We start from the raw sequence: 55,965 nt of genomic DNA, 5'->3' as shown, positions 1-55,965 counted from the left end.
TGAACGCTGTTACTTGCATGTTATTGTTTTTTTCTTATTAAAAACTGTTGGGTTTTTTCCGTCTATATGCTGTCGCCATCTAGTGGCAAATATAAGTACAAACAGCTCAGCTTTCCATACATTTTTATAACCAAACATACATTTATTATTTTTGAGGCTTTGTGTGCTGGGCACCAAAATACTAGAAATAAATCCCTATCCGCATAAATTTTATATTTTAGTGAAACACCTTCAGGGATATCTGCTGAAAATTATTCTAAGAGCACTATTAGATCTCTTTACACCATCCAATAATATATTTGGCTTTTACACTAACGCATCTCTTGTGCCACAGTTTAGTAGTAGTTGTTTTTAGTTTCCACACTGACTGACTCTGAGAGCAGATTTCATCCCTGGTCCTCTGGGAGATGGAGCTACTACTCATGGGCTTTTTCTTCTTTCCTCCTATAGACTGTGAATCTTGTGTCTTTGTCTAAAAGATGCACCCCCTCCTCCTGGATTTTAAATCTACACAAATCCCCATAAATCAGTGTTACTCTGTCCTGCTCAGCAGCTGGAGGGACCAAACAGTGACCTGAAGGATCAGAGCAAAGCCTTTGAGTGGGCAGCTAATTCCTTCTTTAGCCCTCATCGGCTTTCCTCCGTGTCATGCTGGAAACATGAACGACAAGTCAAAATTACACCCATCTGCTAGAAATATTTGGACAAGAATGAATGAGAAGAAAGCTGGTCCTTCTCGTTGTTTTGTTTGTTAGTTACACTAGAATGGTGGAAACATTTAAGTTATTGTTTTTGCAGGATGGAAAATACAAGAAAGAAGCTTGAATTTATTGTCACTCAGGGTATAAACTGAACACATACAGGCTAAAATGAATAGCTATGTTTTCACTAAATACCCGAACGAGATCACGGGTACAAGCGGCCGAAATGGGTTTCCTCCGCAGGGTGGCTGGGCTCTCCCTTAGAGATAGGGTGAGAAGCTCGGTCATCCGGGAGGGACTCAGAGTAGAGCCGCTGCTCCTCCACGTCGAGAGGAGCCAGTTGAGGTGGCTCGGGCATCTGGACAGGATGCCTCCTGGACGCCTCCCTGGTGAGGTGTTCCGGGCACGTCCCACCGGGAGGAGGCCTCGGGGAAGACCCAGGACACGCTGGAGGGATTACGTTTCTCGGCTGGCCTGGGAACGCTTTGGGATTCCCCCGGAGGAGCTGGAAGAAGTGGCTGGGGAGAGGGAAGTCTGGGCCTCCCTTCTGAAGCTGCTGCCCCCGCGACCCGACCCCGGATAAGCGGAAGAAAATGGATGGATGGATGGATGGCTCTTTGGCAAGTTGCAGAGAAATCCCACTCTTTTTGTAGCCATGAACATGATCTTTGACATGTGATTAGAGCTACTAAACTGGTTGGTTTCCCCCACAAAAAAACAATTTTCAACAGAGCTGAAGTTTGGTGTCAGTTTGCTCTTTATAAATCCTCAAACCAGGTTTCCTGTATTTGTTGTCATATTCCTGTTGCATCATTTTCAGTCTGTGTGGATTAAAGTAATTATGGGACAAATTTAAACTTGTGGAGCAAGTTCTTGCTCAAAAAGAGTTTTTACTACATAATCAATTTATAAACAATTAAACAGCTGGTTGATAGCACATCAGATGTGTCAACATTTTCATGACCTTCCTTTCATGAACTTGTGTTTTGCCAGCTAGATAGATTAAATTAGTTTTAATATATGGATGTACTTTTTATAGTATTTGTGTTATACTTTTGTATTGATTGTATTTATTTTCTTAAGTCAGTTTAACTTTGTTTTTGGTGGCTTTCCATTTGTTCTGAGACAACAGATGAAAACTATTCACATGGCTAATTCTGGTACATTTACAGGAATGTTAATTAATGTGCAGTGTCCCTGCCAAACAAAAAAAAAAAAATCAAATTTAAAAATCATTGTATTATTTAAAAAAAAATCAGACTTTTGTCATTAGTTTTTAAAAGCATCAAATTCATATGAATGGATGGATGAAAACTTCTGAAAACTCTCACTCACAGTTCTTATCTTTACTGACGAATGTAATAATCCTTCGTTTTAATTATATTTACACTGTGGTGCATTTAAAATGGAGAAAACTGAGGCCCCCTAAGTGCCCCTTTACTTATAGTGTCAGTGACTCTATTGCCCCCTGTTGCCCCAATTGAGCAGTAATACAAGATAAATTGACTCTAGGCTCGATTCATATACGAGCCGGCTGATCTGCTTCTGTTTGGATTGGTGCTCTAACCTATCTGTTAGCACTAATGGAGCCCAATATATAGATAAGTGTGTCTTGCCACAAAAATCAATATCAATGTGGCCACTGATGGTTTTTGAGTTAAAGTGCTTTGTTTGCTGCCATCGCCCCGAAACAAAGAGGCTGTGGTTCCTTCTATTAACGATTCCCAGTCAACCTTGAGAAAGAGTCAGAGAGATGGAGGCAGAAATGAAAAGGTGGAGTGGCGGTGAAGGGTGGCACTAGTGGCACCAGCACCAGTAGAGCGGGAGATTTGCTGGGAGATAGAAAAGCATCATCGATGGAGCAGAGCTGAGCTTTAAGAAGAGAGTGATGGAGTGTAACAAACCAAAAATGAATCATGAATGCTCAAAATAATCTTTCAGTTATTAAAAAAGGATTATTAAAATTATGTCCTTTACACAAAGAAAAAAATGCAGTAGAGCTTAAGTTTCATCAGGCATGATTTTGTTGTCATCAATTTATTGATAAAATAGAAATATGAAGTTTATAGATGTCTAAAATAAAACATTCAATAGTCACCATTGAGCACAATGTACATAAAATTGATACTTTTATTTTTTTGACCTCTTTCTGTAAAAGAAAAAAAGTTGTAATATTCTGTTTGGATGGAAACAAGGAGCAACAAGGTTCTTTTTTCTAACCAAACATGAAAAACTTGAAGTTTTCAAAACATAAATCTCAGTAGAACTGACCATCCATCGAACCACCTATAAAAATAAACCTTATACTTCTAGTAGACTTAATGTTATTACATTTAGTTATATACAGGCAAAACTGTTAATTGTGGCAAAGTCCTACAAGCACATTACCTTAGGCTGTGTTGACTGTTTAAATGGTTTAAATGGTAAAACCATTTTAAGTGAATTCAAGTAGATTTTGTATTTTTAGAATTTAATTGTAAGAAGTTCAGGTGATTGTTTTTATCCATCAGGGTCTGAATGAAAAGTGTTCAAAAGAGAAAACTCTCAGAGCTTAAACTTTACTCAACAATGAAGCCATTTGTTTAAGTGATCATTTTTATTTTGAAATTTTCTAACTTTTACTGAATATCTGAAAATGGACATGAAGCTAGCAAGAGTCACAGTTACTGACTTGTGCACTGAAGTTTAACATAATCTCATACAGTAAATCTATGCCAGATATTCACAAAAAGATCATATCTGTTGTGGGACCTGATAGCAAACCACATGGAACGGAGACTTAATCAGGATAAAATCCAGTCTTCCTGGTTCTGATGGAACAACAGACTTCATAGAGTCTACCTTCATACTTCTACTTTTGAATGGAAATTATACATGAAGCACACCTCTCTTGGTCTGATCTTGAAAAATGAGAAAATGACCAATAAAATAAAAAAATTATTATCACTGTTCCCACGATTGATTTATTCCCAGTTGATAGATGTAGGCAGTTCTGAAGCATAAAGTTTATTACTGTCAATAAGGTTTTCCATAATTATTTTACACTAAGAATTTTGCATATAAAATCCCAAACTGGTATGCTTTTTCTAGGAAAATGATTCAGCTGAGACTCAAATATCACATCAGTGAGCCAGTAAAGCATTACAAATGTATAAATGATGCGGTCTGGACACGTTAGCTTCCTCTGTACGCCCTATGCTTGAAACTTAGGCTAGTAATTATCTGATTTGGAAGTATTATTATTTGGATGCACTGAAAAGCAGTTTTACTTTTAAAGCTTTACTTTTTATGAGAGCTCTGGTTTCTATCATGGTAGAAGTTAATTAAATACAGTTTTGCATTTACAGAGACATGTTGCAGAGCGGTCCAGCTTTGTTTTGGGTTCTTCTGAGCTAGGAAGGAGGTGACTGTGGCCTGGGGGTATTACTGTGTTTCTGGTTTGACAGATGAGGAATTGTCTGGGTTTAAGTTGGATAGTGAAGGACTCAAGCGATGGGCGGCAGGCTGGGCGGTCTCTGTGGTGGCGTCTGGAAGCTTCAAATTCCCGTATTCTTCGTCATGTTTGAAGATCGATGCCTGCTGTTCAGACACAGGTTTGATGCCTGAAAACATATTTGTATCATTACAGGTGGTTTGAAAAGTGTGAAAGAAAACTTGAAGGATTTTTCTGGCACCTGTTTCTGTAGCACATGGTGAGCAGGCAGCTCTCCTTGGATCTGGATGGATGGCCTCCTTGTTCACACCATCTTCTGTTACCATGTAGGACTGTGGATGCATATAGTAGACAAGTTTAAGCTTTTATTTTTATATTTTTTGCAATATTTGCTTATGGTGGTAATAAGTTAATGACTAGAACTGGATTTATGGCTGAAAGGACATCTCTGACATCCAGTTTAATGTGGCCAGAAGTGCACATATTCATGATTTATAAGGATTTTTAATGATCCATGTTTTCTATTTTGTTTCCATGAATATAAAGTTTATATTTAGTGCAAAATGTCTTAATCTAGGTTAAAAAAAGTACACACAGGCTCAAATATATACATATATTACGTATTAGCAAGCTGCATAAAACAGTTTTAGTAGCTAACAACATGATTCTAGCAGAGACAGCAGAGACAATTTTAATCAGCTGATTTCCAACCTTCATGCACAGTCTACACATTTTCAGTTGAATCAACATTGAAATCTTTCTAGATCCTGAATGTTAACCTGTTTTATCCGGTTCAGAACCAGTTCTGGTGTGTTTGGAAGTATTGTCCTGTTGAAACCAAAAGGTAAGTCAAAGTTTTACCATCTAGTTGTTGACTTGAAGTGAAATTAGAGAATCTGGATGAAATCCTCCTCATTTGTTGTTTCTTCCACTTTGTGCCAGAACAGCTACCTGTAATACAGACCCTCAGCATGATCCCATCACCACCATGCCTGACAGTCGGTACAGGCTCTGTGGTTTGAAAGCCTTGCCTTGACCCCTCCAGACACGTTTCTCCTAACTTGTTAATCCTCCAACAGCACCATGATTTCAAACACACCCAAACTGGTTGGATAAAGGAGGCTAACATTAAGCAGATGATGGACTATGTTTTAATGTTAGGTATCATGCCAGGATACCAAACAATTTCTATAAACTACCTGTTCAGGAAATTAAAGTGGTCAAATGTTTATACCAGAGCCTTGTTGAAGGATGTAAGAAGTTATATTTTTTTGCAAGTATGAGGGACATTTATTCAAATATATGTGCACAAATTTAAATTTGTGAGGAAAAAATGTGACCATGTGAGAATAAAACAATGATAGTGGTCTTACACGAGGAACGCTGGTGGTGGTCGTCTCAGACATGCTCTCATCAGTCACACTGATCTCACTCACATCATCCTCTGAGGTCTGTTTGTGGACGAGTCTCCTAGATCTTCAGAACAAAAGATAAAGAAAAACCACCATATATTTTCCCAGAAGCCTATATTCTAAGCTACAATTACCTATGATATATGACCGTCTAGACCCCTGAGATCTTCTGGTTCTGGTTCTGCTCTGCATCCCCAGAACCAGAACCAAACGAGGAGAAGCAGCATTCAGCTTCTATGCACCACAGATTTGGAACAAACTTCCAGAAAACTGTAAAACAGCTGAAACACTGAGAGCCTTTAAATCTCAACTTAAAACCCACCTGTTTAGAGTTGCTTATGGCTAAATTAGGGTTAGAGTGGGTTTTGATGTCTTCCATGTTTTTATGCCTTTAATGTTTTTAATTTCTTTTTCTTTCTTTTCGACGTTTTAATGATGTAATGTTTTTTGTTTTTTTATTTTTATTTTTTTAAATCTCTTTCTCTTTCTCACTGTTTATTTCTGTTTTTATTTTAATTATGTAAAGCACTTTGAAATGCCTTGCTGCTGAAATGTGCTATACAAATAAAATTTGATTGGTTGATTGATTGACAACATTTGATTTTAGGAATTAGCCAGAGATGATAATCATCACTTCACTCACTTTGATTTTCCTGCTTCTAAAACATGACCTTTCTTCACTGTTTGTGGCTGCAGGTGAAACAAATCCAGCAAGCTCACAGACTTCACAACTAAGCTTTCAGTCAAGTGCAGAAGGCAATTTGAGGCAGCGCTATTGGCGACCATGTAGCGTTTCCACAGGGGTCATACCTCGCCGACTCCATTTAGTAGCCGAGGAATGACCTATTTTTGTGTGTAATTGCTGTAGAACAAGCTAAACCAACCATGTAATTGAAAGCGTGCCATTTCCACTGGGGAAGCAGGAGTGTAAATACTGGGATGTTGCAGGACGTGGGGCTGGGGAGCGGGATGCTTTGTGAAGCAAAATAAGGGAGAGAGCCAGCAGAAAAACGACAATAAAACAAATCAGCTACTTAAAAACATCTCAGGTGGAAACAAAGCAGAAGAGTTGGGATTTATTCAGACAAGCAGGATTGCATTGTAGTTGTTCACCATTTGATCCGCTTCCCGCCGCCCCCTGCTGTCTGACAGAGGCCACTACATGGCTCACACCACATCGTGTTTGACACACTGTAAAGAATGGCAGATCATTCTTTACACAACTGAACATGTCTCGGGTTGTTTTTAACGGCCGTGGTGGTAAACCCTGAAAACCCACTTACAAGATTATAGGTCTGTTTCCACCAGCCTTGTTCAGCTTTTAAAGCATCACCCTACATCCAGCCTTCACTGCTGCCAGCTGTCACCTGAAACTCACCGGAAACAGTAGGTGATGCAGGCTGTGATGGAAATGATGGAAATGAGCGCCACCATGCAACCTCCAATGACCAGATTCCTCTCCTTCTCCTTCTCAGCCTGCCGGAGCTCCAGCCATTCCAGGTCACTGAACTGACATCTCTCCCCTATGTAGCCTCGGACACAGCTGCACAACAAAGACAGACAAATAAGGATTTTTTTCCAATTCAAGAAAATTCTAAACTTGAGATTCAAGCAAGAGGAAAAGGTTTAAACTAAAGTTCATCTTTAGATGAAATACTCAGAAATGTTTACAAGAGACATGAAGCTGTTTCACAAACAATATTAGAGCAAACCAGGGAGTTCTTCATATGCAAGGAAAGAATAAACAAATGTAACCTTCTGATAGACACAGATCAAACAACTATAGGTGTAAATTTGAAGATGGAAAAGAAAATATTAAATGTTTTGACACATTTTATTTTATTCTCTTTGATTTAACCCACATTTTTATGTTCTCACAAATGCAAGTCCAGCTTTGAGGTGTGTGTGTGTGTGTGTGTGTGTGTGTGTGTGTGTGTGTGTGTGTGTGTGTGTGTGTGTGTGTGTGTGTGTGTGTGTGTGTGTGTGTGTGTGTGTGTGTGTGTGTGTTTAGGCTCATTTCCTGCTGGTAGGTGAAGCTCCAGCGTTCTGCAGCCTCTAACAGGTTTTTCGCTCTGTCCATCTTCCCTTCGACTCTGACTGCCATGTTTTACCGTGGCAATAAAAAACATGGTGTAAATGTCAGAAATTACATAAATATCAAAGTTTCCAACTAAATGTTTAGTTAGCAAGCTAAATATTTAACTCCAAACAAATTAAATACTTAACCAAAAATATTTAGGTAATATGCAAATGTTATTGTCAATGAAAGGAAGTTGACTATCAAAATAAAAGCTGGGTCTTACAAACCTCTATAAAAACTCCTGCTGGTGAAGCTGAATTGCTTTAATTGATGCTAATGTTACCTCTTTGGTTAGATATGTTTAGTAACAAAACAGATACTAAGAAATGGATCGACTGCAACAGTTGACTGCACCGTTTTTCAGTCTTACCAGCAGTTAGAGTTATATGCTCTATTTTTAGAATTTTTAGTTTGAATCTATGAAATCTATAAATTAATGAATAACGTTTATTTTTTCCGCTCATAACGGGCTAAATAACACAAATTATTGCCGTAAAATCTTTACGCAACTTTGCTAATGCGTCCCATACCTTCCTTAACTTCAACATATTAAAAAAAATGCCACGTCTCCTATTTGAAGCTACACTTTTAAATCTCCATGCAGATCTCCCAAGCCCACCTAAAATATCCAGCATGTCATAGTGGATTTCATGTTGTTAAAAATGTTTATGGGACCATTCTGGGATTTTTTTTAAACTCTGTGCTCAGTGTTTAGGATGCTGCTGAAGCCCTGAGTCAGTATTTCTGCCCTCCTGTCTGAGTTGAGTGATGCTCTGTCACCCAGGGATGAGTTTTAAGATTTATTAAGATTAATTATGTTTAAAATGTGTCAGATTCTCTTTGCTAGTAAGGACAGATACAACTCTTGTCTAACTTTAACAATCAGGTGTTAAGTTCTTGATGGTGGAACAACAGTGACACCTGGTGCTTGTTGTCTGAAACAGCAGCTCATGTCACAATTACCATCCACAGCCAAGTATTCTCTGCCTAATAGTTTAACATGCAGCAAGTTCTATGGCGCACAACATGGAGTTTTCAGTAAATTCAGAGTTTAAGCCTGTGGATTAAATGGAGAGATCTGACATGAGGAGATGTATTTACTTGCAGGCGTAGGACTTTATCTCAGGGAAGTAGACACAGACTCCGTGGTACAGACAGTAGGCATCATGGCTGGGGGGGCACTTCTCTGCTGAGTTGCTGTTGTGGTGCCGGGTGGTCACATCCATGGGGGGTTGAGATGTTGCCTTCAGAGAAGTGCTCTCCAGGGCTAAAGGAAGTTATTTTACTCATTTTAGTTAGCTCCATTATGTAGAGGTGCCACAACTTTCTCCAACTGAACAGAAACAAAACTGAAGCTGTTATCTTTGGACCTGAAGAGGAAAGAGTCAGCAGAAAGCTTCAGTTATTACAGATAGAAGCCAGTGACCAGACCTGAAATCTGGGTGTAGGGTGGACTCTGACCTGGACCTTCACAGCCACATTAAGACAGTTACAAAGTCGGCCTTCTGTTACCAGAAGAACATTTCCAGGATTAGAGGACTAATATCTCAGCAAGATCTAGAGAAATTCATCCATGCGTTTATCTTTAGTCGCATTGATTACTTCAACAGCGTCTTCACAGGTCTGCCTAAAAAATTCAGTCCTTCAGCTGCAGCTGAGCCAGAACGCTGCTGCCGTACTGACTAAAACCAGGAAGATAGAGAACATCCCACCAGTTCTACTTTGGCTCCCTGTAGCTCAGAGAATAGACTTTAAAATACTATTAGTTTATAAATCACTAACAACAGAATTTGTTGTTGATTTAACAAATACTGTTTGTTAAATCAACAACATCTTCCAGGCCACTCAGGTCTTCTTGTTCTGCTCTGCATCCCCAGAACCAAAACCAAACACAGAGAAGCAGCTTTCAGCTTCTACGCACCAGAAATCTGAAACAAACTTCCAGAAAACTGCAAAAGTGTTGTAACACTGAGTTCCTTTAAATCAAGGCTGGAAACCCATTTGTTTAATGCTGCTTTTGATTACAGCTTGATCACTTGCTGCCAGTTCTATCAGACAGTTTCAGGTCGCGCTGGTTCAACCCCAGCTAGATCAAATGTAAATGCATTAATAACTGCTAGCTTACACAGATTTCTATTTAGAATTGTAATTTCAGCATAAAGGTAACCTTACCCAGACATGTCTGTCCGTCACCTGTAAAGCCTTCCTGACACAAACAGCGAAGGTTCTCAGCATCCAGCACACACCTGGCATTCACAGCACAGTGGAGCGAGTAACAGTCATTCTGGTCTGACAGAGGAACACAGAGTGACAAAATGATGCTGAAAAGGTTGCTGGAGTATAAGAATAAAAGAAATGGTGCTAAATGGCACCATTACCTGCAATCATCTTTTCTGTGAACAGAGCTGGTTCAGTACCTCCGTCTGAGATGAAACCAGCCTTCCTATTATCACCCACCAGTGGGATGATGCTCTCCTCATGTAATGTTTTGTTTTTCAGAGATGTTAAGTCAGAGGTTTCATCGCCAGATTCTGTATAATAATGAGAAACAAACATTTAGTTTAAACTAGATGGTCACAAACATAGCTGAGTATAAATTCAACTACTTTACCTGCAGTAACATTGGAAGAACTGACAGACAAGCAGCTTTTTCCATCAGCTGACAGGGTGAAGTGAGGCAAACAGGAGCAATGTGAAAGTCCCTGGTTGCTTTCACACTTCTGAGCACAACCTCCATTCAGGTGAAGACAAACATTTGCTCCTGAGGAGAAGTTTTAAACACATTAACTTTGTTTTCATGGTTCATCAAGACAAAATCTGATTTTCATGTGGCGTTCAATACCCAAAATTAACTGGCATGAGCCTTTTAGACTGTATTTACCATTGTTTATTTTGTGTACCTGGCTTAGCAAGGGGATGCACCACCACCACTGATGCTGGCTGAACCAAGCTGCCATGGATACGCTGCAGTTTCTGCCCTGTCCGCTTGTGGACGCTCCTTATCTGTTGGTGCTCCCACTCAGATATCCACAGCCTGTCCTCAAACACTGCGAGGTCAAAGGGACGTCCTAGGACAATCCAAACAGAAGACAAGAGCCATAACTATAGAGTTACAGGTTAACTGCACAAGGAATGAAAATGGTAAATAAGCATTTTTTTTTACACATTTTACAATTTAATGAATAGAAAGACAAATCTATAGCTGAATAGTTTTAATTTGATCAAACTCAAGGTAAACTCAGATGTGCTTCTCCTGGCATGTGCAAGAAGAAGCAGATGAAGATTGAACAAAACTGGTTTGTGAACTCAACAAACAATCCCAAACAATTTCTTGCAACTAAAAAATTAAATAAAAAAAGATTCAGCTTCAATGCAAAACCCTCAGACACAAAATTGACACCAGTCTCAGGTTGCTATCTTCTAAAAGCAAAAGCAAGTCATAAAACTCAGGAATAATTATCAACTTTGACCTAAATGTTGACAATCACATAAACCATATTATAAATTAACATTTTTATCATGTACCGATCAAGAAAAGTAAAAAAATAAAATAAACTCTTATGACAAAATAATGCTGAGGTTCTCCTCTAGGTGGAGCCAGTGGCCCAATGTTCACCCCCTGCTCTCAGCGTCTTCGGCTGCCCCACCCCCACCTGTTGCTCATCAGGTTTATTAGCGCACTGTTACAGTCACCGTGGTATCCTGCAGTCTGAAGTGGCCCAAATCCGATTGTTCCCCCCTTAATGTGATCTGGCTGTCTCTGAGCTTTTTATGACAGTCTAAAAAACACAGATCGGATTTTTTTTTTTTTCAAATGCGACTAAGGCCACGTGGATGTGTGGTCCTAAATCCGAAACATATCTGATCTTTTCACACGTGACATCAGTCTGCCAGGTCGTGCTCGTCCGACTTGAACGTCATTGTTACTCGACAAACGTCACTATTCTGCGTCCTGATACGCGCAAGCGGGAAGGAAAACAACCGCCATGACGGACTGTAATGAGGATTAAGTTGTTAATGTGCTGACTCCCATTGGACAACAACTTTAAAATTGTAAGATTCGCTCCACTATTATCATCCACGATTACTTTTGCAAACACTGAGCACTTTTTATGTTTTATGGCGGTTGGCAGAACAATGACACGTGACGTTCTGCGCCCTGCACTGCGCATGCGGGACACTTTCAGGTTGTTTGCTGTTCTCACGGGGGGAATCGCATACAAGGCGCGCATATTTGGAAGTGTGAACGAGCACGGCAAAAAAAAAAAAAATCGGATTTGGATCACTTCAGGCTGCAGTGTGACTGTTTACACATGAAGTGATTCCTCTGTTAGATAATTCATCTGTCTGGATATTATCTACCCGGACTGACCTGCAGGTACCAAACACTTTGCTTAGATCTCTGCGCTGTTGCCTGATAAAAGCAGATTACTTTTTTAACATTTGTTTGTGCAAAGCATTAAATAGGTCAGGTTTTATCTTTTATCCTGTTTTATCTTTAAAGCTTTATCACTCACCAGCTCCCTGCATGAACAGTGAAGATAAATGGATATTTACTCTCTTATAGTAGATAAGTATGTGTTTGTATATCTGTATTATCTTAACATACTCTTTTAGATTTTTAAAGTATATTCACCTTTTGTTGCTCTGTTGATGATATGCTTTATACGTTTAGACTCTGCCTTATACAAGAAGATATAATTTCTTTGTTTTTGCTCAGCATCAGTGGTAGATGACTGCAGATTTTTCCTGATAAGTTTCATTGTAATTTTCCATACCACCTTATTTGTAACACGCTTTTCTGTTTTGGCTTTTGATTCAGTTCATTACAGATGTCTAGTTTTGTTGCATACGTGCTTCAAACAAACCTCACCTACTTGGTTCTCTATTAGGACCCGTCGATCAGAACCATCCAAAGCAGCTGTTTCTATCAGGCCCCTCTTCTGGTCGCACCAGAAGAGTCGATCATCAGTGAAGTCGATGGTCAGCCCAGTGGGAGACATGAGGCCGGTGCTGGCAATAATCACACGGCTGCTTCCCTCCAGAGTCGCGCTTTCTACCACAGGCTGAGCGCCGGTGTCTGTCCAGAATAACTTCCTCCAGAAGTAGGTGATCCAACATGGAAAATACAGATTTCAGGTTTCATGATATTAGAGAAGTTTTCACACTCCTTTAGCAATGGGCGTTGGGAGTTGTTTCTTTTTAGATTTGTATTAAAGGTCGAAATCAAAGTCTATATCTAGTTTTTTAGTTTCTATTGCTGAGAAAAACAAAATCAGTTTAACTCACTTTGCTTGGGGATGAACCGCAATCCCTCTTGGTTCTTCCAGCCCTTCTTTAACAACAGTTTTCCTCTTCAGTCCATCTAGTGTACTGCAGTCAACAGCTGACTTGCTATAGAGCAAAGGCAATAGATGCTTAATTCTCACAACTCCTAAAATGGCATTAATTAATTTTTCTACAGTTTTATCAAACACTGCTCACCTTCTATCAGTCCAGTACATCCTGTGGTGAACCCAGTCGATTGCCAGTCCTTCTGGAGAGTCCAAACCATCAGAGACAAGAACGTCTCTTGAGCCAGTGTTCAGATCAACCCGCTCTATTGTCCTCTGGCTGGTGCTGGCAAAGTACACCTTGAAATTCAACCCAATTTTTGATAAAAGATAAATGTCATTGAGATGTAGAAAATAAACAAAGCAAGTCACAAATGACCACTAGATGGCACTGCATGCCAAAACATCTGTAAGAGTGCAGCGGAACCTTATGTTTGCTAAGCTGTGAATAAAAACAAAATGTGCAGGAAAACGGATGAAAGATGAAGTTTTACACGGTGGTAGACGGGGTCAAAGTCCAGAGCTAAGATTGTTCCTCTGGGTTCCTTCACCAGAGTCTGTTCCTCCATCCCATCTGTGTTCATTCTTCTCACATCCAACAGATTGGCCACAATTAGAAAGGCAGGAGGTCCTGAAGAAAAGAATATAGCACTTTATAATTAGATGCACGGCAGAAAGAGATGTGGGCAGTGATATGCATGCATAAGAAGAGAGCTTCTGTGTGGGCTGCTGTGACTCTGCTGCCTGCTTTGCTGCAGTAACTCACCAGTTGCAGTGCAGCGTTTGCCATCTTGGTGGAGCCTGTACCCAGGAAGACATCCGCACTGCCAGCGACTCGGGGTGATGGAGGAACAGAGCTGACTGCAGCCGCCTCTGTCTGCTGAAGAGCAACCTGGAGATGAGCGTTAATAACACAGATCCAGATTTACACTCTGCTTCTGACGATATCTTTGCAATAATTTCATGTATTCTCTTTATAACTGCATCAGTTTTCACCACTGACAGACAGCAACAGAAAACTTGTTGGACATTGTGTTTTCTATCATTTGTCCCAGGATTTCTTTTGATATAGTGAAAGGTTTATTAAAAACATTTAAAGACTGATCTTTTGTTTGCAACATTTTTTGTGTGAAGTCAATTCAGCCTTATATTGTACTTCTGGCCACAATTTATTTAAACAAATGGCAAAAAAAATACAAATGACTGAGTTTGCAGTCTCAAAGCTTGTTGAATGTAATTATTTGCACCTTTAACCCTCATGTTGCAAACTTTAGTTTTTTTCTCCAGTGAATGCTAATTGCATCTGATATTAAACACGACCAGCTTCTACTAAGAACTACACTCTTTGGAGTGGACATTGTATTTTACTAACCTTGATGTGCAAAAATAAAGTCACAGTTAAGATTTATGAGGAAATAATTCTCTACAAGATTTCCTTCTGGGTGTGAAGTAGAGCATGATATAAAGCTGATAACAGGAAGACTTAATGAAGTGCAGTAAATTTGATTTAACTTTGTTTTAAAATAGTAAAGTTTTACAGCCGCTGCACTCAGTGGCTGACTTCACTTCTGCTTCTAGCATGAATAATTAATAATTTCTCACAGCAGGAAGACAAGAAGAACAGAAGTTCGTTTCTGTTCTGTCTAAATGAGATTGGCCAGCTTTTTGGTTTTTTGTTTTAAGATTTGAGGCTCAGCTGTGGTATCGGCTCTGATGAGGCTTGTTGGTTTCAGTAAAAAGTCAAATCGTTAAAAAGAGCAAAATGATCAAAAGGCCCCTGTGGATTATGTAAAAAATGTTTTTGTTTTTCAGTATATTCTCCTGAGTTACTTCAACAAGCTGATTATTCAAGCAATCAGTTTGTTAAAAGAAACAGGAAAAAAATATAAGAGATAAAACAAAGGATGCTGAAATAATCCCAAGCGATAATATAGGAAACAACTGGACTTCTTATGTCTTCAAAATGTTTCACCTCTGATCCAAAAAGTTTCTTCTGTTCTGAAAATGGTTAGAAGTAAAAGTATTAAGTGTTATCAGGACAATCACAGTAATAGGACCATGTGTCACTCAGGACACTGAGTCACCAGTCCTACCAGTTATCAGCTCAGTGTTTGGGTCGTCTGATGATCTGAATGTTTCCCAGAAGATGCCTTGTGATTTGTTTTGGTAACAAGATTTGAAATGTAAAGCCGCCTGGGGAGACGAGTTAGAGCTGCAGAGTAGGTGTTGGAAAGATGAAGACGCTTCTTTTGGTCTTGTTTATTCATCTCCTTTCATCCCTCTGTCCTGTCTTCTCTGTCTCAAATATTCACATTGTCTGAAACAAGTCTCTTGTTTGAACTTCTGATTCTTTTGCTCTTCTGTGTTGGACCATCTGTTTGTATATGTACCAGCAAAATGCCTGTTTCTTCCAACCATGTTAAGAACTGAAGAAGTATTCTGGTTGAGAGGAAAATTTCTTCAATGTCCGCTTTAACCTACTGAAGCGTTTAGAAACAACCCTGATGAACACCAAGCTTAATATAAATATTGACTATTAAGCTTAAATCTTAAGCTGTGTTTTTAAATGATGTTCACTAATTTATGGCTAATTACTTTTTAAAACTGTGAGCCTTTTATGAAACTAACTACGGTAATCCATGACCCAACAATGTTTTCCAAAGTGAGGGCCGCCAGGGGGCGCTAGAGAGGCCTCATGAATTGGGGGAAGATAAAAAGCGGAAAAAAGCAGATAAAAAAATTGTTTTATCATACATTTTTAATTATATTTTAAAAAAATCTAATCTGTATTTCAATCATTATTATAAAATAAAAGTTTAAATAAATTGTTCATCTTTCTGATTGGCTCACAGTCAAATTTATCAAGCAGTTTTCCTCCTCAGGCTAATGAAGCAAATGTGAAACGGACCAAAGAAACAGCAGCAGCCCTGCTGTGGAGCAAATTACCTAAAAACTCATGGGAAACTAATATCAGGAGGGATGAGGTGGCATTTATGCTAAATTTTTATAATAATTATGGATTAGCGAATAAAGTTTTAAAAAAAGCTTCTAAAGGTTGATGTTTTTATAACTTATTTTGTTGCATTGCCTGCAGGTCTGCAGAGGAGGCCCTCAGCTAGAAGCCTGTGCTGTTTGGGAACTCCTGACCCAACACGTCACCTGCTGGGTGAGTGCTTCAACTTGTCATAGATTACTGGACCTGAAGTTTCTAAACTGGACCTGATCGGTGTCATATTGTCAGTACCGGTGCAAGTGTGTCCATCCTCCTGTAGAACGGATCCCTCAGGACAAACACACACGGCCCCATGTTCTGTTGCTATGCAACCATCTCCACACTTTATGATGCCGCCACATGGTGTTATTTCTGTAAAAGCAATTTAATAACAAACAGCTCAGATTAGCATCAGAACAGGTTTGTGATAAATATACAGAGGTTTAAAATGTTGCATGTTTAAGACTTTTCAGCCTATTTTAGGGCCTCGCTGGTGGTAGATGAGCTGGATGGACGTCAAGCTCCTTAGGCCCCGCTCTGGTGAAATCCCTTTATGAAATCAGGTCTAAGCCCATTAAAATAGTAGAAAGTGTGAGAAGCTCACACACACAGAGTGATGTAATGTTAGCTCACAAGAGAACGAGTGAAAGTGGGTGAGAGATGTCGAGGCAGGCTGCGATTCTGTTGTGGAAAGTTAAATTCCTTCTGCTGAAAAATGTTTCTGTGGCAAATGCGCTTCACATTTTGGAGGGTTAGATTTAGGATGTGGTAAACTGCTGTAATTTTTTTGAAGGTTTGAATTTTGCATAAAGCCAACATGATGAAGCTGCATTGTTGTGCTTCCTCCTTGTAATCTCTGCTCTCATCTCTATTGTCTAACATGTTGCTTGATCACATGTTTCTTCTCCGCTGGACCTTGGCAAAGGTTGTCCACTAAATACCTTCAACAGACAAAGCTGCTGACAAGATATGTTCCTTATTGCAAATGTCACCTCACTGCCTAATCCCATTGTGCCTGGGAACCTCTCCTATTGTGCAGCGAGATTAGGGAAGAAGAGATTAGGAGTAGAGTCGGACCAATATAGCACACAGGCAGTTTTATCTGCTAATACTGGCCCATCACACGGGTAACTCAGCCTGTTTCTGTTGTCTGCTTTGCTCTGGTTTGTAAAACTTTGCATGGTTCATTCTCAGCTCCATCTGCAGCACAGACAGACATTTAAATTATTTTTGTTTAGTGTATCGTCTAAGAATGGATGCATCACATTCCAGTGATGACATTGTTGCAAAAGTCTTTGCCCTTTTGCAGATTCTTTTTGTTTTTGCTTTTTTGTCACACTTTCATCTTCCTGATCATCAAACTACTTTTAATATCAGATGGTTTCAAATGATAACATCATTTATTAAGGCAAAATCTATCCAAACCATGTTAGCACTGTGTAAAAAAATAAATGTCACCAAGCATTTGCAGCAACTGGCAATGAATATGTTATTTTACTATGGGGGAATTTCAGTCCATTCTTCTCTCCTGATCTGTTTTAATTAAGCAACATTGAAAAGTTTTCTAACATTAAGCTTTAAAAGTCTATTTAAGCTCATATCGCAGCTTCAGAAGTCTGAACTTTGACTAGGCCACTAGAAACCTATGTTTTGCTGTTTGTTTGTTTTTTTCAAAAGCGGACTGTTCTTTATAATTACTCAGGTAATCCTTTCAAATTTTAAGTTTGGACATTTAGTGTGACTAAGCAGATTGTGAGTGAGAAAATCTTTTTTTTATTTACATACATATTTTGTGTAGCCAAGTGGTTTATTTGTGTTCTGAATGAAACTGTGACTATAAAATGATGTGTATGTTTGTTCGGTACCTTGGCACGTCTTCCCGTCTGGCAGGAGGGTGTATCCTTTGGGGCAGGTGCAGAAATATGAGCCTGGGATGTTTTCACAGCCAAGAGAGCAGCCGTGGTTCCAGTGGGCACATTCATTCACATCTACGCCACAGAAAGACAAGATTATTATTTCAGTCATACAGTATCTGCAATTTCTTTTCATGCATTGATTGTAAACATTAAAGTTTTTTGGTTTTATCAGCATTTGACTTTCAGAGTAGATAAATCAGATGTAAAGTGAATATTTGTAGCAGGAGCCATGATGAGTCTGTTGTAACATTGAGTTACCTTCACAGTGGGTGCCATGGTTACTGAGAGCAAAGCCTTCAGAGCACTGGCAAACCCCGAGCTCCTCTAAACGGGAACACACATTCACACAGCTTCCACCGGGGTCATTGCAGCCTGTTTGACAAGATGCCATTTATCACTGAAGCTTATTTATTTATTTAAATGTGGAGGAACTTAAAAAGAAGATTACATAAATGAAGCAACCTGGAAATGGTGAGGAAGTATCTGCCATTGGCTGGATGAGGGGATGGACCACCTTTATGTCCACTGGATGCTTGACCATCGGTTTATCATTAACATCCACCGGTCGTCCTCCGGTGTATTTGTTTATTTTTCTTATAACACCGGCGGCAGCATCAGTGTAATAAACGTTCTCCAGAAAAACAGATATCCCAAGTGACTGAGACCTGAAAAAACATGTTAATATGATATTATTAAAGATTAGCATCATTGCAGATTTACCAAGACAGATTAATGAAGAACTGATCAGACAGGAGGCTGGTTTACTGAAGTGGCAGGTCGATGATGTGCAGTGAATTCCCGCTGTAATCACAGGAAGCAACGGCTCGCTCTCCTTGGAGACTGAGCTGAACCCAGAACAACCGCTTGTCTTCTCGGTCCACCGACAGAACCTCAAGTTGTTCCTCCAGCTTTAAAACCGTCATTTTCATTTGACCTGAGAGATCAGATCGCTGGATTTCTGATCCACCAGACAGCCAAAACAAAAGCCTGAAAACATTTTGGAATTTGTTCATATATATTCTGAAGTATTTTTCATCTAACTTTATGCACATGATTATGCCAGTTTTATTTTTCACACAAATCATACTGGAGAAATCCGACTCCAGTCAAAACGTTAACTCGTTATTTCTGTTAATCTGTGCCAACAAAAAACTGCATCATGGTTTCTTTGTAACTGGATCATTTACCTGTGGGTGGGATCAACATTTATAAAGCTTGGTTGAGACAAATGTTTTAAAATTGTCTTCTCATTTTTTCCATTTAAATCCATTTTCTTGATTTGACCCTTTCTGCTGCTCGTCCAGAATACTCCGTTCCCAACCCAGTCCACTGTGAGCCCAGAGACGTGTTTGTCAGATGAATACAGTTTCTGCAAAATAAACATGAATTTAAACACCTGTAATCAAAAACCTCTGACAGAACATGATTTGGGAAACTCTGATCTGAACAGACCAATAAAGAAAGAGGATGACCTCCAGATTTTTCAAACTTGGTCACAGTCGTCCAACTGGACACATTAGAACTGGTTTTGCAATGGATAAAGCTTCTGGAATAATCTGACTGCAAGTTTGGTGAGAAAAGTGGTCAAATATTAAGATATAATAATTCCAGTGATAGCTGAAAGTCTGTGGTTTCTCTCCAACCTGCAGAGGGATAATTATCCAGACTTTGAAGGGGATGGCTGTTCATTTCTGAGTCTGGATGTAGAGAAATAAAACTTGTACTAAACCTCTAAAATTGCCAAACATCAAGCCTTGTAGACTTTATCTTAAATACTCACACAAAGCAAAGGATCCGCTCCAGATTTCTAAGTATTGGTAAAATGCTCTGGAGCTTTTTTGCATAATCACCTGTCTGTGTGCTCCTTGCAGCGATGCTTTGTAGATGATGCCGGTGCGTCTGTCGGCCCAGTAAAGACTCTCTTCTCTGAAATGAAAGTCGAGAAGGATGGAGCTTCCTGTTCCAGCAGAAAGCCATCTGTGGTTCTGTCCATCCAGGCTCATCCGATGGATTGATTTGCCATGACCAAACAGGAGGAAAGGCTGAGAGGCTTAAAGAAACCAAAGAGACAAATCTTTGCAGGTGCTTTTAAAAAACCAATGGTCTTAAGATGGATAATAATAATCCAGTTGTAGCATCATACTACACGAAAATATCTGTGGCTTTAGTATCTAATGAGAGTAAAATGATTTTTGTGCAAGCAAATAGTTAAGTGCCTAAAGTTGCTTTCTTGTCTTCATGTTTTCACAAACAAAGAGGAAGTTTCTATACTTCACCAACAGCTTAATAGTCGCTCATTGTCACACTGCTGTTAACTTGTCAAATTATTAAAATGTCTTTTCAGCTGCTTCTGGATAAAACATCGTCCCTTAGCAACGAGCAGCTCTTTCTCTGGACCTTGAATGAGCCGCAGGGCAGTCGACTTTATGGCTGTTTAGATAACAGAGACCTGAGTTCCTTTTCAAAACTCTGCAGATCTACTTAAATAAAAAATAAAAACATGACAAAATGCCGTCTTTATTTAAATAACCGCTGTCAGAAAGTCTTCTTTTGTAACCGTGTCGTGCGTCCATAGACACTGCTGCTAACTCAGTGGAATGATGACAACAATGAGTTTCACCAGACAAACAACGTACCAGAACGTCTGGCCCCAGTCCTCACTGGGACCAGTGTTCACTGGTTCATCTTGATGAATTACTGGTTCAGAAGTTCACAAGATGCTCCAAAGGATTTTTGACTAAGCTAAGAAATGCTGTGACACTTTATTGAAGATAGTTTGGTTTTGCAGCATAACCAGGAGGATTTCAGTTCACAAAAATATTGTGGTGATTTTTTTTTCATTATTCCTTTCACACGTTCATCAGCCAAAAGAAACATGCATTCATACATGTTTAGTTGAAGTGTTGAAAATTATTTTATATTTTCAACTTTTAATAAAATACTTTTAGTAACTTTAAGTCTCTATATTATGTCTCTACATAACATATTATGTAAAATTTTTACAATTAATATTATATACAAATATATAAAAATTACCTCATGAGATGAGTAAAATAGTTTAAATCATTTTTGTACTGTAGTAGCATCATCTGATGGATGAAAACCTGTAGTTTGTTCATTCAGAGGAACAAAAACTGAATAGAAATTATTTGATTTTAACTAAATCTTTACTAGCATCTATGATTCATTTAAAACATTTATTTTAAATGCATACATTTTTATATGACAGTTTGTGATAAATGGTGTGTGCTGGTAAACTAAAGTCGACCATTTGGGTTTCAGCATCTGTAAACATGTGGCTCCGCCAACAACTCAGGCTGAAATCCGCCCCCAGGACAGTCTGCTGTCTGACTGAACATTTGGTGAAGTTCACTGGATCTTCATCATGTTTCAGAAGGTGACAGGCCTTTCTGTTATCTTTATACTATTCTTTATGTAGACAAATTATTTATAGAAGCATCTGTTTCCTAATATTACACACTGCCATCAGAAATCTGGTGGAAAAATACTTTTTTATTCACAATTGCACAATACTCTGTAATCTCAGTAATGTTTCATATCTCAGCTAGATCTAGAATAATTATTCTGTTTTGTCAAATGCATGTATTTCTGTTCATTAGACAGGTAGGCACTTCGTTTTTCTAAAGTAAAATCCACTTTTTTTGTGCAGTTATTGAATTAGTTTTTGAAGAATGATGAAAGAAATGAGAATAATTGGAGCTTGTCTGGAGCTGTTTAAGGTAAAATGCATCCAGCAGATCATTTAGAATCAGAGGTTTATGCCATAAACTCACGCGTGCAGCTGCTGTTTCTTCCCGCTCCTGAAAGGCGTCCATCCCAACACGCTGCGCCGAGCGCCAAGTTTCCAGTGCTTTGCACCAAAAAGACGACCAGTGCTGTTTTAATCATTGCAGCCAGCATAATCCTGTGTTCTGTTCCTGCTGCACCTGCTCACTTCGATTCAGGCATTTCCACTGTCATCACTGGCACACAAGAATTCCCAAAACCTGAGCAAAGTTTTCTTCTGTGTTCTTGGCATCCTTGTCCGAGGCTGAAACCAAGAGGGAGCGTTACCTGCCAGCAGATGTCCTGCTGGGGGATGCAGGACCCCTCTGAGACGACTGCAGGAAGAGCAACACTCTGACTGCAGCTTTACACGTAGAAAAAAAAAAAAAAAAACGTGTGGGGTCCAGCTCTCTCCCCACTTTCAGGCTTCTGACTGCGTCTCTTTTGGAAGCAAAGCTTGAAATTCCTGACACTCCAGTGGCAGATTTTGCACATCTAGTCCAGCATTGTAGCAAGATTTGCTCTAAACTGATCTGAAAAAAGGTCCCAGCAGCTTTTTGCTCTCCTTCCCCACCCACAGACCTGATCCTTGTTGAACAGAGATGGATGTTTTTGAGGAAAAATAGGGGAAATGGGCCTTATTTACTCGGCTGTGGGAATTCTAAGAATTGTCTTACTTAACTCCAGAGCAAAATGAATGTTTTGTTTTTCAGTGTGTGAAACCAACATACAGTAAATGTGCATTTAACATTTTACACAAGCTAAAACACAGTGAGCACTGGGGTTGGTGTGTGAATGAATTGTCTCCTGTGGAGGTTCATCTGGCTCCCAGCAGGAATGGACAGAATGACTCATTTCTAGAGAACGCTGTCCCAGTTGAACAGATTATCCTTAAATTGTTTGTCGCCGGCCGGGGACCACGGCCTCTATTCATGCTCTCCATGACTGGGATATTGTTAGAACCAGCATCACCACTGGTGACCTTGTAGAGGAGCAGAAGATTTACGCTGCTGAGAAAGTTGTCTTGTCTCCAGTCTGGAGGTCACTGACCTTTGTTCACCGTTTCACCCCAGACGGATAATAAAAATGTTAATGCTGGTAATCAGACACCAAAATGAGTCGCCGGTTTAGTCAGAGTTATGCATGAGTTTGAATCAGCAGGTAGAGGATATATGTTGGTAAGCGATAAGCTTTTTACTCCATAAATAAATACTTCGGAAGGTAGAAAAGTGAGATTTTGACCAAAATAAGTAAAAAGGAGGAACCTTTTTACAAACAGAACCAGTTGAAGAATAAAAGCTGTTCTTGCAGGATGTTGTGGAATCATTTAATCTGAAGTCCGTCCAGCTTTACTTCAGATCTTTACAGATTTGTATTACTCAGTTATTTATTTTCTTCAAATATCTTGACCTGGTTGTTGAAAATGTTCTTATTTAGTAACTCATTCATTCAGTTGGGTTGTATTTAATACTATGGACTAAATGAACAGGGGTTCCCAAACCTTCCAGCTTTAAAAAAAGCATTAAAACAAACTTGTGACATTGGCTACTTGATTAAACTATGAAGTAAGTTCATAATATCATCAGGGTATAAAACCAAAAAGCTCAAGTCAATATGTTGCTTTAAAACAGTAACTGAAAGATTTTAGATGTGTTTTCTCTAAATGCTCCTATAATACGTTTCTATGGGAATACCATGCAAGAAGGTCATATAATAGTTCTTACATTTAAAGCAAACATTTATTTACAAATGAAAATATAATGTGGCAACATTCATCAAATGATTCACATATTGTTCTATCAAACACACAAACAGTACTGTACTTCTGTTTAGTAAGGCAACGATCAGCTGGACCCTTACAGCAACTATGATGTATTGGAGAATAATATGGGTCTTCTCTGAGATCACCACTATATTCCAACCTTATGGTTTTGGCATTGAAGACAACATCACTATTCCCTGATAAATGCATAATCCCAGATGTCTGCATAATTTCAGTATGAAGTATAAGGCTCAGAAACAGGATAAAGGGGGTTGTTGTGATCCATTTCACACTTTTCTAAAAGGTTAAAGAGGAACAATTCTCAGTACATCACAATCATCCTTTATACACCATTAATAAAAAAAAGACATGTATCATTTCTTAGTCATTTTCTTCAGAACATTGAAAGGCAGATGTATGAGCGTGGAGTTAAATTCTTGGCAATGTATGTTGACATCAGCAGAGATACTCAGAGCGAGAGCTGTCGCTCTTGTAGGTCATCTGAGAGTCGATGCTTGACCGGGAGCACAACAACAGACGCTCAGATTCATTCGTCGGTCTTCTTGCCCAGAGTTCAGTTGGGTGCGAGTTCAGAGTTCTTTGTTTCATCGAGATTGTCTCAAATTTGACATAGCTTTCTTTTTCCAGCTCATTTGTGTCCAAAGACGTGCTGCTTCCCTTGCAATAAAGGGCAAGAATTTTGTAGATGAGCAGAGCAATTAGAGGCAAAACCAAAACGCAGGCGATGCTGCTTACGATAAAGAAAAGTATGTTCTGCCCGCCGTCCTCTGTGTAGAAGTCAATGCAAGGATCTTTTCCAGTGGTGCTACCTTTTGCTACAAGACAGACTGAGTACCTCATTCCAGGAGACAGTCCATCAAGAAGCACTTTTCCACTTCCAGCTTTGGTCTCCATCGTCCTCTTACTGTCATCCTCCCCATAGGGTGAATACACAACAGTAAGTGGGGCATCATTTAGCAATCCACCTGCAGTCCAGAGCAGCACTGCACTGTCAGCTGTCTGCTCTACAATCTCCAGGTCTTTGAGACCTCTTGAGCTGTCGGTTTTCTTGCTTTTCTCATCCGCTGCTAATTTTTTGCCTCCTTGCTGGGTTTTGACCTCTTTGAGCAAACCTTTCTGAGAACTGTTGCCAGAGATTGGTTTGGGTGGCTTTTGGGCAGCAGAAGGTGTTGTTAGTGATCCAGGAAGGGCCGTTGGTGCAGTGAGCGGTGATTTAGAAATGTCCGTCGGAGGAGTGATCGCTGTGCCTTGGCTGGTTGGTCCAGTTCCGACGCTGGGTCGTACCGGGGGAGCAGTAGTGCTCATGGCACCAGCCACCGTTAAAGAAATGGTGGCTTTCGCAGCACCAGCAACATTCTTTGCTTTGCAGCTGTAGTTCCCAGCATCTTTATGTTCGATTCCATGCAAGCTCATGATGGACCAGTTAATGCCTTCCCCAGGTGACTCCTGAACTGAATGGTGGAGCAAAAAGAAAGCAGTGATTAAAAGTTACTGAAGTCTTCCACCCACTTTTTACTAATCACAAATGTAATTTACATTTTCTCAAAAAAGGCATTATCTTTTACCTGTGTTGTTTACTGGAGAGCCGTCTGACTTGATCCAATAAAGAGCTGGAGTCGGAGATCCTGAGGCATCACATCGCAAGAGGACATTGCTGCCTAACGGCGAAGTTATCTTTGTAGCAGAGGTCATCACTGATGGTTTCACACAATTCTCAAGTTCAGCACGCTGAAAAAGGACACCGGCTAGATTATCCGGCGTGGCACAGGTCAAAAATAAATCCATCAAGATCACTGGGGTGTCAGCCATTTTGGAAATCTCAATCAGCTTGGAGATTTTACAGTCACAGAACCAAGGATTGTCCTGAAGGCCTGGGAATGAAAAGACATGAGAGATTTGAATTATTTACTATTATTTTATATAAAACTTGTTGTGGTATTACTTGTGGTAATGTTGTTGAAAATGCCCAATACTGAACATTTGACTCTAGTGGAAGCCAGTGAGGGACTCTCACATAATTAGCACTTTGAGAAGATGCATTGAGTATCAGCACTTTGCATTCAGCAACAAGATATTAAACATTGCAGTTTGGAAAACTATGTTTATATTAGTCTTAGTATTTAATTAAAGAACCTCCATAAGTACGACAGTAAACACCTGGTGTACACAAACCCGTGTTCCAGCGCACGCTAAGCCTTTCAACAGATTAATTTGACTTAAGAGTCGCAAAGCACCTGTAAGCTGCCGCTGGCCTTCCTGCAGTTTGTGGGAACACAGTTTCCATTGGCTTTACTGATAGAATAAACATCATCAGGTCACTTACAGTAAACACTTCCTAATCCCTGTCAAAAGTTCAAAATAAAGCTTTATACAGTAAATCATTTTAGACCGTGTAGGGTTCTATGCTAACATTATAACAAGCACAAATTTAAGTTTTGGACAATATTGTGATTGGCTCAAGTAATACTCTATGCCTTAATAAATTTAACTGTTTGTGTTTGTATTTTACAGTGAGTTATCAGTAAAATAATTTTAAAAATAGAAAAAAAATATTGATTTCAAATTACAATATTAAAACAAAAGTAATCTAAGATACCTTAAAATTAGAGATACATCTTGACCAGTCACTGGAATTGTATGGTTTTCAGTTTGAACTGTATTATTATTATTTTTTCATTATTCTGATGCTTGTCTGTTTTTTTCAGGTTGGAACAAAAAGCCACACTTAAAGAGGAGAACAGGAAGGTTGCAGCTGAGTTGAGGAAAAGGTTTTCATTCTGTTAAAAACAAACACTGTAGTTTCAGTCACAGCAACAATATGATCTGTATTAATTTGATCCTTTCACATATTAAAGCCTCGTTTTACAGCAGACACACAGAGTGACGACGTGTCTGCTCTTAATAAATGTATTTTAACTCCTCACAGCAGAGAAGATAGAACAAATATTTCAAATGCCTATTTTTAAGCTTCTCAAAGAAATCAGCTTAAATCAGTTTGGTTAGCATATTTATGTCGTGTATTGTCTTCTGCTGGTCTAAGCTAATATTTCAAAATATTACGTCCAGTATTTAAAGAACAAAATATTTGTAGCAACAATTTAGTTGGGCTCAAGAAAGACTTTGCTTTGCTACACCCAAAATACAGTTTTGGTTTTATGTTTGACTTAATCTATAAAAACCAAATCAGTTATCTAAAAGTTTAGCATTCACTGCTACAGAGATCCTCTTGATTGATCTGTTCAGGTAAAAGGTTTTCCACTTTATGTTATGCTTCCACATTGTTCTCTCGATATTCATTCAATTTTCTTTTATTCAATATGTTTTAGCAATACAATTAGATTTGTTGACCTGATTAAATTGTGCTTACATTAATCAATGACAGAGCAAACCAAATCAGCGACTACCATCAATTACTTAACGGCGAAGTATTATGTATTTTTTAGCACAGTCAAGAAAACGCTTAAAAAATAGTTTTGATATAAAAATATATCAAAAATAACTTAAAAGAATTACCATGTCTGACGCCTTAAAATTGGTCTCTGTCTCTTTAAGAGGCTGCTGCTCTTTCCAGCACTCCCCCCTTCAGCACATCATCACAACAATGCTTCTCATTGATGCCGTTTACAAACATTGTGAGGAGCGTTGCAGTTTCTATGTTAAGCTCAGCAGATGTGCGGTTCCACCAGATGATTGCTAATTGCTGCTGCTGCTAGTCTGCAGGAGCTGCAGCCAAATCACCACATTTCCTCACAGTTGAGCAGAATATAAAAAATTACTTTAAATCGTTGATAAGAGAAAGAAATGAAGGCTGCACAATATATTGCAGCTATAATATCATCACAATATCAGTGTGTGCAATATTAATATTATAAAGGACTGTTTGGAGTGTAATAATTGTTGGCGAATATATTCATGTTTGATAAACTTTTCATGTTTCATACTAATATTGACCAGTTAGAGTCTGAATGCAGCATTGATGGAATTAGCCAAAAGGTTAAAGGTCAGGTGAGAAAGAGAGGAAAAAAGTCAATCGGCCTGACAATATTTACCAATATTATCAGCATAATATGGTTTTCTGATATTCAAACTTCAGAGAATTCAGTCATATTCATTCCCTTCTTTCTGTTCATCTTCTTATTTTCTTTAATTGTCTAACCAAACGTCTGTAGTTCAACCGTAAACGATGCATGGCCACATTCTGCTCCTGTTCGTGTGGAAAACATGTTTGTGTTTGTTTTTGTGTGGCTGCATAAGAAGGACAACAGAATCAAAATGAATTCCCAAGCTGAACACTTTTTATGAATAATTTTAAACTGGATTCATGTTAAACGAAAATCACAGTCTCTGAATTTGGAACAGTTGTACTACTCACAGGTTTTATAATATATGTTTAATAATAACACTCAAAACCTTTTTTAGGTGATTATTCTGCAACAAATTAGGACAATAAGGTAAAGTACATTAAATGTCAGGTTTTGTACTGCTTAGGCTAAGCTAATTAGAGAGTGACCTGATGTTCACCACCCCTCCATCACAAATTCGTGAGGTAATGGACGACAACCCCAAAAGTGTCCTGACTTGGCGCTATTATCCTGTAAAACCAAGCTGGACTGAACTGCTTCCACTCACCTAGCACGACTTTTTGAGAGGCATTAGAAGAGATGGGCACACCGTTAAAGGGTGGCCAGATATCCATAAGGTCAGAGGGCAGGGTAGTTAGTTTGTTGCTGGACAGATCCAAGTAGGTGATGTTGACTAGATAGGGGATGGCTTCAGGAGCAACACTGGTGAGTCTGTTGTTGTGGAGATCCAGCGTCTTCAGCCTCGGCATCTCCTTGAGGGACTCCCAAGGGAAAATGGAAATCATATTCCCATCCAGCCTCAGCTCATGGAGCACTTTCAGGTTGTAAAAACTTCCCGTATCCACTGATGTGATGGAGTTGTAGGTAATCCAGAGGTATCGCAGCTCCACCAGATAGTAAAAAGCTTCGGTTGGGATTCGCCGCACTGCGGTTTTCTCTACACGGAGCTTGACGGTGTCCACAGGGACGTTGACGGGGATGTCAGACATGTCCGGGTCGTTACAGAGAACAGATCTGGAAGACAAATATTAATTGGTTTACCTGATTTAGAAGACATATCATATGAAGTAATGTTTTATTTGGTAAGTTACTATATAGGTGAATGACTAATTGTTGTATAAGGTGCTTTGGAGTCCTCTGACTTAAATGAAGAAGTTTAGCTTTTCACTGAGAAAAAATAAACCAATCTGAGCCTTTGGATGAATTCACTTCATCTTTTCATCCACAGAGGATGAAAAGATGTCTGACATCTACTTTATTAATCCCAAACAGAGAATAAATAACTCGCATCATTAACAGAAAGACATCATGTGACCTACAGTCTAAACCAGGCACTTACATTCACTTTATAAGAAGACAGTTATTAAATCAGACTAAACTTTACCTGCTTTAGGTCAGGAATGATTACAAGATTACTGTTTGCTTAAGGCTAGAATAATGACACATTGACATTTTTTTTAAAGAATTGTCAGTTCCTTTCTTCAAATTCTGAAGTTTACATACATTAAGGTTACTTTCACATTGAGTCCTCAGTGGCTACTGTCTAGTTTCTTCTCCAACAAATCTGAATAAGAGGCTGAATTCCCTCAACAGTTATCAGTGGTTTGGCTCTGAAGCGGTTTGGTAATAAGTGGTTAATTCATTCAGGTGTGTTGGAGAATAAATCAATCAATTACATTTTATTTGTATAGCACATTTCAGCAGCAAGACATTTCAAAGTGCTTTACATAATTAAAATAAAAACAGCATGTGACAGTGAATAAACAGAAAGACAGAGATTGTTTTTTTTTATTTTTTTAAAGAAAAAGAAAAAAGGTTAAAAAAGATAAAAACATTAAAACCTGCACCCCTGGTAGGACTTCAGTTAAACGTCTCACACCTCAGAGTTTTAGTTAAAACGCCATTTAACAAGGATTCTCACACCTCAGAGTTTTAGAGAAGAGACTGAACTTGGGCAGTCCAGCATTAAACACTATAGAAAAGTCCGGATGAAGAGTTCATGACCTTTTAAGCTTCTAATGGGTTAATTCCCAACATTTAAGTAAAATGAAGGCACACATGTGGTTATATTTTAAGGCAATACATAAAACACTGCTTTGTTGTGTGACATAATACAATCTGCTACTGTTCAGGTGTTTTTATGTCAAATGTGCAAACTAACCCAAGAACAGAGACTCAAGCTAGAGACCTTGTGAAGACGCTGAAGTTGGTAAGAGAGCACAGTTTATCCAAAGTGACATTAGTCCTGTAGCATGTGGGCTGAAAGGCCACTCCGCAGGGCCATTGCTTCAAAAATAACATAATAAGCCACATTGCAGTTCCTAAGTTCACTCTTCTTATCCTGATTTTGAAAACATATTCAGTGGTCTGATAAAACTAAAACTGAAGTGTTTCCTCATTGCGACCTTTGGGACATTTGGAGGTTGAAACCTGTGTGCCTGAGAACCAAATGATGCACCTGAGGTAAAAACATTCTGCAGACACACTGAAACCAGTGAAGATGTTAAATGTTAGGCATGAATGAGTCTTCCAATGATCCTAACCATACCGCCATTAGCTCCAAAGTGGCTTAGTGACAACAATCAAGTCTTTGGAGCAGTCAGAAAGTCCTGATCTCAATAGCATAAAAAATTGGTGGACAGAGCTGAAAAGGTGTGTGTGAGTGAGGCAGCTTACAAGCCAAACTCAGTCCTGTACAGAGGAATGGGCCAAACTTTGCAGCAAGCTACTGTGAGAAGCTGGTAGAGCGATAAAACCTTCGACCCAAGCAGTTCTGTTGAAAGGTAATTGTAGAAAAAGTTTAGGAATTACATGTAGCTGTCTGGATCTGAAGAAAGTAAAAGAAAAAAACAGCTCCCATAGTAGCACAGCAGAATGTGTAGGGCCCATAATGCTAGCACAGGAGCTGTCGCTAATGCTAATTTCTCAGTTTCCTGCAGTTTTGGGGCTGTTTTACAGACTGAAGTGTTGCCTTCAGATGTTTCTTAGAAAGTCTAATCAGACTGAAAGCCGGGCTTCCTCACTTATAAAGGGATTAGCACAATGCCATGAACATAACAACATTAAGTTAATACAGGTCAGAAGGCTTAGGGGGAAATCCTCTGTAATGTGAATATTTCATATAAATTGTATTGTAAAGCTCTCTGGGTGCCTGTGTACTTGGGTTGCTTTTAAAACGCCAGTCTGGGTCCTGCACCAATGTTTTCTGAACACACCAGTAGGGATGTGTCTAAGAACTCTTCATTCAGTATTGCATTATGGACCCTGATTGCCCTAACAGAACTATTTTCTATAAAAATTAGATTTTCTGAATGTATTACAGTTTAGGTGTAAACAATTCTCCCTTTAAAGAAAGGTGCATTTTTGTGTACACTCAGTAAAGCTCTCGTTACCTGGTTCCTGTTCCGTCCACCCGTCCATGAAAGACACAGGTACACTGCGAGGGACAAAAGGACAGAGCCATACTGAGACAGCATAGGAATACATGCAGACAGAGCAGTCGATGCATGGCGTCACCCTATGCTCCCAAAACGCTCACATCGAGGAGATATCAGGAAAAAAGACATCCGGATTCACTGGAAGCCAGAAGAATTCCCAGAAAACGTGAGAAAAAATAAAATAAAAAGAAGAACCCGTCAAAATCCGTAAGAGACAGCGGCACCCAGGCTGAGGATCTCGGCTCGGTACAGGTGACCTGCGAGATTGACCAGTGGGTTGGGGTGGAGGGGGGATTAGAGAAGGATTTGGTAGGTGTGACAGGGTCACGCAGGCTCAGCAGCAGCAGACGCTGCTTGTTTCAACATGCCGCCTGCTCTCCACAGTGGCTCGCCCCGTTCCATCTTGTTTTTTCAACATGTGGTTAATGAGGTTTTCTCTCACGTGAGCCAGCCACGCTTTTCTTAATCCACTTTAACAACCTCTTCATTTGTGCTTCTGTTTTTAGACCAGGTACTCACGTCCCTAACTTTTGTTTGAACCAAAGAATAAAGATTTGGTTCACTTTTTTTTTTCTTCTTAAAAAGCTATATGAAGTTTCCAAGAATTTCTTCCATGCTGTTTTATTTATGTGGGATGGATATGAAAGAAGTGACAGGGGAGTTATTCTGTCTGGCACCAACGTGCAAAATGTAATCTGGGAAATGATTTATTACCCTGGCAGAGTGGATCAGTGGTTTTAGGTGAGAAGCCAAACTACACCTGAACATCAGCGATGGAATCAGATAGAGTGGTGCAAACCTTTCATCTGTCAGCACATTGTCACCTGATTCCTGCACCATTGTTGTGTTGTTTATACTAGATAAGGAATTTAAAAGCTGCAGGTATTGTTTTCTAATTTCTGCATCTGTTTGGTTCTGAAGATGCATTTTGGCTTCAGTACATGGCTCAAATTAAAGGTTGGATTCTGTAATTTGCTCAGTGTGAAATTAAGCTACACGTCCTTACCAAAGGCCCCAGTCGATATGGTTCGGAAAAACTGAGAGGAGGGAGACATCTAGTGGTGAAATGCAGTAAATCATAAAATCAAATTTAAACTGAAGTATTTTTTTTTACTTTCTCTGGTTGACCTTCACAATAAAATAAAAATATTTTAAAAAATCTGAACATAAATATTTTTTTCCCAGGTTCATCTAAACAATAAGATGAGAGAAAATAAAATAAGACCCTTAAATTATTTTTCCGACTTTCTCGTGTTGATGGAAATAAACAAATAAAAAATCTTAACCAATTTTTTTTTAAACTTTCTTATTGTTAATCTACATAATAAAATAAAATGGAATAAAATCTTACTATCAATATTCTCAGTTAGACCTAGACAATGAAATAAAATAAAGTAAAATCTTACCCCGAATATGTTTTTCAGCTTTTTCAGTTTGATCTGTACAATAAAATCTTAACCTATATTAGAGATGTGCCGATCAGGTTTTTTCCTGCCAATACCGATACCGATCACCGATACCGATCACATATTTATTTATTTATTTTTTATCATAAACACTACCTGTTACATTATGTGAAAAAAGGAACCATGAATTTACCTTAATTTAGACAAAAACTTGTTTTTAATAAGAAGAAAACTAGACAAAACAGGCATTCTGCAAATTGTACTGCTATTGGTAAGATAGATTAGGTGGAAAAATCTTTAACAGACTGAAAACATATGAAGGCTCTCAAGAGGCTAAATAATGCAAAGAGCCAAAATAAAACCTCTCAACATTGCCAAAAAATTCAAGTATAAAACTTAACATTCAAAGGCAAATACAGGATCCATTACAATAAACTGAATGAAAGAGTAACTGAATGAAAACTTCCTGATAGCATGGCGGCTAGCTGATTACTGCTAGTTCTGAGTGGCTGTTTCTGACTGAGCGGAGTAATTATGCAGAGCAGGGAGGAGATTGATTATTTATTTAGAGATTATCTGTCTCATGTTAGGAAAGCGAAAGTTTTAATACAGCTTTAAGCAGAGGTTCGGTGTGAGAGTCACTACCAGGTGGAGCAGAAGCGGCGCTCCGTAGCAGCGGTTCAACAGCGAGAGCAGAACCAGCGTCTTGCATCGCAGCTCGAAGACTTAAATAATTTTGCGGGTTATTTGTTTAGCTTTCTGACCGTCATGCTAATCCGGGTGAGTGTTTGTAGCTGTGCGCTGCTTTACCTGCTATCTGATCCTCCATATGTCTTTTTTACTGCAGTGAGCCTCGATGTAGCCAAACTCCGTCAAGTATGGCATTGTTTTTATTCGTATCAGCTTCTTTGTGTTGATGCATTTTGACCTGCTTCAATTTCCGCCGCAACACGCAAACTTCCCCATTCACTCAGTGTGTTATAGTTCAACATCGCTTAGGATTTGTTGCTGCGCGTTTGCGCAGAGTGAAGGAAAGAGGAGACCAGCTGCACAGGCAGGCTGAGAAATGAGATGCAGGCGATCGGTATCGGCAACAAGAGACCGTGATCGGCGATCACCGATCATACACATTTTCACGGAAATCGGCGGCCGATTATGATCGGTGGCCGATCGATCGGCACACCTCTAATATATATATATATATATATATATATATATATATATATATATATATATATATATATATACCATCTGGCGAACCGGTTGGTTCGCCAGATGGTAATGGCGAACCAACCGGACATTGTGGTGGTGGATAAAGAACAGAGGAAAGCTGTTGTGGTGGATGTAGCAATACCAAGTGATTACATCAGGAAAAAGGAGCATGAGAAATTGGAGAAATACCAGGGCCTCAGGGAGGAACTGAAAAAGACCTGGAAGGTGAAGACCACAGTGGTGCCTGTGGTCATCGGGGCCCTCGGGGCAGTCACCCCCAAACTGGAGCAGTGGCTCAAACAGATCCCAGGAACAACATCAGACATCTCAGTCCAGAAATGTGCAGTTCTAGGCACAGCCAAGATACTGCGCAGAACCCTCAAGCTCCCAGGCCTCTGGTAGAGGACCCGAGCTCAGAGGATGAAACAGACCACCCGCGGAGGGTGAGAAGGGAATTATTTATATATATATATATATATATATATATATATATATATATATATATATATATATATATATATATATATATATATATATATATATATGGTTAATGTAAACCATAAAATAAAACAAAATCAAATAATTAAACTTTTTACCTAAATATTTTTTCATCTTTTTCAGGTTAATCTAAAAGATAAAATAAAATTAAAAAAAGAAATCTTGACAAGTATTTTTTTTTTTTCATCTGCACAGTCCTGTTTTAAATGTTCTCACGGTGAAAAATTGTAAAACAAAAAATGTACACTTGACTCTTATAATTATTAACAAGTACACGAGTGAATTTTATTTATGCAAGCAAATTTGATCATACAGGTCAAATAAGCCACTTCTAGCTGTTGGCACATGGATGTACAAAACAGATTTCCTTTAAAGCCTGTGGTTGAGCATCTGTAGTGAAAGTACAAAAGACTAATACAAGGAGGAAGCTGAAAGCATTTTTTTTCTCATCATTACAGAGTAAGTCATGTTGGTACGAGAATCAGCTTCAAGACATGATTGAAAGCTCATCACAAACTAAATAGACAGAACTCAAAGACTACGGTCTAATATCAGAAGGATAAGATGCAGTGAGCGTGGGAGGTTCATTACTGCACATATAAACAAAGGGTTGATCCATCAAGACGCTCTAAATTACAAAAATAAAGAAGGAAATAAACTTTTGAGTCAATAAGACTATATTAAGGAATCTCCATGCCACAAAAAAACATCCACAGTAAATTCACAGTCTTTACTAACAGTACAGTTATCCAACTTTCAGTTGAACACCAAAGCGGTTACATCTAGAGAGCACAGAAAAAGTCAAGTCAGTGCATGAAACGGGTTGGGAGAGGCTGTTAAAAAAAAAGCAGGCAATGAAGTGACAGGCTGTTTCTGCAGCCGTATGGCGAAATGTGTAGGCAACACAGTTACTGTCATAAAACACAAATAAAATCTGTGACACACACGTTAATCACATTTTATTAATCCACCAAGATTACAGCAGAAACTTCTCAGCTTCAGGCTCATTCTTTTTAGATCAGATTGATATAGACTGGATAGGTTTCTTTTTAATTTTCTTTAAACAGAAGTGCAAAAACATAAAGATCATCTTTGATGTCACCATATTTACAGTGCAGAGTTTTACTTAAACACAAGATTAGTATTCATAATTCTCTGCTTTCCGAAAATAGATTTAAATGACAATTAAATTTAACTTGGCTCATTCCCCCTTTATATTAATGATAATTTATGTTTAGCAGAGATTTCTTTGCATCGATTTGGTTCTTTATATTTAGTTGGTTTGCTACTTCATAATGAAAACAAACTGAATAGTTGTTTATTGTGAAAGTGTGTCTTAATCCCTGGGAATTCTGGCAAAATTTGCATTTTTTTAAGGTGTGAGATGCAAAATATTTTCAAAAACTAAGCACTCATTCATTTAAAACACTCTTACACATGAAATCTCCACACACACACACACACACTACATGAGAAATGTGCTTAAAAACCCTTTAAAGCCCCTGTTGACCCCCTCAGAAATCAATGAAAAAGAAATAAATTATGAATGAGCAAAATTACCAAATAAAAACAAAAGATTTATACACAAACTCTAATAAAACTTAAAAAAGCTGAAATATTACTGCTACTTCTGGTTCTACAAACTACACTAAAACTACAATCAGCACTAAACGACTCGTATTCAAGAATAATACAACTGCCATGACGATGATTAGAAAAACCCATCCACGAGAGAGGTAAAGGGGCTTTTTTTTTTCATTTGAGATGCTGCTTGTGATGAAGGAGCTTTGTGAGAAGCTCCTCCAGACCACATTGTCACATGACGCACCGGTTAGGTCAGCAGTGCCGAGGGCCCTAGGCGCCATCCGCCCCCCCTCAGGAGGGGATGGTAGAGAGAGACAGAGAGAAAGCAAGAGGAGAGGCGGGGGGTGGGGGGAGAGGCCGGAGTGGCAGGGCCAGGCCTGGCGCTGGACTCTATGTGTACGCGTTGAGGCGCTCCTTGGAGCGAGTGGAGTGGATGTCATGAAGCTCCTGCTCCTCTTTGGACTTGATGTCCTCGTACTTCTGCATGCGGCAGGCGTCCTTCACGTAGGCCCAGTTGGCAGACAGAACCATCAAGTAGTGGATCTGTGAGGAAAATGGAGAAATGCAAAATAAACAAGAGAAATAAATTAATTTGACACTGTTCACAATATAGAAGCCATTTTCTTAAATTGTGTGATGGTGCAACCTGAATTTATTACACCTTTTAGATGGAATACCATTAGTTTACTGTACAAGATAAGAAGACGTTACTGTAGATCTGAAGTCGAATCAGGATGATGATGATGAGGGTTTCGGACAGATGCAAAACTGTCACTTTACTCTGTACTGTAAGTGGTAGCATAGAGTAAAGGATAGACAGGTAACTAAGGAGGTGTGGTAGGTGAAGGTACTAAAGAAGCTGAGGATCGGCAACATGACAGAAAGGCAAATGTTACATATGAAGAAGTTTCATAGGAACCTGTTTAAGTGCGAGGTCTTTTTCTTGTGACCTGACAGATTTTTCTATGAGCTTGTATACCATTGTCATGTGATTACTCTTTTTTTACTGTTATTTGATTCCAAGAACATTTTTAGTTGAAATATTTGTTATTAAAGTACACAGCTCAACAAGGAGAAGCAGAGAGGGTCAAAATAGAAAACATGGAGTGCTGAAAGATGGAGATTTTGCCACCTTGTTACTGTGACGTTTGTTATTATTAATTTGGTGGTCCACCAGGTGGCAGCATGATGCCAGTCCATGCCTTGAACCATGACGTTACCATGGTAGCAGAGATTATAATGAATGTTTTGTGCTTTAATAAGACAGCTTCTCCTGTCGGTCTGACTCCTGCACCGCTCGACCTTTCTAAGATCCAGACGGCTCCTTCAGATTTACACGTTTGGATTCAGTTGCTCCCTTTTGTCTGTGTTCCCGTTAAGGATTCTTGGCCGTGTTTGTGTGGTTCAGAACTACCAGCATTGGTTGGAGGTTCTGCTGTGGTTTCTGTTTGGCAGAGAAACAATCGGAGGAGGCATTGAGTCCAGCCACAGTTCGCGCCATCGGTTTCTGTCTAGCAACCACTTTCTGCTTCTCAGAAAATGGCTTCGCACAAATTACTGAGCGATGTTTGCAACAATCTCTGAGCCTTTCTTTTCCCTGTTTCCATGACAACAGCATGACATGCCCGCCGCCTCCAAAAGAGGGAGGGAGACGAACCCTGTCTCTTTCACTGCACCAAAATGTCTTCTTTCCTCTGTCTACCTCTTTTATCTCCCAGGGAATCACAAGAAGAAACAACAAAATGTCACCAGTTTCCCAGCGTTTTCCCTCAGTTTCCTGCAGCTAATCAGAGGAATTCACATTCTTCTTTAAACAAATGAGATCGTGCACAAGCCAGAGCTGTTGTATTCTGCTGGTATCTCTAAGAGTTCTGCGTTTGGGAGATGTTGAGGTACATTTGAAATAATGATTTCATTTTGCTGTTGGTGGCTCACCATTGCAATAACGGCGGCTCCTGCTCCAGCGAGGGCACAGATGAAGAGGTGGAACGTCATATCCAGCTGCATGGAGAAACAAATCACACCATCCTAATCACTGACGCAGTACTGGCTGGTTTTAGTTGCAACATTCAGATGAGAAAGAATTACAAAGAAATAGCCATTACAATATCAGTTAATTCTGCCTCCATCCATAAAAATGGAGGCAGAATAAACACCAACTGGTGCATAATTTTGAAGTAAATGTTTTATTAAGCTTTTTAACTAAATATATAAAAATGTCTGGTGTTCATTTGTATTTACCCCACAAATGTATGTTGATAGCTGCAAATCTTGAGTGTTATTCTCAGTGGGAGGTCATGTGGTTTGATTTGCGCAATATCCTGCTGTAAACATCAATGTACTGTGTTTCCCTGAAAGTAAGACAGTGTCTTACTCTCTTTTTATTCCCGAAAGCCCCACTATGTCTTACTTTCGGGGTATGTCTTATATTGGAAAAAAATTGTCGAATTTTTTTGTTTTAACCATAAAATTAACATTTATTAACAACCTGAACAGTATTGTATTACGGTATTTTAAGCAGGAGGCGGCAGTGACAAGTGCAGGGGACGGCGCGGTGACGTATGGAGAGGGGGACGGTGCGGACGTGGGCAGGAGGCGGCGCGCAGCTAGATGAGAGAGAGGCGGCAATACCCCCGTGTTTCCCCGAAAGTAAGACAGACATCTGTCTTACTTTCGGGGTACAGCTTATATTAGCCGACCCCCCTGAAACCTCCGATACGTCTTACAATCGGGGAAACACGGTAGCTTTAGCCCCAACCTGCCTGCTGCGTTCTACTCATCTGTTTTATGTAGGTATCAAAACGGATGCCTACATAACCTCCATTATATATGTATAGGTTTGGTTCTGCGTACGTGCTTCAAAGAGTGCAATAAATAACATTTTCTGTCACTGAATCTTTTACCTCAGTAGATCCACACATCCTGTAGAACTTCTCTGATCCAGCACACACAGTTTTTGCTTCAGCAAGCGGGACAATGCCTGCAATAAGCAGTTACAGTTTTATTGTCAGGTGAGTTTTTCTTTTTTTACCCGAGCACAGAAACAATCCGCAAAATGTAGAAACGGCTTCCATAAAACAGTTCTCATATGAACAAGAGACGCAGAGACAAGTTCTCATCGTCTCTGTGGTGGCAAATTGTTGTTGACACTCAATCGCTGTGTGAGAGCCTGTTGGTGGTTAATGGGCTGGAATATATGGCACTAATTCTACTATCATAAGCATAATCTCATTTGAAAACATTAACAGCACTTCAGACAAACCTGGCTTTGATGTATCACAATTTCAGAGTTGAATATTGGCTTTCATATAAGTTCACTTCATATAAGTGCAGCCACTAGTTAGCTATAGATTTTTCTGACCTAGAGCAGCTGTTCTGGGTGCATGATCTACACATGAACTTAAGAAGTTGTGAAAGGACAGGGTAAAGAATCGGATGAAAAAGCTGTTACCGTATTGACGCGGGTCGAGGCACAGCGAAGCCCCCTCCAGCACAGTGTCGTTTTGGCAAATATTCCAGATGTTGAAATATATAAAGACAGGAATGGAGGTGAAAGCTGTCACTCCGAGCCAGGCCAGCATGAAGATGTAGGTCAGCATGATGAACTGAAAATAAACACAGGAAACCAGATAACTACTGAAAAGAATGACATCTTAGTAAAATCATAAATGTGAGGTAAATATTGCTTTTTCCTGGTCACATTTTCAAAACTTCTGCAGCAGGTAGTACTGGTTTCTTTATGCTCTGGCTGCTGGATTTCTGTTGTTTCCCCACTTTTGATTGCGTAGAGAATCAGAATGCTGATGTGGAGGTAAAGGCACTTATAGATAATTGCTGATGTTGAGCACAGATACAAGACGTATGGAGGAAAAACCCAAGTGTTGCACAACTTTACCCAAAAATAGATGATCATAACGTAACTCATGATTCAAACAAAAACAGAACTTAAACAGTCTTGTCCTGTGTGACCTTGTTGTCCAAGCCTTCTTAATAAAATTTATTTAGTCTCCAATCTCAGTTCCTCCCTTCCTCAGCTGAATGATCTTCTGGGGAGGAGTCGTCATGAGGGACTGATCAGCCAATCAGAAGCGGACATGGGTTAATATGAGTGCCAAGATCTACAAATAATAGTGTTATTTTAAAAACGTCAAAATTAACAAAGCATTCTGAACATTTTAAGCATAAGGTGGTTTGCAGGTCATATGCTGGAAATCTATTAATGACATTTGCAGAAATAAATTCTTTTGGATTTGAAAAAGTTTGTTTCTGTAACAGTTTTTAAAAAATGTTAATATTACACTTAATACATTTGCTTATATGTTTAATCTTCTATTAATTTAGATAATTTGAGTGAATTGAAAGGTTGGCTAATTCAGGATTTTTTTAATTTAAATGCTTATATTTGATGGTCTTTACACTTTGTGTAAAGGCGTTAAAAGCCTTTGGTCTCTCCTGTTGACCTCCAGGGTCTTAAGAAGCAGCTTAGCTTCATTTTTCTATTTCTGTCAAATATCTATTTGGTGATGCTAATAAGTTTATTTAAACCATAGCTTACTTTCTTTATTATATTATCTTTTAAGTTACTATGTCTTGACAGATATTGACAGGAAATCTGCAAGCACTGGTTATTTTTAATCACTTTAATTTGAATGTTTGTAGTTTAAGACGTGACAGTATGATATCAAGAAATTATAACCAAGAGACAATGTTAATACAATACCAGTCTGCTGTGTTCCTTAGTTTGTTCACTAATATTCTCCATCAAACCCCTCAGGCCTTGAGAGTTTAAACTCTGTGTACGGTGAAGCGTGCAGACTCATACCCAAGCGCTGACACAGCGTCCACAGGTGGTGATCTTGAAGTCTCCATACAGATCCTTAATGGCTCCACTGGTGAAGAATCCCTCCACCATCAGCAGGATGCCGTAGACGAAGAAAGCCGAAGCAATGCCATAGATCACATATTTGATTATGTCAATCCTGCAGAGTAAATATAGAAAACCATTTTGTTCTTCAAATTACTCTGCAATATAGAAATTCACAATAACTTCACACAAAGAAAAAATGGAGCAATAAACACAAACTTACACATTCTCCAGCAATATGAGAATCTGATTTGCGGGATTAGTTTTATCCTCATTTTCACTGTGAACAGTTTCTCTTTGCAAACGATGTTTTTCACTCACATGGTGAAGACGTCCAGCGCGTCCACTGGGCTCCTCACAACCTCAAAGTAGTTCTGGAGGATGGTGACGGTGCCCGACAGGGCTTCGTGCCCGCAGCCGCAGAACAGGGCCACGCCCGCATACAGCAGGATGGTAGCTACCAGGGACGGGTACGGGATGCCGCCCAGGCATTTGATGCAACACTCCAAGCATCCTGGAAACACAGCCAGGTTCCTCGGTTAGTTGACTGAGTCGGAGCAAAATTCAAGAAGACTTTTCACGCCGGGAGACACGACTTTCCCGTCTGCAGGATTTTAAATAATTCAGCCCAACATCACAAATGAGGAAACTCCATCAGAAGGTTGTACCAGTGTTTCAGTTCACTGGTGGAGAATCTGCAGCATTCAGAGGAGAGTTGAGCAGCAGATATCCATGCATGGAAAAGACACTTCCAAGACTAAATCTGAGAATCGTTTTCTATGGTTTAGAAATAATAATTTTTATTAGGACAACGAGGAGCCTGGTAAACGAGATTTGGACAGACTGCTTTCTGAATTAGGATTGACACCATAGCTCAAATCAGAATAAGTCTAATAGTGACAAGAGATGAAAATTATGACAGTTTAACACTTACACACATGCACAATCACGCACACACACACATCATTTGTGTATGTTTAGCTGTGTAGTTCCTATTCTGTTCTATTCTATTCTATTCTATCCTACATATGTTAAGCCAAGAAGGAGACATCTAATGTCCACTTCTATTTCATATTTATTACTACATTCACATTATTCTCAGTTATCCTCTGCAATATTAAAGGCCTAAAAATAATTGAATGTAATGTTTGTTTTGCAATTCTGGAAAAAGAAAATAAAGAGAAATGTTTGATTCTTCCTCATTTCATTTTCTAAAACATAATCTGCATTTCTGTTAAATTAAAAAGAGTCCTACTTGCATTTACATGATATCCACTCAGAAAATCTTTGCAACATTTTTTGGCTTTTAGACCGCTTATGGTTCAAATTTAAAAATTTGGACCTGTGGTTCTGGGTCCAGTTTACATGCCAAGCAAAATGTCTTTTGTTTGATTATCCATTGTTTAAAAATGATTATTAGGCAAACGTTTTACCTTGGAATATGAATTGAAAATGCAACAATTACTTTGCAGTTTATAGACTCCAGACCTATATTCATGCTAAGAGTTGCCCAACCCTGTGGGCAATGCTGACATTTTATATTGGATGAAATCCCTTCCTGAGATTTACATAGAGATCATGACCTTTAACCCTGTTCTTTTGCCAGTCTCACCCCCAGAGGACCTGTGGGTGACCAGGGACTGGTTGGCTGCGGTTCCAGTTTGGAGGAGTCCGTCTTCGTCCCTGAGAGGCTGGGACTGTAAACGCTGATGTATGCAGCTGTCATATGAATTGGTTAGATTTATGAGTCACCGCCGTGTCTTTGGGTGTTTGTTTGTGTTTCTGAGTCAGTCATTTTTCAGACAGACAGCAGCAGAAGCTAAACCTATTCCCTGTGCTGCAGCAGAATAAGCCTTGCAAGGCACTGCAGCAAATAAACCAGCAGACATTTTAATAACACAAACAAAGGCTGCTGCATGCTCATTGGCTTTATGATCAATGGTTAAATGTGCATGCAATTATTTGTTGGGAAAGAAAACCTAATTGTGTTATTGTAATATAGCACAGATAAAAAAAAGGATGAAATTCAGATTCAGCTTCAGATGTTGGCAGCAGTAACAGTCACCATCTCTCTCAGAATAACATCTCTGCTCCTCAACTCTGCTTCTGATTCTCATGGTAGACCTGAGTGGAATACTGAGTAGCTGATCCGCCTGCCAGGCTGTGCTGAGCATTCAGACGGTTGGTAGGGCTCCAGCCTCTCCCAGGGTTCATTATCTGCATCCTCACCCACTGCTGTGCTGTGGAATGTGTTTTCAGACACACTCTTTAATTTTTAACCATTTTATCTGGGCGCGCAGAGAATGTTTGCTTTTCCCAACACCTTGTGCAAGTTATTTTCTCTTTACCCCAGAAACAACCTGCGACTGTTTTCAACAACATGAAAGTCCAGTGCACTTAGCTTCTGCATTGTTCTTGGTTTGTTGTTTGAATGGTTTTTGACTAAATGAGCAGGATTTTGATGCATAAATGCCTGCTCTGAATATTTTAGTTGAGGAAAATAAATCCTTGCCAACACCACAGCATGTCCGTCGGACTTTTCTGAGTGTCTAAAGGAGTTTGGTTGTCCGGTTTGCAAGCATTTTGTGGATCCGAAGAAGACTTTATGTGGCAGTCTGTATTGCCTGGAAGCACAAACCAGTCTTTATATACACAGAGGATGAGTGGTGTCTGCACAAAGTGATTCTCCTTGTGTTAACAGAAATGGAGAGAAGAAGTGATTCTACCAGCCATTCAGCATGCAGTGGATCAGTCTGCAGGTTCTTTAAAGTTTTGAAGCCAGGGTTCTCAATGTGAATAAGCTGAACTGCTTCTTCCAGGTTGAGGAATTCAAGTACCTTGTTGACTTATTCACCAGCGATCGTCAACCAGAGACAGACGGATTGGAGTTTCTCTGCAGTAAAGCAGGCGCAGCTCCTTTGGGTTGTGATAACGAAAGAGTTGAAAAAAATTACAAAACTCTCGATTCAGTGCAACATCTGCAATCCAGCCTTCTCTGATAACGATGTTGACCAAATCGAGGAGATCTCGGACAAACATAGCTATACTTCCTCCTTCTATCCTGATCAGGATTTCTTCTGGATGCTTTTGAAGACTATAGGAATATTCAACTGGGAGCAAATGATAGAGCAGATCCAGAACCCACTGGAAGAACTTTTGTCATTTTTAGCTGTAAGAAAACAGAAGTCTTATTTTTATTTGATAGAAAATGTGTTTGAAAGCTTTAATGTGAGAACAGTTTCAGTCATGAGAGACATTTATCTCCATTTTTTGGAAATATTGGTCTGTCTTGTGTCTGAAGGATGTGGAGAAGCTTGTCTAGGTATCCAGTGGCAGGTAAAATGACGTGGCAAGAGGTTTTAGCGAGGTAGCGATGCTGGACCTCCCGGGTTGAACCTTAGTGGAATGGCAATAAAGTCTAGGTCTAAGAATGTTTTTAAAAAAAACTTAACCAAGACTAGGTTTTTCTGGGACTTAAGACTAAACCTATAATTACATATTTATGGTGAATTAATATTTAATTTGAACGCTATTAGTCGCTTCTGGCTTTACTGAGGGGGGCAATAGCCTCCCCACCCCCGAGTCCCTGTAGATCCGCCCCTGTCCCTACCGGACTTTTTCTTTCTAACACAATTTTCCTGTTGGTGGCATTATGTTGTTATTTCTGCTCATCTTAAACTTGCCTCAAACATCAGATTGTTTGAAAATCCTCCAGGACAGATGGTGAGTTTGCCACCTCTCTCCTCTCAGTCTCATGACCGGATTTATTGACCCAATGGTGACTCACATGAAGCGTGATAGATGCAGCCAATCACATTTGCTGTCCTGTCATCAGAGATTCACCAAAGCAGACATTAAATGTACAAACATCTTATAGGTTTCCTGTCTTACAGGTGGAGCAAAAACATGTTTCTGGTAATAATCTCTTTATTTTAGACTTTTTTTTCTCACCTATTCAAGTCATAGCTGTGATTTTTCTCGTTCAGCGTTGATTAAAAAAACAAGACTGTGTCTCTTTATACACTTTGAAGACGTGCCGATGAGATGTGTTGCTGCAGCCATGCAGAGACGATTTCAACATGATGGGGAAAGAGCGCTCGTATAAAAGATTTATGGCCTGGCCTCAATTGATGTTTATTACTTTTGCATTATTTACATTCCTGCACACAGATTACACCAAGTCAAAAATCGTTCTCTCCTTCTGGCTTAATGTTGCTCATTTTCATCTGAAGCATAATCGAGTCAATTATCAATAATTCATACGGAGGAAAAACAGAAGTCTTGATTATTTTTGCTTATTAAGCTATAATTAAAATAGCCTGTTGTGCATTAGTGAGAGGACATGTTTCCATGGAAACAGCAGAGTGGAGGTACAGGGTTGGATGAGCGCAGTGTGTGCATTAGTGAGTGGCTGTAACATGAGTGATGTTTTATTGATTCTCTGCTTTTAATTTTGTGGAACGGAGACACTTTGGATTCACTAAGTACTGAAATATAAAGACAGAATGACCATTTGATTCCCCGATAGAAATATATGAATATATATGTTGAATGAGTGCAGCGATGAATAAATGATACAGAGAAACAAGATTTTGTTCTCCGTAACTCTTTGCTAAGCTTAACTGACCCAAAGTTTGGGCCGATGAAGGATGAGGTGGAGCTGCTGGGTGCTTGATCCATAATTTAGTTGAGTCGCACAATACAACCGCATGGAAGCCTCTCGCATGACTTATTCATGCTTTTTGCTTAGCCATGGTAAAAATAAAATATCCCATGCTATACTAGGGGTCAAGGAAGGTACAGTATATCTGAAAATATGTCAAAACATTTTTGTGTTAAGTATTTTCTGTGAACTTTAAGAATTTTGTCCTGTTTTTGTTGCAGATTGCCTTTACTGTGTATTGCTCAATCAGCTTAAAATGTTCAAAATAAAAAGGATTTTAACATTTTAATTATTTAAACAAAGAACTCTGTGGGATTTGCATAATGCATCCTTACATAATAAAACCTCTCCAAAAAACACAAACAGGTGTAAAAAGTGAATGTGACCCCAAAACACCACGGCCCAATCAGCAGAAGGCGTCTGTTTAATACAAAGAGAAAGGATCACCGCCGCCCCCCAACCACCTCGCACCTCCCACCGCTGCTCCATCTGTCAGTGTCATATCCAGCAGGCAAAAGAAACACACACACCCTCAGATCCTCAGTGACCCAGTCAACTTTTCAGTGCTTAAAATGCTCAGAGCTAAATGACGTCTAGCAGAGGGAAGACGGCTCAGGATGATGTTGGGCTTCATTAACGGAGGATTTACTGCTTCGCTGTGGCATCGAAATGTTGAACACATTGAGGATAATGCATCATTTTACATCAGTTATTGTAAATGTTTCATTTCTTACTCAAGAAATTATAAGTTGAATTTGAGATAAAACCTGAAATTCACAGCAGCATGAATAAAAATATTTAGTTTATCCACAGAAGTCTACATTTGACTCCTGATTAGTCTCATCTAGAAAGTCAACATTTTTAAATTCATTACACTGACCATCATTTGTTGAAGCCTTTTTGGAAACCTATAATCCAGTGTGCCGTGTTCAGGCACCTTCTTTTCTGTCACGGTTTTAAGCAGATTTTGGCCATTAAGTGTGAAATCGCACAGCATTAAGTGACACAAAGAATGATTAGGGTCATGGCTAAAGTTCACAGTGTGAGGTGTGAAGAGGAAAACATGAGTTTGGGTGTTATTCATTCATCATTTCATGAGACCAGGCTGCTTAATTATGGAGAACTTATGAAACTTTCAACACCATTTGGGTAAATAATGCTTGCAGTCATGCATTTGTACTTCCTTATACCTGCAAAAGTGAAAGTACAATCCAATATCTATAAATACTGTACAGTATAAGAAGCTGTCAAAATCAATCAGATAAAAGGATGTGAGATGTGTTAATTTTGTTATTAATATCTTCATCTTGAAAACTAAAATTAGACTAAACTTTCTAATATTAGGTCAGTGTTAGAAGATCTTTTGACCTTTGCTGTGCACCAAACAACCAAACACCTGCACATTTCACCTCATTTAATTGCCTTCTTCCAACTCCCTGTAAAATATCCGTTATGGACCGTCGGTCTAGTCAAAGATCCTTCCTGTCCCAGCGGAAGGTTTTTTTTACTTTTTTTAAAAAAGCATTCAGAAGCTTGAATGTGAAAACATTTATCTGCCATTGTTGGTCATTTCAGTCTCTCTTGAGTCTGAAGAATGTGGTAGAAAAAAAATCGGTCATATTAACAACCATCTAATATAAATGCAATCACACTTTACACCGATCTGCCTCTGATTGGTTGCTGAGTCCTTCATGGCGTCTCGTCCAGGAAGACACATTCTGCTCAGCTTCCTTCACGGAGCTTTTTAAAGTTTGTCACCCATTTCCAAATCCAAAGTGAGGAATCTGAGAGAGTTCAGTTTCTCCTGCCATCTGAGTGACCTCCCAGCAGACAGGACTGCTGCTGCTGCAGCAGAAAAACCCGCTGAAAGGAAAGGAGGAGTCAGATTCCCCGAGATGAAACACAAAACATGCAGGAAGAGAAATCACCGTAAATAGACACACAGTAGACACTGTTTTCCTCTTCAGGTCTGAGAAGCTGTCATGAAGGTGCTTCTGCAACTTTTCATATCTCCTCCCCTTTTTTCTGACCCCAATATTGTAGATAGTTAAGATATTAGATGTTATTTTCAAAGTTCAGTTCCTTCATGTTAAAAGTCAGATGACTTCTGTTACAAAACTTTAAAATCCTTTCCTTTATCCTTTTTGTTTCTTTTCAAACTCATATTTAGGATATGAGTCTCAATTGTCAGATTAAAAGTACTTTTTGAAAATAACAACCTTTAAGCAGGTATTAAACATATTTTTTTATTAAGCTCACATTCCTGTTTTTAAACATTTTTGTTATTGGTCTGATGTTCTAAATTTTTTAAATATGTTTTCATTAGCTGTAAATGTAAAGTCATTACCCCTTAAGAGAAATAAAGGTGCTAAAACATCACTTTGTATAACTTAAATAATGTGTTTCACTTGGTGATGAAGTTATTGAAATAAATTGACTTTTCAATAATACTCCAATTTGTTCAGTGTGGCTGTAGGAACGTTAGATTAATACATAAACCTTTATCTGAGAAACGTGCATAATCCAGTAACTTCTTTAAATCTAAGGTGAATTTCAACAAGAGTTTAAAGACTAAAAATATGAATAATCTTCTTTACTTTATTATAGGTTGTTTCCTCTTCAAGTTCTCTAATCTAAAAACATATTTTATCAGAGAAAATTCAGAAATTTGTGGGGTTTCTTCTTCATAGTAACAATGCTCCTTGGCAACATGTTTCATTCCTTTGGAAATGAGGAATATTTTGTGTTTTTTACTTCTTTGTGCTGCATTTGTTTGAAAAATACATTTGGAGGTCATACAGCAGAGTAGAAAATCCAGTAGAAGAATGAGACGTTGTCCCACAACAGTGTGTGACCAGGCCTGGTTATAGGCTCTCATGGTTGTGTTTGGTTCTCCCATGTATTTCTGAAGTTTCAGTATGTTTAGTTCCTTCAGATTTCCTGAGATCTCGGTAATATCAGATTAAATCGTCTGCTGGAGAAGAACTGACAAGGTTTTCATGGGAACAACTCACTTACTCAACTCTGCTGCTCAACTAAAAGGTGCTTTTACCTCACAAATGTAGCACCATCTGAGGCGAAATGAAAAGGAATGCAGCTACTTGCCAGGTCTTTAATTAATTGATTACAACTAATTGCATTTTAATCAAACCTTTTATTCACAAATTAAGCAACATTTTCAATTCAGAAACACTTTTTGCTGCTAAATTACTAAAGATTGTATTGCTTTTAATCAGATATTTATTTTATTCAACCGTGAGACTGGTGCAAAGTACTTCTCTACACATTCAGCTTCCCAGTGTTTAGGAAACCCTGATCATTCCTGGAGCTTCTTTAGTGGACGGGAGACGCTGACGTTAGCGGTGGGGACGTGTGTGCTGCTGCTACATGTTTAGCATTGAGATGCTTTTTTATGCTTGAATAGCTGCACTGATAGGCTAACTCCTTTTAGCACAACTTGAACACAATAGTCTTTTCCAGTGTTCCATCAGACCAGCTTAGAAGCAGAAATGAACCCCAGTGGGTCTAGAGAAGTGGTTTGTCATCTATCACTGTTGTTAGAGTGTCAGATTTACAGGTGTACCAAAAACACACCAATGTAAAGATGTCATACCTTTACATAGGGGGAAAAATTGAATAATTGCATTTAAATTGCATTTAGGTTCAAATCTATGTAACTAGCAGAAATAAATCTGGTTAGAAATGTGAAGTCGGGTAACCTGAATGTCTTCAGTTTGAAAAATCAAATCTGATCCTACTAGATCAGTGGTTCTTAACCTGGGTTTCATCGAACCCCAGGGGTTCGGTGAGTCGGTCTCAGGATTTCGGCGGAGCCTCTGCCGCGGAGGTAAAGACACACTTGTGTAAAGTCGTAATGACGCGCCCCGCTTTGCCGTCACTTCCTGCTGAGGATCACGTTACATTGCTTAGCCAATCAGTGCTGCGGAGGAGCACAGGTTGAAGGAGCTCCACTCTCAGCATGGATTTGAACTTGTGTCTTTAATTACTTCAGCAAAACTCACCGTTTTTACCATAGACATTAATATTATAATATTAATGTCTATGGTTTTTACCAAATTCTATAATCTAAATCTGCTCCTTAGTCGCATCTTTTCGGGGTTGCTACTGCCTCCAGTGGCGTGGGGTGGTAACACAACTAATATAATTACATTACTAAATCAGAATACCTCCAAGTATTTTGTGTTTCGGCGGGGAGGGGGGGATAAGAAGGGTTCGGTGAATGCCCATATGAAACTGGGGGGTTCGGTACCTCAAAAAAGGTTAAGAACCGCTGTACTAGAACAATGCACTTAACAGAGGAGAGAAAACAGGACCATTAGCAGAGAATACCTAATCATGTTTGTTTGGCTATGATTAGTTTGCACCACAATGCATCCAATCAGACCTGATTGCTGGTGCTCGTTATCAGAGGAGTTATGTGTGGGGGGCAGGGAGGTGGTGGGTCGGTTTGCAGAGTTAAGGGGAAAGGAGGGCGGGGGGCGGGGGGATGGTGGATCTGTGTCTGTCAGTGTGAGGGTGTAACATGCTTGTCTCGTTGCTTTCCTTGCTCCGTTTTATGCCGCTCCCCCTCTCGCTGCACACCATTTCTCCTGTAGCGAGCGGCAAGCGCTCTTTTGCTTTCCTGCTCCCCCATCTCCTCTGCGCATGTTTAATCAACCAGTATGGTTGCCATGCCAACCCCAGCGCGAAATCTGAGAATAGAGCGAGTACTTCAGAGCCATGACCCACTTTACTGTATGTCAACAAATTCAGTGGGACAATAGTGAATGAGACCCACTACACACACGAGCCCTCAGGGCCAAGGGGCCGATGAGGGCCAGGTCCAAAGGCCCGGCGAACAATTTCCTCTTTTACTCCTCAGAGATACAAGAGTCTGAGAAAAACTGCATGCCTGATAGACTGGGGGCGAAGCGATGAATGTAAAAAGAAAAAAGAAAAACACCAGAGATTTGCATGAAATGAACTCACTATCAAGAAAGAAGGAATGTAGGAATTTCATGAGAAAGCTGCAGAGCAAAACCTTTATCTGACCAGCAACTTAAGCTTTACTAAAGCATACTACTGATTATTATACTACAGCAATATTACAATCATGTTTATTACCACCATTAGATGTTGAATTACAGGATTTACAGTACAATCAGTTGTTTTGGCGCAATAAGAAGTCGTCATGATGTTTTCAGAGAAAAGTCTCAAAAAAGGTGAAAGGAACAATTGGAGGAAGTCCCCTGACTTCTCCAGGGCCGGACAGGTTAGGACTCCAAACAATGAGACAGGGAGGAGCACAGCGAGGACACAAGACTCATGTTTTATAACACAGCCAAAACTGGATAAATTCTGCTGCTGCACCCTGACCTGACCTCAGTTTGGTCAGGGTCCTCACTGCTGCACAGACTAACAGTCTGAACATTTGGCAGAAATAAAGCTTTATTGGATTTATGGATGTTCCACAAATCCTCAGATAACATGATGCTGAAGTCTCTTCAAGAGATGTTATTTATAAATCTAAAATCCTTTGACTTTACAAATCAGGATGGATCAGTTTGTGCTTATTTAAACATATTCTAACTAAATAAAAAATGCTGTTTTAGTGCTTAACATCAAACTGAGCTAAACGCTTCAGAGCCTGATACTCTAAAACGTCTGTTAGATAAGATGAAAACAACTTACTAAAAATGATCATTAATATTGTATTACATTGTATATTAAATAAAAATATACATAATTGAAACATGTAGTTCTAGAATAATTAAAAATGAGTTTAAAAATAATTTTATGTTTTTTAAAGTAAAAATTACATTTAAAATTACCTTATTTACTGAGCCGTAATCACAATTTATACATCTTTACATGTTTTTCAACTTAAAAACATGAAAGCCACTTACTCAATGACTCTATTGAGGATTTAAAAAGAAGGATTTTTTGTTATAAGTCACTTAATCAGTTGTTATCTGAAAATAAATAAATTCATTTTTGTTTGTTTAAGTATAAATATCCTTTAGAAAAAGAATAAGAAATAAAATCTGTGCAATCATTTTACTTACTCGATTTTCTGTTTATCTTTCATATTAAGACCTGGAAAACCAACTGTAAAGTTTTGAAACTATTTCAATTAAAACCACCCGTTGTTCAGAATAATGATAAAGCCATTCTCTAATAATAGAGGAACATATGTCTGGATGTAACCCGAGGTTTCAAACTTGTATACCATACTGAGTATAGTTGTGTTAAAAAATGAAAAACATAATTTGGATCAGAACATCAAGTTTTGATTTTCCATATGGCGTCTGTGATGGATTCGCAAGATTAGCAAGTTTCCCTTTTTCTGGATTTATAAAAAACTTTGATCATGGACTAAAGAGAGTTGAAGGGAGATTTCGGGGTTACAGGCATTGATTGGAGTGGATTTCCATCTGAATCAGCTTCGTGCTTTGGGTGTAACGGTGAGCAAAGAAGCCAATTAACTGTGAGACATGCGGCAGAAATGTGCAGACAGGAGGTTGTTGTTGCCATTTTGTTGAAAAACAAAGAAGTGGCAGAAACAGGAAATTAAAAAGACCACTGGAGTCTCTTTTACAAGATGAAAATTAAAACTTATGAAGGAAGTGATGCAGTTTTGTTTTCAGAAAGAGGAGAGAGATGAGAAGATTGCGAAGATTGTTGTATTGAAAACAGTTTGAGTTTGATGCAAGATTAAAATTGAAACATTCTTAAAATTCTGTGAACCTTTCAAAAGTATAGCTAAACTCCAGGATAAAATGACATGTTTTGTTTGTTTGGTAGAGTCTCTATTTTAGGCTGATAAAAATATCAATAAGGTCCTTGAAACGTATCTGATGCCAAGTAAGAATCCTCATCAAACCTCAGAAGCAGAAGGACAAGCTGCGCCTTGTGGAGCAGCTTCTTGGCTCAGGCTGGGCTAACAGGTGGACTTTTCTCTGTTTTTCCATTGAGCATCAATCAGCACACTGACTGGGTACATTTCCAAAACTTCACTTTGGGTTATTTGTGAACAGTTTTACTCCTCATGTTGTCATTTTTAAGGGGTTCTTTGGAAAACTAATCATCTTAGCCTCGTGTTTGTGTTTCAGAAAGGTTGTGGCTTTGCTTCCCTGTGGCGTCTGGCCACTTTCATGTTGTCGGCCAGCAGCTCAATGAGCAGAACCCACCTGGTGCATCTGACTCATAATCTGAGATTTGCAGCCTCAGAAGAGGAAGACAGAAGGGAATTAGCGGGCAGTGAGTGCACTCAGTGACACCCGCAACAAGAAATTAAAAACATGTTTTAGAAATTGATTTTCTCTTTGTGTGGGAAACTTCTTTTAAAATAGTCAAAGATCCATGTGATCCGATACTTTCAGACTCCATCTCTTGTGGCTCAGCAGCAAAGTGTGGCTCTTGTTTGTAAGTGAGTTATGATTGTTACAGTGGATTACAGGATTTTACAGAAAGATGGGCGTGAAATCAAAGAGGACAGCCTCAGTCTTCATCTCGCCTCTTCAGTGAAGTCATTCTGATCATGTGGCCTCTTCAAAGAGGATCTGCTTTAACATCAGATGCATCAAGTTTCTGTCTAATATTAAACCAGAGGCTTATTTAGCTAATGTTTGAAAGCTGCTTTAAGTTGATATAGTAGTTAAGGATATTAAAAACTGGATATTAAAAACTTTTAATCCCTTTTTGTCTTCAAGCTTTCAAGGAGTTTTGTTTTAGCAAACAACTAATCATCGAACAGGCTGCACAGTGGTGCAGTTGGTAGAGCTGTTGCCTTGCAGCAAGAAGGTTCTGGGTTTGAATCCTGGCCCCGGTCTTTCTGCATGGAGTCTCCATGTTCTCCCTGTGCATGGTGGGTTTTCTCCGGGTACTCCGGTTTCCTCCCACAGTCCAAAAACATGACTGTCAGGTTAATTGGCCTCTCCAAATTGTCCCTAGGTGTTGTGTGTGTGGTTGTGTGTCCTGTGTGTCTCTGTGTTGCCCTGCGACAGACTGGCGACCTGTCCAGGTGACCCCGCCTCTCGCCCGAAACGTCAGCTGGAGAGGCAGCAGCACCTCCTGACCCCACTGACCTTTACATACAAGGGTGTAAAGAAAATGGATGGATGGATGGATGGATGGATGGATGGATGGATGGATGGATGGATGGATGGATGGATGGATGGATGGATGGATGGATGGATGGATGGATGGATGGATGGATGGATGGATGGATGGATGGATGGATGGATGGATAATCATCGAACGCTTCTGAACTGAATGTGTCATTTTGTGTCTTTACTCCTGATCCATATGAAGGGTGTCAATCTGAAGTGGTCAAATGTAAGTTGAAAAGATAAAATGAAGATTAATAAAGTAAATAAATGTCAAGAAATAACACATTTGTTCATTTTTGTTTCTATAATTAAATTTGATACCAAAAGATTTTGTCATCCATCAGATTGATTTTATCACCTTAATGAACAGATTATTATTTTTAAAAATACATTAATCATAATGAGACTATTACCTGAATAATTAATTTCAAAGATTTGTTTATTTTTTTTAAATATTATTTTTAAATGTAATATAGATCACTTATATGATTTTGGAAGCACAGCCATACGCCACTTGTATTCGGTTTGTAATTTACAGATATTTATATATGGAGCATATGACATCACTAGCGTTGTGATGGTAACAGGTTGATTTGATTTAGTTTATTTATTTTTAACTGCGTTAGACATTCTGGTCTCTGAGACTTTAGCCTGAATAATAATAATAATAATAATAATAATAATAATAATAATAATAATAATAATAATAATAATAATAATAATAGTGGGGTTTTTTTAAAGTAAAATATTGATTTAGTTTATTTTTGACTGCGTTAGACATTCTGGGCTCTCTCAATGAGACTTTAGCCTGAATAATAATAATGATAATAATAATAATGTTTTTTTTTAAGTAAAATATTACAATTATAGATGCATATTGTGTTTGGGTAACATATGTTATATTGACTCTCAGTCTCTTGCACAAAACCACTCCAGAATTGTTCTGTCTCAATATTTCTGTTATTCCTGCAGCTCAGGTCTGTCTTTCTGTTTTATGTTCACTCAATGTGTTCAAACACACACACACACACACACACACACACACACACACACACACACACACACACACACACACACACACACACACACACACACACACACACACACACACACACACACACACACACACACACACACACACACACACATATGCACACACCTTCTCCTCTATTTGCAGTGAGTTGGATTGATTCTGCAGCTCTGTACGTCTGGCCGCCTCAGTCATTCGCAGACACAGTGAACTATTTCTGCATAACTGAAGTGTAATCAGCAGGAGTGGGCGAATAGAAATCAGATGATAAGGACGGGTCTGTGGCAGCTGCTGCAGCTCGTGTGTGTGATGCAGAGGAGAGGGACTGGAGGAGGGGAGCAAAACACAAACATATGAAGCCATGCCTGTCACATGAAGTGGATTTCAGGAGGGGAGAGTTCAGGCACAAACAAAGGTGTTTTTGACGTGGCATGTCAAGATTTCCTCTGTAATACTGACATCGTTTTAAATGTTTCACTCCATGAAGCAATAAATAATCTTCTCCCTTCCCTGCATTAAAGTTTCCTGACAATTCACTAAATCATTCATGCTGGGAAAGTGCTGGGGTTTCCTGCAAAGCAAACGTTGCTCCTGTTTTAAGTAAATGAAAAAGCTCCTCCATTAAATCAACAGTGAGCATTGAAAAGCATCGCAACACTGGAGACAAAGAGCAGAACCAGAGGCTCGGTTTGGTTCGTGTTTTTCTCTGAGCCGTCACGACAAGCATGAAATCCTCATGGAGCACACAAAGGCAGCCCAGCCGCGGCTGCAGCCGTTCACGCCCCTCTGGCGACCCGAGCAGCTCACACAGACACGATACCCAACAAAGAACGCACCGCAAACAGCTGCCCGCCTCTTCACCAGCAACACAATCTCTGTTTCATTCAAAACCTTACCTTTCTGGGTCTGCCCCTCGTCCAGGTCTTCTTCCATGCTGCTGATTCTGTTTTAGACTAACTGAGAAAACCTGCTTGGATTGAAGGCTGAAAATCTGAATTATATCAGAGATAATCCACAGAAGACTTCCTCTTTGCTTCTCTTGTATCACTTTCCCGCTGTCTCTGTGTCTCTAGTGGACGCTGAGACTGGCTGTCAGCTGTGGTTTCTGTCAAGTGTCTGGATGATGCAAAGGAATCAGTGAGTCTTTGTGGTGCTGTCCACTGTGAGCCGCCGTGTCGGGTGCTGAAAACCTCCCTGGTCCCTGGCGGAGGAAGAGGAGGAGGAAGAGGAGGTGGAAGGGGGCTTGGACTGAGCAGAGGGTGGTCTTTATGAGGCAGCAGACAGAATGTGGAACAAAAGCCTGTTTCTGAGAGCGAACCCGTTTCTGGAAAATGTGGAGTTAGAACAGCGAGGCATGCAGAAGGTTTAGACGGCTGAGACCCTCAGCCTGTGTCATGTTCTCCGTCATGTTGAGTTTGTTTGAACATTACTTGGTTTAAACGCCCCTGGATTTCCAGACAGAATGGTTACACCCATTATCACCCCCCCCCCCACACACACACACACACACACTGTAGCTCTGCTGCATTAACTCATTCCCACCCTAAATGAGGGAGGGGGCAACTGATTTTCAAATAGGATTCTCCTAATCTTGTTAGTCATACTGATTCAATTACACAATCACCAAGTAGGTAGTGTTTTC

At 39.3% G+C, this 55,965-nt stretch overlaps 3 protein-coding genes and 1 long non-coding RNA gene across 4 annotated transcripts; 1 reads left to right on the top strand and 3 right to left on the bottom strand.

Moving 5' to 3' along the window:
* Nucleotides 1-2,702: 2,702 nt before the first annotated feature.
* egf (epidermal growth factor) lies at nt 2,703-22,424 on the bottom strand. Its single transcript, XM_008421040.3, has 22 exons — nt 21,662-22,424; nt 19,718-19,917; nt 19,055-19,236; nt 18,633-18,854; nt 18,330-18,532; nt 18,126-18,239; nt 17,817-17,939; nt 16,204-16,323; nt 13,726-13,851; nt 13,454-13,590; nt 13,111-13,259; nt 12,916-13,020; nt 12,500-12,723; nt 10,527-10,694; nt 10,238-10,387; nt 10,005-10,157; nt 9,799-9,915; nt 8,728-8,893; nt 6,925-7,089; nt 5,508-5,610; nt 4,376-4,466; nt 2,703-4,303 (listed from the first exon to the last, which is right to left on the bottom strand). The coding sequence occupies exons 1-22, from the start codon at nt 21,786-21,788 to the stop codon at nt 4,125-4,127; spliced, it is 3,324 nt and encodes a 1,107-aa protein (XP_008419262.1). The 5' UTR covers nt 21,789-22,424; the 3' UTR covers nt 2,703-4,124.
* On the top strand, nt 11,892-19,842 carry LOC145553185 (uncharacterized). Its single transcript, XR_014089454.1, has 4 exons — nt 11,892-12,004; nt 12,519-12,731; nt 16,054-16,125; nt 19,739-19,842. It is a non-coding gene; the product is annotated as an uncharacterized LOC145553185 (long non-coding RNA).
* A 10-nt stretch (nt 22,425-22,434) lies between the features above and the next one.
* Nucleotides 22,435-31,933, bottom strand: lrit3a (info leucine-rich repeat, immunoglobulin-like and transmembrane domains 3a). Its single transcript, XM_008421041.3, has 4 exons — nt 30,911-31,933; nt 28,066-28,532; nt 25,002-25,307; nt 22,435-24,887 (listed from the first exon to the last, which is right to left on the bottom strand). The coding sequence occupies exons 1-4, from the start codon at nt 31,024-31,026 to the stop codon at nt 23,872-23,874; spliced, it is 1,905 nt and encodes a 634-aa protein (XP_008419263.1). The 5' UTR covers nt 31,027-31,933; the 3' UTR covers nt 22,435-23,871.
* Nucleotides 31,934-35,834: 3,901 nt separating this feature from the next.
* gpm6aa (glycoprotein M6Aa) lies at nt 35,835-55,504 on the bottom strand. Its single transcript, XM_008421042.3, has 7 exons — nt 55,220-55,504; nt 40,841-41,033; nt 40,478-40,634; nt 39,107-39,260; nt 38,559-38,635; nt 37,591-37,656; nt 35,835-36,198 (listed from the first exon to the last, which is right to left on the bottom strand). The coding sequence occupies exons 1-7, from the start codon at nt 55,254-55,256 to the stop codon at nt 36,046-36,048; spliced, it is 837 nt and encodes a 278-aa protein (XP_008419264.1). The 5' UTR covers nt 55,257-55,504; the 3' UTR covers nt 35,835-36,045.
* Between the last annotated feature and the right edge of the window lie 461 nt (nt 55,505-55,965).

This window comes from Poecilia reticulata, chromosome 10 (genome assembly GCF_904066995.2).
Source record: "Poecilia reticulata chromosome 10, P_reticulata-male-v2, whole genome shotgun sequence".
NCBI classification, from domain to species: domain Eukaryota; kingdom Metazoa; phylum Chordata; class Actinopteri; order Cyprinodontiformes; family Poeciliidae; genus Poecilia; species Poecilia reticulata.
The sequence above is the reverse complement of the archived record's forward strand: the minus strand, read 5'-3'. Positions and strand labels throughout refer to the sequence as shown.

Coding starts and splice junctions, on each gene's coding strand:
- egf (XM_008421040.3), bottom strand. CDS start 21,788: ATGCTGGCTGCAATGATTAAAACAGCACTGGTCGTCTTTTTGGTGCAA. Junction 13,852..16,203: donor GGATGGACACACTTGCACCG/GTACTGACAATA, acceptor GCTCATCTCCAG/GTTGCTCTTCAGCAGACAGA. Junction 5,611..6,924: donor TGCATCACCTACTGTTTCCG/GTGAGTTTCAGG, acceptor TTTGTTCTGAAG/ATCTAGGAGACTCGTCCACA.
- gpm6aa (XM_008421042.3), bottom strand. CDS start 55,256: ATGGAAGAAGACCTGGACGAGGGGCAGACCCAGAAAG. Junction 41,034..55,219: donor CGAGGGGCAGACCCAGAAAG/GTAAGGTTTTGA, acceptor CTGTGTTTCCAG/GATGCTTGGAGTGTTGCATC. Junction 39,261..40,477: donor GACGCTGTGTCAGCGCTTGG/GTATGAGTCTGC, acceptor GTTTATTTTCAG/TTCATCATGCTGACCTACAT.
- lrit3a (XM_008421041.3), bottom strand. CDS start 31,026: ATGCATCGACTGCTCTGTCTGCATGTATTCCTATGCTGTCTCAGTATG. Junction 25,308..28,065: donor CTCTCAAAAAGTCGTGCTAG/GTGAGTGGAAGC, acceptor TTTCATTCCCAG/GCCTTCAGGACAATCCTTGG. Junction 24,888..25,001: donor CTCTCCAGTAAACAACACAG/GTAAAAGATAAT, acceptor TCCACCATTCAG/TTCAGGAGTCACCTGGGGAA.